Source organism: Papaver somniferum, unplaced genomic scaffold, assembly GCF_003573695.1.
Source record: "Papaver somniferum cultivar HN1 unplaced genomic scaffold, ASM357369v1 unplaced-scaffold_19, whole genome shotgun sequence".
Lineage (NCBI taxonomy): Eukaryota > Viridiplantae > Streptophyta > Magnoliopsida > Ranunculales > Papaveraceae > Papaver > Papaver somniferum.
In genome coordinates this window covers 10,849,550-10,921,638 of record NW_020628818.1, presented here as the reverse complement: position 1 = coordinate 10,921,638, position 72,089 = coordinate 10,849,550, and the positions used below count along the sequence as shown (strand labels likewise).

Below are 72,089 nucleotides of genomic sequence, written 5' to 3'. Positions count from 1 at the left end.
GCACCTTTCAATAAATCTTGACGAATTAAAGAGTGTAACGACTTATCACCTGGATGTGCAAGTCGCATATGCCATAACTTCGTGGTCTCCATCGCTGCAGTCTCGATGTGTTTAGAAATTGACACATCTCCTGTTACTGTACTCCCAGTTAAGTAGTACAAGTTATGATGCCTTGTGCCCTTCATGATTACCAACGATCCAGAGATTATCTTTAGAATTCCATTTTCAGCGACTAACTTGTAGCCCTTAGCTTCCAAAGTTCCGAGCGAAATCAGATTCTTCTTCACAGCTGGTACGAACCTTACTTCCTTCAGTTCCCGAACCATACCATCATGCATCTTGATTCGAACACTACCAATCCCGATCACCCTGCAGGTATGATTATTCCCCATACGTACTTCTCCATCAAACTTCTCGAAGCTTGAGAACCAGTCCCGATGAGGACATATGTGATAAGTAGCACCAGAATCTAGTACCCATGTACCGTCAGTTACGATACAAGCTGATGGTGTCACAGTCAGTGAGAAATCCGAAGCTACATCTGAATCATCACTTGCCTTAGCAATGTTCACCTCGGTCTTGTTGTTATCTCCTTCTCTATCTTTACGCTTGGTACAATCCTTAGCCCAATGGCCAAAGTCATGACACCATGCACATTCATCCTTCTGCAGAGGCGCTCTTGACTTTGAACGCCCTTTCACTTTGCCACGATCACCATTCTTCTTTCTCTTGTCTGTTGAACGACCTCTTGCAAGAAGCAAGTCACTGTTAGCTTCACTTGACAAGTCTTTACGGTCCATCTTCCTGAACTCCTCACTACGCAATGCTGTAGTGACCTCAGTGTATGTCATCTTATCCTTGCCATGCATTAAAGCCTTAATCACGGGTTCATACCTTTCAGGAAGAGAGTTTATCAGACACAAAGCTTGTTCCTCGTCGTTGATCTTCTCATCATAGTTAACTAACTCAGCAAGAAGTTTATTATATGAATCCAGGTGCTCTGTTAGAGTTGCACCTTTCTTCATGTTATAGAGATACAAATTTCTCTTAAGATGTATCCTATTAGCCACGTTCTTCACGAGGTACTCCTTCTCTAGCTTTTCCCAGAGATCCTTAGCTGAAGTCTCGTGTTGATAATTAACTCTTACTGATGTTGCTAAACACCCACGAATCGAACCCAGGCATAATTTATTCATCTTGTTTCACTGCTTGTCAGACATCTCCGCTGGCCGACCTTCTAGAGCTTCTTCTACGTCAAGATGAACAAGAGCATCCATTACGTCTGTTCTCCATAAACTAAAGTTATTGGTTCCGGTGAACTTTTCAACCTTCAGTTGTGATCTATGAGAATGCAATATTTCTTCTTTTGTTTCTTTATCTTTACTTGTGGACTCCGAATGTTCTCCTAAAGGATCTTTCGAATCAACTGGATCTTTCCCGTCAACCATTGTTCACAAACAACCAAATATAGATAAAAAAACTAAACTTTCATATCAGAATTACCTCAAACAACTTCAGAAAAAAAATACTCCCGCTGCAATATTATGAATAAACCTAACCCGAGCTCTTGATGCCAATTGTTGCGCTAAAACCCTGCGGAAGCGATTTGCACAGCTACAAACGGTACTCCAAATAATGCAAAGAACACAAACTAAAGAAGAAAAGAGACGAGAATTTAACGAGGTTGAATCCTCGGGAAAAACAAGAGATTTATATATTATCGTTTGGGAGAAAACATATAAACCCTAAGAGAGAAAGAAGAATTTTTGGTGTAATTTTCTAGGTTCTCTACTAGGCTATTTATATAGGTACATTACTTAGCCTACAAGACTAGGGTTTCATAACTTGTCCACAAAGTTCCTAGAATTTAGGATCAAGTAAACCAATTAAGAGTTATCATAAAACTCTTAATCCTAATCCTAACTCATAACCGACTAAAATTGGGTTTATCCTAATTTTTGATCCACCGACTAAGTTTGGTGAGAGTTATCTAAAAACCTCCATCACCGACCTGACCTATATCCAACAAAAATACCCTTTTATAAACACTAATTACAGGTGTGGCCATTTTGTGAAATCAATTAGTGAAGGTGGCCACTCTGTAAAACGCCCATTTTAAAATCCATCGTACAGATTTAAAATAAGGAGTCGGGTCACACAACTATTTGGTCGTGTGTTCTTACAAATTCACTCTTTGAATTAGAAATAGACAACGTAAGTGTATTTAACTTGTCGAGCTAAGGTATGGCTGCTGCATGATGTTACAAATTTTCTCGAGTTATTACTATACTCCATGTGATTAGAAGGTAGTGTCTGCTTGATACCGGTAATCCATAATAAAAGTTGGTAGTTCCTGTAACAACCTAAGTTAAGGCTGATAAAGATAAAAACCGCACAAGTTAAGATTTGCTTTCAAAGAAGAAATCAAGACCTAAGGCTAAGTATTATAAGGGAGGGAACCCGCTACTTGAATAGTTCTACCACACCAGAGAAAATGTTGAATCCTATGGTGAAGAATTGAAAATTAGGTAAATTAAATACAATTAGTGGGCCAATTTATTAAATTTAAGTTCTGTTAACTTTGAAATAGTCAGAAAACGAGAGACTATCTAGCTTGAAGAGATATTCCAGGCGAAGAATGAAATCTCGCCAAAGTTTTGTTTCCATCGCTCCTTCGTACTTTGGAGAAGAGAGAAGGGGAATGGTGGCTTTGCGCGACGTTTTTCACTAAAACCGGTACCTCTTTTTTTTGTCTTCATAAGACTTGCATCATGTTTGTTTTTTCCTCTATGTAGAGGCTAACCTCTATTAGCCTCTATATAGTGGTGGGTCCCATTTATTTGGTGTTTGTTTTTTCCACTACCTTTACAAAGATAGAGGCAAATCTCTATCTATATAGAGGAAATCAAATAGCACCAATGAGGTGCTATCTTTGAGCCTCTACCTTTATTAAACCTTCAAATGACTAATATATCCTCGAACAAACTTATAATGTCCAAAAATAATTCCTTAATTTAAAATCTAAAATTTTACATGTTTCAAGAAAAGTGATAATTTCGCCCGTTTCAGAAAAAGGGATATTTTCGCGCTGTTTCAGAAAAAAGTGATATTTTGCTCCGTTGCAGAAAAAGTGACACTTTAGCTCCGTTTCAGAAAAAGTGATACTTCCCCCGTTTCAGAAAAAGTGATACTTTCACGTCGTTTCAGAAAAACTGATATTTTCGCCACGTTTCAGAAAAAGTGATACTTTCGCATGCTTCAGAAAAAGTGATACTTTCGCGCCGTTTCAGAAAAAGTGATATTTTTGCTCCGTTTCAGAAAAAGTGATTTTTTCCATGTTTCAGAAAAAGTGATATTTTTGCCCTGTTTCAGAAAAAGTGAAATTTTTGCCCCGTTTCAGAAAAAGTGATATTTTCGTTCTGTTTCAGAAAAAGTTATGTTTTTGCCCCGTTTCAGAAAAAGTGATTTTTGCCCTGTTTCAGAAAAGGTGATTTTTTTTTTCCGTTTCAGAAAAAGTGATACTTTCGCCCGTTTCAGATAAAGTGATACTTTCGCCTGTTTCAGATAAAGTGATACTTTCGCCCGTTTCAGATAAAGTGATATTTTTGATCCGTTTCAGAAAAAGTGATATTTTTACCCCGTTTCAGAAAAAAGTTATACTTTCGCTCCGTTTCAGAAAAAGTGAACATCTTTGGTTGTATTTTCTAATACATTTTTTTCCTTTTGGAATTTTTGAACATCTTTGGTTGTAATGGATATTCATGGATTTTTTGAATATTATAAGGGTAAAATGAGAAATATATAAAATTGGGTACACAATATAGAGTTGTTAGATAGTGGTCAAACAAACATGATTTTAAGAGAGATTATATAGTGATATTTATATAGATATAGAGGTAAACCTCTATATAGAACACTCCACCTATATAGAGGAAAAAACAAACGTGTTGTTAGCCTCTCATCATGTTTATTTTGCTTCTATCTACAGGTAAATTAAGCACTACCTTCCTTAAGGGTGCACAGGAACCGAGCCGGACTGACGGACCGTCCCGAAATCGATGGAACCGTACCTGTTTTTGTACCGAACCGAGGAAGGGGTACAGGTACCGGTCCAAAAAAATAGGAACTGGCCTCTGTGAGGTATAGGTACACGGTCCAATCCAAGTCCCGTGCCGTCCCGGACCGAATGTACCGAGCAATGTTGATTGAGTTTTATTACCGATCACCGCTATAATAACACATGAAGTGACATATAGAAGGAATCTAATCCCAGCCGCAAGGGCTTTGCATGACGAACTCACCTTCTAATGAAGTACGAAGGATTTCCGTTAACACCAGACGGATCCCTGGAGATATGATGAGCCCAACAAAGAGGCGCTAACTGACTTGAGAACTCAAGAAGATTAACAGAGCCATTCAATTAATGGCCATGTAGCACAAACAAATGTCAGACGAATGATAACAGCAGCTTATGCTAAGATTATGTCAAGAACAAAAAGAATTCGAAGGAGCCGTCTGTGGAACGAAGTCCTAATATTGATGAAATAAGTGATTGGAGCTAATCATCAATCCCCACTATTGACGTCAAATCCTTATACAGCAAAATATAAGACGTACAGATGATTCAATGATATCTTTTCCTCATCACGAAGGAACTAATGATTAAAATCAATCACCAACATCCTCCATTAGCGTGGACTAAGAACAAAAAATGAATATGAGTCTTTGTTATTACAAGGGAGGACGATACCTTCCCCTCTGATGACGACAATTAAAGAAATCGAATAGAACCGGTACTGTGTCTGGAACCGTACATGTACCGATTGGTACCGGAATTGAGATACAAGGTACAGGTATCGGTCCAAAATTTTGAAACCGAGACTAGGGAGGTACAGATACTCGGCATCGGCAAGAACCGAGCCGAACCGTACCATATGCACCCTTAACCTTCCTCTATTTACATGTTCGTTTGTTCCATTGCCTCTATATTGCTTTACCAATATGGAGGCTAAACAGGGTGCTATCTTTGTGCCAAACCTCTATCATATGAATGTAATATCTATATTACCCTTAATCAAATTTAAAAACTGCAGTTTTATCCTTGACAAACTAAAGAAATGTCATATTGTTTCTTCCCTATTCTTCACCTCCGCTGTCGCCTCCTCCGTTGTCTCCACCAGTAGTTAAATAGTTCTTCCTCGAAATCAAAAGAAAACAACTTGACCATTCTCCTCATTCCACCAAAAGTGCAGAAGAAGACTAAATTCAAAACGGAGTCGGATAAAGGAAACAAACCATCTCAGATCTCTGTTTCTTTAAATTTTGAAACAAAACCCTAAAAACCAGAAGAAAAAAAAGATTTGAAATTAAAATCATTCATGACACCTTGACACTGAGATGGATTAGAAGCAGCATAAGAACAACAAATGAGTAAAGTGTGAGATCGTAGCGTTGGTACGTTTGTTCGTCCACAAGAATTTTTGAGGGATACATGTAATATATTATATTATTATGAATAAAATAATACAACCACTAGAATGTTAAAAACAAACGTCATTTTTAGGGACCATGTATTAAACCTCATGCTCTACCGATTTTAATTTTAATGGTTGAAAAATCGTTGATTTTTAAAAATTTTAAAATAATAGATGATGGAGTTATACATTTCGGAACTTGTTCATTTTTTATGGGCATGTAGAATTTTGTATGACGAACATATTTCCAAAATACTAGCTTCAAACACATTATTGTTTGAGTATTATCTCTCAAAGTGTGAGATGACGTCAAAATAAGAGTGCGAGATAATTCACCTCTTAATAAAAATAGAGATAAAGTTCTATTTAATGACTACTATCAGATATTTTTAGATAATAGAAAAATGAGTTCCACATGAAAGAATCAAATAAACAGCCTCTTCTACTGACCATTTTGTTAAGATAGATCAAATTCACTATCACGATAGTCATTAATTCTTGACGGACCGCACAAAAAAACGTGTGAAGAAATTTTTTTTCTCACACTGTAAGTCATGTCCTCTCTAGGATTAGCGAGAGATTGGTTTTGGGATCCACACAATTTTCTTACCCAGTGAAAATATCATATCCTCCGGGAATAATCTTTCTCAAAACTTGCACCATACTAGGGTTATAAAAAGGCGGTTGGACCATTCGATGAAATGGTACTAGACTACTAGGCTGGCACGTTTGAGAAGAAAATTATTAATCGAGTACAGACCCTAGTTAGTAAGTTCGCGAATGATTCGCGAATCATTCGCGAATTTTTCCGTATCACGAATTTTACCGTCTTATTCGCGTACGTTTGCAATTCCGAACCCAAGTCGCGTATTATGTGGCATTCCCGGATTATTCGCGAATCATTCACGAATTTTACGTATCCCGAATGATACGTCCGCTTAATTCGCCATAAATTCTTTAGCTTTTACTTTTCAAAGACTCCACTTTTGGGGCTTTACTGCCTCCCGAGCATACACGACCAAATATTAAACGTGTTGTAATTTTTATGAAACAAAAACGACGGAAGAGATTTGAAGGTGAAGGTGAAAGAGATCTCAAACTCACTAACCAAGCATCTAAACCACCATACGACGTCCTCTTGGATAACTAATGTTGTATATATTATTAATATCATCATATTAAGTTTATTTTTTCTTTAAATAACTCACACATATGCATAAAAATTGGTCTATGACCTTATAAATACAATGTATTTGTTATATATAGATACCGAATTTTCGGAGCCGAACTCACATTTATAAATCGAATTATACACGTACGTATGCCGTTCCGAATTACTGACGAATCACGTCCTATTGACCGAATTTTGGACCGAATCTGGATTTTACAAAACCGTATAATACTCGTACGTTTGACGTTCCGTGCGTATGCCGAATCCCGAATCGCTAACTAGGGTACAGACTACAGAGTGATAGTTAGGAAAAGGACAACGTATAGCCTGCATGCCTAAACTGGATAAACTGTAGTAACCGTACCACTTTTACTATCAGCAATGAGGGGTCAGTTCATTCCCATTTATGCACCTATGTTTAGACATTATTGGCGCTGAAAAATAGGTCCTATGAAATGGAGAACGTTTAGACATGCATTCAAACTACAGAAAATTGGAAGCCAGCTAAGTAGTCCCTATTATATAGGCGGAGTTTTGAAAATTCGTAGTTCCGTTAGATAGGTGGATTTTTAATTTTAAGATGTGTTTTTCCATATATTATCCTTATTTATTATAGGTAGTTATCACCATAATTAAGTTAATGTTTCTAACGTTGGAAATTGTACAAAGCGCAAAACAGGAAAGATGATGGATATGCATGAAATCAAAGTTTTTTCTTATTCTAAGAGAAACCCACTTCTCCGCCTATATATTAGGGACGGAGGGAGTAGTTCCTACGGATAATGTATTGAAATCGTAACTCGTGACGTGATTCGTTTTTCATTTTTGAGGATTAAATCATGTGTTCAATCGCGACTCGAAGATTCGCGGTAGAATTAGAAACACAAAATTGGTTAAATATACCAAAATCAATAATTCGTGGGTGAAAAAGTCATGTAAAATTTGATATTGTTTAAATGGACGAGAATGTAAAAATAGCCAGGATGTAAACAGTTTCATCCTACCCATTTAAAAATACTTTTTCTTATTTTTAATTTACATCAAGATGTAACCAGTTTCATCCTCGCTATTATTTAAGTTTAAGCCAAGATGAATCCAATTTTCACTCTTGTTGTTTTTTTGGTGTCAATTTCACCCATACTAATTTTTACTCGTCCATTAGAACCATGTTTTAAAAATATTTGGACAATTGACCCAATTTCCGAATTAGAAAAAAATTTATTTTACGAAAAATTGGTCATTTGTCCAAATATTTGTAAAACATGGTTCTAATGGACGAGTAAAAATTAGCATGGGTGAAATGGACACAGAAAAAATAGCAAGAATAAAACTAGATTCATCCTGTCTTAAATTTTAAAAAGACCGAGGATGAAACTGGATGCATCCTGTAAACTAAAAATAAGAAAAAGTATTTGAAAATGGGTAGGATGAAACTGTTTACATCCTGGCTATTTTTACATTCTCGTCCATTTGAACATCATCAAATTTTACATGTCTTTTTCATCCAGGAATTGTGTTATTGGGTTAATTGACCAATTTTGTGTTTATCTTAACTTGTTTTAATGTTTGTAACATTAAAAGAAGTACACCTGCCTTAAATGTACTAATAAGGCTTTAAATATTAAAATAATCATTATTATCATCAATAAGAATGTGGAACAATGATTGTTAAGCATTTCGGGTGAACTTAGAGGTCCCGAAGTCAATTATTTCCCTTCAAATATTTTTATGCGATTCTTTTCGCTTCAAATATTTGGTTGACTTAGATTGACCTGGTCAAGACTCGATTGACCAACACGAGTCTGAAGAAAAACGAGTCGGACTTGATCAAGACTCGGTTGTACGAGTCCGAAGAAAAACGAGTCAATGTCACGATTAGACTCGATTCATAAATTTCGACTACGAGTCTAAACACATTGTCGATACAGAAGACACCGGCAACAAACAGTTCCAATAGACCGAGTCAGATGAAAACCCAAACCTGTCACATGAAAACCAAGTTAAGTTATAGCGGTTATCTTTGTTATTACTTTTACTATAAAATCGTTTACTTTTACTATGGATCTTGCTTTTCCCATGTCATCCCTATGATTTTGATAAAATTCTTGAAAAGTGGTTGGATTTATGCATCCTAATATTTTTATTAATTATAAATTTATTATTTGAGTTGGATGTGTTACTTTTGATCCAGCGAAGACCATTTAATTTAGTTAAATTGGGTAGGAACGGTAGGTAACATTTGTTTGAATTGCTCATGTAACTGTTGTTTGAATTGGTCATGTAACTGTGTTGTTAAGTACCTTGACATGTGCTCTGTGTAAAAAGAAATGTTGTTTGTATGAACTCTTTATAACGGTTAAAAATCTTCGAATGTGTCCTATAACCGATTCTGGTTTTAAATCAGAGTACTGTAATGAATATCTTTAAAGCTTGCATTTTTCTCGAAAAAGAAAAATTAGAGAAAATTGGCATATTTTTCTTACTAAAATGTAACATCCAGTTCAAAGTCTCACATATCAATTCCACTCGTAATCTATAAACTTCTCAAACACAGGTTTGCTATCTATCATAGCTTACATTTGTTAGTTAATATGGTATTCAACCATTAGTTATTATGGCTTTCGTATGCCACTTACAATTTTAAAAGGTTCCTTATTTAGGGGATACATGAAAATTTTGAGACATATCAAATAAGGAAGAGAAAAAAACAACTCATTAGATAGTAATTTTAAAAATCTCTTATCCATATAGTTTTGTTAATGGTAAAACCACTGTTATTCATATTTTTTTTGTAATCTTTTTTTTCTAAAGAAATTTAAATTTATTTTTCTTTTCTAATATTATTTTCTTTATAATTTTTTTTAATTACAATACACTAGGTTCGGTTGACATGTTCTCAGCCGAACTTCCGAAAAGAACAATTAGCAGTTCGGCTAACAAGTTATCAACCCCGTGTATTCCTTAAGTTCGGCTGATTCGTGCAAAAAATAGTAAGTTGAATTTAGTGTTGTTCTTTATTAAGTAAAGTTCAACTATTATTTTCGTGTTTAATTATCAGCCGAACTGTTCATCGACACTTTCAGAATGAAAAAAAAAAGCAGTTCGGATGATAATTCGTTACAACTTCCATCCGTACTTAACTCTGTAACTTCCGAAAATTCTCAGTTTTTTTAATTTAAACCTAAAATATTGATTAAACACAAAAAAATTAGACATAGGTTTGTGGAAAATACTTTTTATTGTAAATTTTCTTGCAATGAGGATTCGGTTCTCGCTTTACAACTTCACTCAATTCCTTTTCTGCTTTAACTATTTCTTCTTCACTAATTTGAGGATTAGAAGAACGATTAGAATCCTTATACATTGTTGAAGACGATAAAAATTGAAGTCGGGCTTACGATCGGCTGGTGTAGGGATGAGAAAATGGAAGTTTTTTTTTATTGAATAACTATTAATAAAAAATTAAAAATTAGACATAAAAAATAAGAAAATAAATTAAATAAATTAATCAAGGGTAACTAAGTAATTTACCTATCCTAGGATATTCATGTTCAACCCTTCCTTGTTAGTTTAAGGCTTCTCTTAAATGTAGCCCACACATTTATTAATCATAGCCCATCTAAAATAAGTGTTTAAGCTAACCAAACACACCTTTATAATCATTCCACATAACCCATAAAATTATATATGATTATTATATATAGCCCAAAATAATAATACAATCATTAAATCTTTAAATCAACATCAACAACAAAAAAAAAAGCTAATTATATATAAGATATTTGATATAATTAATATTTTTGAAGAATAATCAATACCCTCAATCAATCTTAATGTAATCATGATTGAGAATGAAAAAGAAAAACATAGCTTAGAGATTTTTTTGGTTTAATGGATTATGTTCATGGAGTTCTAAGAGAATGGTCATAGGAAAAAACAAACTTAGTTTGTTTCATTTCGATTGATGTTGTTGTGGAGTTTTTATAAGAGAACAATTAGAGTATACGTCAATTTCAATGTCATCATGATTAAGAAAAAATTATTCTAGAGAAAATTAAGAATTAAAATTTATTTTGTTTTGGGTAAAAAGTAAGAATATAAGGTTCATATATAATTGTTCAATTTGTGAGAATACTAAGAACAATGATAATTAATTTTAAGGCTGGGTTTGGTAATGCTTTTATTTTTCTTAAAGTACTTTCAAAACCTATATATGTCAATAATTTTTGAAATTGTTGTTTGGTAAAAAAAATTAAAGTGCTTTTTACCCAAAACACTTTCCAAATTCCTCAATTTTCAAAAGCTGGGGAGAAGGAGCTTTTAAAAGCTACAAAAACATAAGCTTTGGTCCCACCTAAATTTAATGATGGATTTATATCTTCTGTCCCTATTTTATTTTATAAATGACAAAAATTACCTTTACACTTATATACAATCAATTTTTTTTATTTCTTATATTTTAGTCTTTAAATATTATTATTTTTTATTTTCAAACTATTTCATTTACCATTTCATTTCATTTATCTATAATAAAAATAAAAAAAATTAAAAAATTATTTAATTAATTAGTTTGATTTTTTGTTTGAAAATTATATACATATATCAAAAAGTGGTTAAGTAAAATAATTTTTTTTAACAATCATAATAATAGTAACAATTAGTAAATTTAATATTATATATATTTATATTGAATAGTAAAAAAAATATATTTTAAACCCAATAAAATCGAATAAAACTATTTTCAAATATATGTCTATTTTTGTCATTTGCTACAACAACAATGGTTGAATTTGATATTTTACCAAACACACTTTGACTACTTTTCTAATTATCTTTAACTTTAGTTAATATTTATCAAACATCAAACTCCTTTTTTCTCACAGCACAACACATCAGCGCACATCAGAAAAGTGCTTTTACAAAAGCTGCAGCAATACTAAACTAAGCCTAAGTATGATTAACTAAAAAAAGTTAGGGTTTATTTTGATTTTGAGTAAAAATAAGATTTAGGTTGAATTGTTAGTAGAGAGTTAAAACTTGTTTGGTTTTTCATTTTCACTTTTGGTTTTTTATTTTAACTTAAATTTTTTGGGATATGATTAATAAATATATGGGCTATATTTAAGAGAAGCCTAGTTAATCCTCCTTCTGTATGTCTCAAATTTTTTGAAAATACCCTAAATCGAGATGCTTTTCAAAAGGGTTTTCCTTTTCTAAGTTTGAGGACTTAGTTTCTGGCAAGAACTTGGGTGACAAAAATAGGCCCCGAGCAATTCCTTTCCTGGGCTCTAGTGTCGAAGACTGCGTGGTCGAGAAAATGATTTCGACAATGCTGAACATATAGTATCACTATAATATAACTAAAATAGCCAAATTTAAATCAAATTGAGCGGTTAATTATTGAGTAAATTAGTCAAATGAGAAATGATAATCTAGTCACACTTTTTAAACGTATCAATGTCTATGTTCTCTTATTTTCTCCAAGATGCCAAGCTGTTGTTCTTAGGTACCAATCACTTATTTTTATTTTTGAAGGAAAAAAAGAAAGGCTATGTTTTAATGCCATAATTGTTTCGTCCAATCAAGATCGTAGAGTGGTTATTTGCATTTGGACAAATTTCCAATAAAAGATCTGCATGTACTTGTGGCAATCAACATAGCTAGATAATAATCAACATCTATTGGTATGTCCTTTTCTATCCTCATCAACTTGGGAGGGAAGAAGGTGGCGACATCAATAGAGATTGTCATTGGTCCCCCTTTAAAAGGCCTAATTAAGCCGTACTAGTGTTATTATCTATCTTAATCGAGTAAACCAGAAACCTTTGTTCTTTACTGTTTTTGATGTAAGGAAATTATAAGCCTAAGTAATTAGCTCAGCTAACCATGGGTCCAAGCTTATTGTTGAGCAAAATTTACTCTCTTCTGTAGCCATCGCCCATCAGAGGACTTGTCAAACAGAGTTGGGCATTTGGTAAGCCATGTGATAATATTTTCCATTTTTCTTTCTGCGAAGAAACAATTTTCTTTTTGTTGGAAACCAAAAACAATCCACAAAAGAATCTGTTATGCAAGTCTTCACCGACATATATAGATATTAAAAATTTAAAATTGGTTGACAAAATGATATTCCTAGTTGTCGGTTTTTCCAATTTTATTCAAACAAATACATATTGATTTTCCTATGGACGATTTAAATTAAGATTTTTTTTTTTTGAAAAGTTTAAATTAAGAAAATGCATCTACTTGAAATGCTAGTAAAGTCCATCATTTGTCCATACAATCAGCGCTAGCTTACATTTCAGATTTTGATTGAGCTTCAAATTCGAATATTTTGCATTACAGTGATAGACATTGAATTACAAATCAAACCTTAGTTGTAGGAGGATAGTTTTCGGGTCAGGAGGCAAAATATAAGTAAAATCGAGTCAGGAGGCAAAATATAAGTAAAATATCAAATTTCATGTCGCTAAGACAGTTTTGAGTTTTTTATTCTTTTTTGATGGGAAAGTTATAATATATTAATTAAATAATATAGTATAATGGGTTTACAAGATCATTTTTATTGAAAATATTTGAAAAAACACTTGATTTTAAGATTTTAAGATGAAATTGGGATGACGTATGCTGAAGATTCTTTAGATGAGTTTCTTAAACAATGTAGTCCGCAGCAGAATTATATTTCCTGTTTATATACTTTACCTGAGCTTGTGGAAGTTTTTCCAGAATTGAGAATGTTTCATATATGGTATTTTTGGCACTCCAAGGTGAATCTTTACACGTCCTGTTGATTGTTTCTACCAGAGTTTTGCAGTCCGTTACTATGGAAATGCTAGAAAATATGTTTTCACTTAACCATGTAGAAGCTTTTAGCAAAGCTTTTGACTCTGCATAAAAGGTCGAAGAAGCCCACTCCGATCCTGCTGAAATGTGCATGAAGGTCTTATTGTCCACAGAGTAAAGGATAAAAGCATATCCCATGGAAGAGTTTCATTTTTTAATGACAACATCAATAAAAATTATCCAATCCGAAATTAAGTCGTACTGTTTCTCCTTGAGGGTATTTCTTCTTTGAATCATCATTTTCTTTTTGATCTTTACCTGATGACTGTGTTGCACGAATTTCTTGATTTTTTCTATAAGGTTATTCGGGTTTGGATCGATTTTATCAAACACTATGTAACATCTATGCTTCCAAATGAACCAAGATACGGTTGCGATTTTATCCGATAATTGCATGAAGTCTGGTTTCATGATCCACTCATTAATCCAAGTTATTATGGAATCTGTACGAATTCTTGTATTCACTGCTTCTAGAGAAAAACCAAACCATATAGATCTCGCAAAAGGGCAGATTCGAATTAGATGTTATTCTGTTTCTTGCACCTCTGAGTTACACATTAGGCACCGTATTTATGTCTGTATTATGCGCCTCGTGTCTTGATTAAGCTGGAAGAGCTTTCTCAACTAATTTCCAGACAAATAATTTGATCCTCGGAATTGCTTGAATCTTCCATATCTTTTGCCAAGGGAATTCACTTGAGTTATTGTTCCCCTGATCCTGATTTATGAGAAAATTGCATATATTTTTCGCCGAGAAGTTTTCTCAAGGGTGATATTTTCATCTAATTTTGTCTTGTCTTGGATTTTTATAGATATCGCTAGTATTTTTGCTTTAATATATGGAGTGGAGTAATCATCTAGTTTTTCTTGGTCCCAGCTATCTTCAGAAGATGTCAACTCATTAACCCTCTGCAGAGTAATCTCTTGAAAATTCATGGATTTTGGAATTATATCTGCATTAGGAACTCATTTATCTTCCCAATTTTTTGAGGAAGCTCCATTTTTGACTTGCCAGACAAAATTACCTTCAATAAAGTTTAACCCTTTTTGTATGCTAGTCCAGATCCAGGATAATTTAGAGAATTCCAGTGGATAAGAGTTTGGGAAATAGTTAGCTTTAATAGTTGAACCCAAAGTTGGTCCTGATCTATGATTAGCCTTCTAACTAGTTTAGTAAGGAGAGCTATATTAAGTTTATGGGGTTGCTTTATTCCTAGACTTCCTTGAGAAATAGGCTTGCAAATGCTGACCCGGGCTTTAATATATCCTCCTCTACCTTTGGGCTTATCTCTACTCTACCAGAAGTCTCTTGGGATTTTTTCCAGTTGATCTAGAGTTTTTTAGGAGAGGCTAGTACTTGTATATGGTAAGTTGGATAACCTTGTAGGCTAAATTTTACTAGCATTGTTCCGCCTGCTTGAGAAAGTAATTTAATATGATTTCCAACCTTGAAAGGTAGCGTAATATTTTTGGAGAAGTGGTTCAATTTATTTTTCTTTCCAATTTTAATTAAAGAATAGTGGAGTTCCAAAATATCTATCATTTTTTCATCAAAGGGACTTTTAGAATTCTTGCAATGATTTTCCCATGTTTCGGGTGAATTCTATGACTGAAGTAGATTCCCTATTTTTGAAGATTGACCATTTTTCAACATAATCTCACCAATTTTTGATAGGATATTCAGAAGGTTCTTCGCTTCCCCTAGGTTAGCTAAATGGATAAAAGACAGTCACGGTTGTTGATTTAGAAGATTAATTGCTTAAGATTATATTAAAATATAGTTCATTCAATCTCTAAATTCCAAACATGAGTTAAATCAGTTATTACATAACCTTAAAAATACTAACAACTTGTAGCCTGTCTGGGCTTTCCTGGCCTGGCCTGTTAATAGAATAAGCTTTGGTCTTCAATTTACACCCTTAGATTACACGGGCAAACACATCTTCCACGATTTTGAGATACCGAAAAAGTTTCACATGCAAAATTATTTGTGAGCATATCAAAATCATGACAATCTGTTTAATTGGACAACGGTTCTTTTCCCTTTTCTAGCAAAGGAAAAGGATAAAACTGTTGTCTCATACCGCCTTTTTTCAAACAAAATATATAAATAATGTATATCGTTATTGAGGGAGAGCCACATCGGAAATCTGTTTTGAGTTGTGTATATCCCACTTGAGATTGAGCTGAGGTTAGCACTTTTAAGAGATTAGTATTCATTTTGGCCTAGCTTTTCCCAGTTGAAAATTGTAACATACATCATCATAAGAAACTATGAGTAAGCATATTATGTTGGTATACACGCCATAGATTGTACCACGAATCGGCTTATGGAAATGGTAATATTAAAATCTCATTGGATTTGCCGACTAAACTCAATAAAAGAATATTGTTAGTACCTATTACTTTCAGGTAAAACAAATGCACCGCTGTGGTACTTTCTTTTAGGTTCGAAAATCAAAATCGAACACGACAAGATTAAACCACGATAGTAGTCGTTCGGTCCTATTTCGGTCACGATGGAGAGGAAGATGGGTTGATCTTAGGGGTGGAAAGCAGAAAAGTTTGATAAATTGACAATGGTATCGAATTGTGTGTGTGTTGGGTATTGAAAACTAAGAAGAATACATAGATTCTTGGGTATGAAAGCTTGTTTTGTTCTCTGAATAGGTTGAGCAACCTATTAACAGTGGTTTAGAATACACAATGCCAATTTCATAAGTTGTGACGGACCGGAAAATTATGCCTTTGGCGCGTTGCCCCGCAAGACGTAACTTCCCCAGTGCGCCATGATTAAGCTATGATCCGGGCCTTAAAGATAGGAAAATGCACGTTCACTTTCCATTGCAAGCATGCCCCGTGGAGCATGATGCATCTAACTTATCTTCCACACCATTCCAACTTACCCCTGTTCTGCAAAAGGGTATAAGGCCATAAGGCCAGAGCCAATGTATCTTGCATGCATCACTGGCTTTGCCTCAACTGAATTTTCTATCTAGCTGAGCAATCGTCACACTACCGAATCTTGTCCATGCATAAGGCATATGCCTTGGGCTTAAGCATAGGCTTCTCCAAGCCTTTTGCTAATTACCTACCTTACCTCGCTTACCAACTATAACTTGATAGGAAGTATGAGCATCCACTTGATGGCATGCAACTAAGCCTAATCAAGCTTGGCCGCAATCATCTCTTGCATCGAGCTACCGAGCTTAGATGATATGAGGGTCCAACGTGCTGGACTGGTAATGTTGCAACTCATTGCAGATGCCTATATACCCTTCCATACTCTAAAGGTATCAAGCACAGACCATAGTTCATCACGAAGGGACAAGCAACTTATTCCAACTCGTTTTGAAGACCGTGGCTAAGCAATAAAGGTAATGGCCTAGTCCGTATAGGCCGTTCCGTCAAAATGCATTCAAGTGATACATATTTGAAGTCCGCAGTATGGCATAGTGATGCTTCACATCATATGCCCCATTGGGAAGGCTACGGAGCTATAAATGAGACTTAGGCATCATTTATACCCTTTCGGCTAAGTTACGAAGCTTACTTGGTGCATGGTACGCATATGCACCTTCAACCAACTTACCCTCCATATATATGTTAACTTTACATTTTTACAACTTAGATTAGGGGAGCAAAAATCATTCATCAACTCCCCAGACCGTGATGGCTGCACCTCACCACCATGGCCAACAACGATATACGACCGTGATGGTTGTACATTCAATTATGGCTCACTGGTCAGTTCTAGTGTCCGGCCATGACAGCTGGACATTTCTTGAGCCAGGTCCCGTGATGGTTGTACTTCCATCTTTGGCCCATAGACTACTCCAGTGTCCAGTCGTAATGGCTGTACATCTCTAAAGCTATCTCACTTGGTGCATGGTCCGTTATATGCACCTTCAACCAAGTACGCCTCCATATATATGTTAACTTAAAATTTTTACAACTTTGATTAGGGGAGCCAAAATCATTCATCAACTCCCACTTTTACTATTCATGGCCGTTTCCATATACCCGGCCATGATGGCTGTTGGCTGTCCGCTGCCAACCCGATGTCCAGCCATGTTGGCTGAACATTGTCAACGCATTGGCCAAGGGCCAATGTTCCTTTTACTACGCAAAGGAAGCTTTGAATGAAGCTTAATCCCGTGCCATGGCTCATCTTTTAGCATGCGCAATGCTAAAAACACGGGGTGTTACAGAAGTCGTGGGTACAGAGAGATGGAGATGGTGGGATAGTGCGAGATAATTTGGGGAAGTTTCTGGAAATCCCTTTTATATTGCGCCTACTATCTCTTCTAACTGCCGTGACCGTGCCACTACTCTAACTTTTCACACGGGGTGTTGCCAAGCCGCATGTTGCCGTAGACCACCAGACTAATACCCCTTGAAGAATCCCCCATGTGACGTATTTTGATATTTCTCAGGTGTTTTTAATGAATCATAGATATCATCTTTATTAGGCTAGATCGTATTCGTTGATATGCAATATGAGCATGTTAGATCGAAGTTGTTGTGAAAACAACTTAGCCAGAGCCATCCATGGAATTAGGGCGTGTTCATGCCTTGTTGTGGCATACCGGAATAGCTTGGCGTGTTGGCGGATAATTAATGCGCTATAATTTAGCATGGTATGCTAGTGGCATAAAAGTGGCATGTTCCGCGCGTATTTTTATGCCACAACTAAAATTGAGAGAAATATTTCAGGCCATAATCTGTGCGCGAGATAGTGGAGTACTAAATTATCGCGTGTCCTTTGATTGATCTATTTTATGGAGATAAAATAGCAAATGGCGTAATGGTACATGAGTAGTGTGCATTAACGCCTCATCTAGTAAGTCGTGGTTTCAACGCGTGGGATTGTGCCATGGTCTTGGACAAAAGCTTCTATGACCGATAATGAGTCGCAGGACCTTACCATGGCCTTATCCAGAACTGCCAAACACGAGGAACTAGGATCTTGCCATGGCCTTGGACACATTTCCAAGGCCGATAATGGCACGCGTGACCATGTCTTGGCTTTGGACAAATATTCCAAGGCCGAGAATAAGGTACGAGACCTTGCCATAGCCTAGGCCACATTTCCAAGGCCGATAATGGCGCGCAGGACTACGCCGTGGCCTTGGCCAAAAGCTGCCTGAGAATGAGGCGCGGGACCATGCCATGGCCTTGGACACATTGCAAAGGTCGATAATGACGTGCGGGACCACGTCGTGGCCTTAGCCAAAGCTTCCAATGCCGAGAATGAGGCGAGAAACCTTGCCACCTTGGCCACATTGCCAAAGCTGATAATAGCGTGCGGCACCACGTCGTGGCCTTGGCCACAGCTGCCAAGGCCGAGAATGGGGCGCGAGACCATGCCATGGCCTTGGACACATTGCCAAAGGACGATAATGACGCGCGAGACCACGCCGTGGCCTTGGCCAAAGCTGCCAAGACCGAGAATGAGGAGCGGGACCATGTCATGGCCTTAGCAACATTGCCAAGGACGATAATGGCGTATGGGGACCACGCCGTGGCCTTGGCCAAAGCTGCCAAGGCCAAGAATGAGGAAAGTGTCCATGTCATGGCCTTGGCCACATTTCCAAGGAAGATAATGGCACGTAGGACCATGCCGTGGCCTTGGCCAAAGCTGCCAAGACTGGATAATGCGCGACTTACGCAGTGGCAGGCATGCCATAGGCCGTATTTTTTCAAATTGCATCATGTACTTAGACAATATGCCGCAATACTCACGATGTGATCATCATATAGCTATATCATTATGGTTTGAGCTTAGGGAAATAATGCCAAGCCTAGATTTTGAGGTGTAGTACTATTTTAGTATAGATTTCAAATACAATAATGTCTACAATATATTCAAGGAACTCGGCCGTGGGAGTTTGCGACTTGAAATTATACTGATATGACTATGTGCTAAATACTATTCCCTCGATAACATATTAATTCGAGAATGACGTTTAATCTCATTCTGATTGTGAATAATGCCATGTATATGGCATAAAAGGTATGTGTATTGGCGTACATAAAATAACGAGGTTTCTGCTGGGGAAAATCCCTGAAATTTGGCACGCATATACACTTTTAAAATATCTTTAGGACCACTGAGTCCGTTAATTGAATATGCTTTATTGATTCACTTTCGAAATACAAATTATATTGATACAGATTCAATAATCCTGATGTCGTGTCAGGTATTATTTTGTACAACAAGATCGAGGCTAATTTACTACAAATGTCCTTGTCAAAAACTCACCATCAACAAATATATATATATATATATATATATATATATGAAGAGGATAGGGGGACTGATTATGTCGCAAGGGAGGGCAAGCTAACTCAACCTTCCATGTCAGATTCTTCAATATTGCGCCATGAGGGACTCGAAGCTAACTCAACCTTCCATGTCAAATTCCGCAATATTGCACCATTGGGGACCCGAACCTGGGACCTCCTGGAGCACATCAAACCTTAGAGGAACATGGATGACCAGCTAAGCTAGCTACCCGTTATTAAATATTATATTTATATTATTATGTGTATAATATTTTTAGCAAATTACTTTTTACAATTTAAAATTTAAATATATAATATTTATGTAATTTTTTTGAATAAATAAATATTAAATATTAAAATAATGTCATTATCAATCTTATACATAATAATCATGCCAACACATCAATTTGGAAAGATGGATTTCATTTTCAAAGAATTCAAACTCCTTCCATGCCAAAGACAAACCTAAGTGCAATTCTTATGGCAATCAACAAACTTATTATTTTGTTGAGCCACGTGAATGAACAATCTGCATTTTTCACTATGGGAAACAAGGCAAAATGAACAAATCTGATATTTTAGGGACCCACTAGTGATTTTATTAATATAAACTAATAAGAGATAGGTCCCACTAATAATTTTATTTGTATAGACTAATAAGAATTTGGTCCCACAGATTATTTAACTAATAAAACAATTAATAAAAAATAAACCCTAAATATAATAACCGTGTTTGGGAGAGAGAAAAGCAAGGGTCGTTTTTCTTCAAACGTTGGAGTTTTTCCTTCCAACTCCAACATTCTTCCTTCCAACGCCAGCGATTGTGGCACGATCGCCCGGCCTTCCATCACGCCGGTTGGTTTGTACATCCATTTTACTAATAATAAAAATAAACCCTACATGTTCCATCTCACTTAACAAACCAACAAATTTATTGATTTGTACATCCGTTTTTCACGTTTGTTGAGTCCATAATGGGATTAAAATCAATAAACTTCAAGTTTGTTGAGTCCATATGAACTGCTCAAAAAAGAATAAAAGAGATTTAAAATTTTCTACAAAGTGGTGGTGGAGTAGCAATCTAATCAAATGGTGCACGGTCGACACTCCCAAAATAAGAATTAAAGGTCAAGCTAGTACCAAGTGATTCCATAGAGTCGCATACTTTTAAGGGTTCTTTCCCAAAGGGTCAGACAGCATCATACTACCTAAACTGTAGATCACTTTTATCATCAACAATAACAATAATGGGGTCATATCATGATTTCATCCCTACATGCTCACTGACTTCTGATCTTTATCATCAATATGTACGTTTAAAAGTTACAGCTGCTAAACTGTAGTGTAGAGCCTTCCACTATTTCGTTTGCGATAACAAAATGGTTTGTTGTAGAGATTTATCTGAAACAGTAAAAAGTCTGACAACCTTATTCAATATGTGACAGGAAGATGCAGCCAATGAGAGAAAAACTTGCAAGATGTACACAATGTAAACTCGAAAAGGATTGCATAATTGCATTAGTTTGACATCTTGAATTTTCTGATGGCACTATGTACGTATGTATACCTGCTGTCAATTCAGATCTTGCCGACCAGTTTTGTTTGTTTGGTATTAATTTTCTGAGGTTAAGGTTTTAATCATGAGGTTGGCAGACACCAACCTTAGAAAACACATGACGGGATGTAGTTATGTCCTTGTGATTGTTACAAATTACAATCAATAAATAAGTCCTTTCTATAAACAAACACGCATAAATGAGTGCGTATTGATGTGATACACTAACGTATTTAGTACATTATGTACATATACATGGTCAAATCCCCCCACTTTCTACGAAACACATTTGTCATGTGAAATTTTTATATCATGTGAAATTTATTCTAGTAGCCATAATCGTTTCCAATGTGAAGATTAAGGATCTTTTTTAGCTTTTGTTCCCCATAAATTCTTGCAAAGGGGAAAAAGAAAATCTAATTTAATAACAACAAGATTTCTTTTTTTCGAAGCATAATAAAGAATTCTTTTTTTTACCACATGAAATTAACAACACCATTAAAGTGTTAGATGCGGAAAAACTTTGAATGGGGACAAAAGGAAAACTTGTATTGTTCGAAACATGATAGGTTCTCGGTTTTCTTCTTTGTTATACATGTATAGGAAAATAAAGTAAAAAATATTTTTTTCTTTTTAAAAATTAGATTTCGTTAATTAAAACACCTAAAAGATTACGCAAGGCTTTCCACCTTGTTGGTTGCCGCTATTTCAATTAAGGAAATGGTATATGATCATCGCTAACAAGACTTGTACAGTAAAATTTTTCTAACTAAAGAAATAACGTAGGAAAAATAGTTTGGCATCACGATACATTGTTGTTTGAGAAAACCCTGTTCAGAAGTAACTTTGTTATGCAGAAAACTTCGTTAATTTATATGTCACTTTGTTTCCTTGACTGTGAGCGAAAAATAAACACATTTTTTTTGTTGCACAATTTAGGATCCTCAGGGCTTCAGATACGGTAGCTTAATTTCTTCATTGAACTGTATTTGATTTTTCTTTTTTGAAACTTAATGATCCTTCTACATTCTCCATAAACTCATGAAGCCTTAATTTCATGTCTTGCGGTCACTTTGCCGCTTTTTGCAGACTCATAGCTTCTGCTTCTTCAGGGGTGATTACAGAAAAGGTCCTAGATCTAGCTTGAAAAATTGTACCTATACATATCAGAACGAAGAATCAAACCATATCATGCACTTGCATTGGCATAATCTAAGAAGCATCAAAGTTTAATTTCAGCTGATTATGTGGTTGACATTTCTACTCTTTGTTTATATAAGTATCCGGAGCTATCATTTATTCTTTGACTAGAGTCATTTGAACCTTCCATAAGAGTGCATGTCTAGAAGTGAAGTTTTCTTTGGACTGCTAAAGCGACCTACAAATTAGAATTTGTCTTGTTCTAAAAAATTATCATACACGTTTCCTTCCAAATCATCCAACATTTACTAGCTACAATCTCAATTAAGTTCTTGTTGCTTGTTCCTATAATCAAATTGGAGTAAAACTCTAAAATAGGGGATTCTGAATCTAATTTTTGACTTGGACCAACCAGTGGATGCAACATCCATATTAATTTAGCAATTGAGCAGCCATAGAAAAGATGTTTATGTTTTTTTATCTATTTACCTAATTTTTTCCTAACCGTAAGTGCATTCTGATAAATTTCCATAAGAAAATTTTGATTCTCTGAGAGCAACCACAGTGGACGATCAAACCTACAACTATGGTCCAGAGACGAGACACAGCGTGACGGAGTAAAGACTAAAATCCGGACCAAGACCAAATTCCAGACTATATTTGGTCGGGGAGCAAGACCAAAACTATATATAGTCGAGCGGACGTATAATGTTCGTTTGTCACCGGGCGTGTATATAATGTGATCATGTTGATGGGGCGGGCATATAATGTAATCCTAGTGATGCGGCGGGCATATAATGTGATCCGGAGTGAGGCGTACATATAAAGTTCTCCTGATGGCTGATGGGGTGTGCATATAATGTGATCCTCTGATGGGGCGGGAATATAATGTGATCCTGGTGATGTGGCGGGCATATAATGTGATCCTGGTATATACTTTTTTCCAAGCGACCAAATTTACTCTTCCACCCTAGTGTAACACCACGGACTAAACTTAAATTTGGTCGTTTTTTTTGGTCTTTGGTCTATGGTTTTGATCGCACCATTGCAGTTGCGCTGAGATTCAGTTTCCAGAATGTCTTTCAAAAATGTGCAAGTTATATATGATGTACTAGCATTAGGATTGTGCATTTTTGTCATATAAAGATTTAACAATGAATTCTCCACTCAAGGTTAGTAACCATCTAATTTTTTTATTTTTTTTAACATGCCATCATTGTTCGTAAAAATTCTAATACCCACTATTATATCATCTATTTTAGTAGGAAAGTTATTTCTAACTTTTTAAAATTCCACTTCTTTATTTCTGAGTTTATAAGCTCCACCGCAAGTGTTAAAGAATTATGCTTTAAACCACAATAAGATATTAAACTACATTCAATACCTGGTATCCAATTATCATGCCATATATTAATTGGATTACCATCACCTAGCTCCCAGCAGTTATACTTACGGATGATTGAGACTCTCTGCAAAATACACTTCCATATCCATGATTCATTATAATATAAGCTTAGCTAACCCATAAGGAGCTTTATTAATGTCGTCAGTAAGTAACTCCTTGGCAAATACCTCAATGATATTTGGGCCTCTTTTCATAATTCTCTTCCAACTAGGAACATGTTAAGGCATAGAGGATTTGGAGATAGAAAGTGATTTGTGTGTTTTCTGTAATTCAGTAAGAGAAACAACGGGTCATATGTTCTTGCATTGTCCTTATTCGTTTGAGGTATGGAACTATTTCATTAAAGCTTCCCGGATTTTCTGGCCAATGCCGAGGTCTCTGTTTGATTTGTTTTAAGCTTGGACTACAAAAGTTTGACAGGTAGAGGTAAAGCAGTTTGGGGAATTATCCATTATGCAATTTGTTGGAGACTGTGGAAAGAAAGGAACGAGAGAGTTTTTGGAGCTAGAAAAAAGGAGGCGAATGATATTATTGATCTTATCAAACAACTTGTAGTTGTATGGTCTTGTGATTCCGATACATTTAAGTTTGTCTCTCCTAGTCTTATTTGGAGCAGTTGGGAGACTCTTATGATTGTATAACTCCCTTTGCTTTGTGTAAAGGTTTTTTTTCTTTTTAATATAACATTTTTCTTCGGAAAAAAGAAAAAACCTCAATGATAGCTGAGGGAGACTCTTCCATGCACCTTTTTTGGTCGCCTTGCTGCAATATGATTTTCTATAAAAACAATTGCACTTAGACTAACACTAAAATCAAAATTACCAGATTTCTGCAATTTCCTACTCACAATATCACTTTACTGCAGCGTTTACAGGACCACCTTAGTATTGTTTTTTCATGAACTATCCCACGAAAAATCATGCATTATTACTAGAATATAGAGGGCTACTCTAACATAATTAAAGTAAACATAAATCTTAATCAGAAGTCATTTTTCTTTGAACTCTCACACCTAATGCTGTCATTTTCTAATACGATTGAAAAAAACCGGAAACATAATCAAATTGGGCGGTTAATTATAAAGTTAATTATTAATCATACATGAAATGATAATCTAGTCACACTTTTCTAAATATACCCTTGCCTATGTTTTATAGAATTAGAGTATATTTAGTACTTGTTGTTGATAGGCTCCAAACATAAAAGCCTATGTTCTAATGCCACCCTTTACAAAGACATATAATAAATTTATAGATTTGGTTCGGTGCAACATTTTTGATTATCCAATCATGGTTGTAGATTGTAGAGGTGCTAATTGCACTACAAAACTTTACATAAAGAAGAAATATCTGCATGTCCATGTGTTGTTAATAGACCTAGACCATCAAAATCTAACGCATCCTTTCCTTATCACCACTTGATGGTGGCCATCTATGGTGATTGCCATTGTTCTTAATTAATTAAACCATATTAGTGGTGGTCTTATCCATCCTAATTAAGAATAAGTTAACCTAATTGCCTCAACTAAACACTGTTTATTGTTGTGTAATGGTCTCTGTAGCCACGCCTATTGGGGGCCAAAAATTACCGTCTATCTTTATTTTTACCTTTAATCTACGGAAAAATATTTACCGTCTACACAAGTCATCAATTGGCTGGCCAAACAAAGCAGGGCAGTGGGGTAGGAAAATTGATTTGTATGTGCCCCATTAACACGTTAGGAACATGAAACTTATGCTACTGCCAACGTATAAAGTTCTTCATTTTGTCGATCACAATTTGGCTAAATTTCATAAATTTTAAAATATAAAAACAGAGACCACGATACAACAGCAGATTTTAGTAACAAAAAAAGCACGATCAGAAATCTTTAACATATGTCAACTCCTGGTATTCACGCCAACCGGTCTGGTTTAGCTACCTACATAAAGTCTCTCTTCGTGGATTCACCATTTTTGTTCACCTAATAGCCAACTATGACATCCAACGACAAAAAATAGTTTCGACTCAACAACAACGAGAGTACACACCAAATAGACCACTACATAATATCTACTACATCCATGAAGATTTGATTCCATCAACCTTAACTTATACACACAAAGATAATCACAAATTAACTTATCTTGATTTATAGTATATTTTCTACAAATTTTCCACCATCAAAAGTCCAATTTAAATTACGGAAAATGGGTCATTTGTCCAAAAAAAACTTAAACATTGGTTCAAATGGACGAGTAAAAGTTAGTATGGGTGAAATGACCAATTTCTTTTTAGTAAGGATGAAACTGGATTCATCGCGGCTTAAACTTAAAAAATAGCAACGATGAAACTGGATGCATCCTGATATAAATTAAAAATAAGAAAAAGCATTTGAAAATTGGTAGGATGAAACTGGTTACATCCTGGTTATTTTTATATTTTTGTCCATTTGAACAGTATCCTTTTACTTTTTGGCCATTTAAACAGTATCAAAATGTACAAGTCTTTTTCACCCGGAAATTGTTAATTTTGGTCTTTTTAACCAATTTTGTGTTTAAATTAATTGATTTACTTATTTATATTTTTGTGTAAGCATCTTTGATTTATTTACAAATCTCAAATTACGTGTTTGATTCTCATTGCCGTTTTTTTGAATTCAACCTAAACTCCAAGGAAGAAAACATAATTAAACAAGAAAATCTCATTTTTCATGAACGATCACTTCTAGTTTCTGGCAGCTGTACATCAGTGGTTTCCATTTCATGATCGTGTCCTTAGTGTGGGCCCACTTGATCGTGCCGGGCCACAAGATAGTCCTTCCTCAACTGTTGACTACTACGTGGCTCGTACACGTATAATCAGACTTTGGGAAGGCGTAAACTTTATAAGTTCGAAGCTAAATTGATAATAATTGATTTAGAAGAAGCTTGGTAATCATAATTTTAATACATTTTCCAGAATTTTGTGTGTTCATAAACTTTTACATTTTCATCTCATAATAATTTGTCTGTAAACATGTTAATTAATTATAATTTTTTAACAACAATTCTTAAAAATATTTTAGAGTTCACTTTTTATGGTTAAGAGTTTATAATAATTTTTCTAGTGACTCAAACAGTATTACCGAAAAATACTACGTCGTTTGGAAATATATTAATTTCTCAACTTAATAAAAAAATAAAACTATAATTTTTTTTTTTACCAATCATATCTTTGTAATGATGAATTCTGACTAATTTTAAAAATTTGAACTCATACCGAGATATAAATAAACTTCAATTTTTTTGATATCAACATCGATCTAAACTTTTTTCCATATCAACAACGATTTAAATTTCTCTTTCAAAATTTTAATAAAGTTGACTTGTCAAACATTGGATTCATTTTACTTTTACAGTCCCCACCGGTATGTCACCGGTGACGGGCCGTGCCATCACACACAGTTGATTGATTTGCTTCAACTGTTGATTAACCAATCGCGCGTCACATGATTGACTGATTTTACATCTAGCGGGTCTAGCTTAAATAGGAAACTACTGTTGTATGCGATCAGACGTCCTTTTTCACAGTTAAAGAAACGGTATTTTTTCGATATCCGGAAAAACGTCTTATTCATCGAGAGAATAACACAGAGTCAAACAAACTCGCAGTTCCATAAAACGTCTTATCTTGTTAATTAATCAAGATTATGTCCATTAATATTAATCAACTTGATTAAAATATTAATTTTAACAAGAAGATGAAAATAAAATAAAATAAAAAAATAAAATAAAAGAATTTGTTTTGCTTTAAGAGTATAAATAATACTATTGCGTGTCTGGCTACGGAGGTAATCTTACTGTTGGATTCGATTTCACAAATTTTTCCCTTTTTTCTTGTTGAATCCCTTAACCACCACACTATATCATCACCATTAACCATTAATAACCTGCTGTAATTCCTCATAACTAAAACCCTAAGTTTGTTTCTTCTACTTCGTGTTCTTCATCTTATTTCTTTCTCAGTTTACTGAGATTGATAAGAACGAGGAGTCATCAAGGTAATTTCATCTTTCATTTTTTTTTTTTTTTTTTTTTTTTTTTTTTTTAATTTATTGTTTCCATTTCGATTTATCTGTTAGATTGTTATTTTAGATTACTCAAGTAGTAGTTGTTATTATTTTGAGTTTGTTTATGTGATTTGAGCAAAATGGAGGAATTCAAAATTGCTTATTGGGTTGAAAGTAGAAGAAGTTGTTGAGTAAAGAACTAAAGAACTCTGATTAGTTCTTATCTTTAGATGGAACGGAATAGTCTGAGGAGTATTTGGTAAACAAATGTGACTGTTTCAGAGGATTCTTGTTAAGACAGTGTGTTGAGGCTGATATTTTTGTTGGATTGTTTTTTATTTGCTTATGAGTGATTCTTGTTCACCATCATTTTGAGTTTGATTAAAAATTATGTGAGGTGAGGAAAATGGAGGAATCTGAGATTAATTATTTATTAGTTTGAAACTTGGAAATAGAATGAATTACTTGTTAGATTAGAGAGATGAATTTTCAACAATTCTAAATTACGGAAAGGGACCCTTAGGAAAATTCTGTCTACTGTGAGTTTCACACAGAAATGTGATTAATACCGTGAGAGTCTGAGTTTGATTATTTTGTCGAATTGTTTTGTTTTTGGTTATGAGCGATTCTTGTTCTCATGGAACTTTATCTTTGATTGTTGCATTTCATTTCCTAGATATTTCAGGTTGAAAAGCTTATTGTTGATTTTATTGTTCTGATTAGTTTTTTGTTTATTCACAGCCTGGGAATGTTTTGGAGTGAAAAGATGAGGTGTTAAACTCTGAAACAGGATTCCATCAAAACCTTTCCAAATTATCTTATGTGAAGTCTGGGGTTTATTATCCAATAAGGGTGTGTGATTCTTTACATCATTGTGCATGTCTGTCCCTGTGGCCCTTGGCGATAATGTGGAAGGACCTCCACTTTCTCATGTCGAAAGATCAAGGTCTCTTGATATTTTTTCCTTTCCTGGCCAAGAACAAGCTGCCGTGTTAGGTAATGGGCAAGCTGATCATCCATCTTCCGAAACCACTGCCTTTAGAGTTGGTGATGTTTTGCTTCCACATGGTGATTCCTTCTCAGGGTCGTTGTTGGGTAACAACCCTGAGGGTTCGGGAAAATATGTGTGGACAGACGGTTGTATTTATGACGGTGAGTGGAGAAGGGGAATGAGGCAGGGTGTTGGGAAGATTCAATGGCCTTCCGGTGCTGTTTATGAGGGTGAATTTTCAGGAGGTTATATGCATGGGGCAGGGACATATGTTTCGTCTGATAAAACTAACTACAAGGGACGTTGGCGATTGAATCTCAAACATGGGTTGGGATATCAAGTCTTTCCTAATGGAGATTCCTTTGAAGGGTCTTGGATACAGGGAACAATAGAAGGGTTCGGTAAGTACATCTGGGCTAATGGTAATGTTTATATGGGGAACATGAAAGGAGGTAAAATGTCTGGGAAAGGAACGCTTACTTGGACAAATGAGGATTCGTTTGAAGGAAGCTGGTTGGATGGCATGATGCATGGCTTTGGAGTGTATGTGTGGGGAGACGGTGGCTGTTATGTTGGGACTTGGACCAGAGGCTTGAAGGATGGAAAAGGAGCTCTCTATCCAAACGGAAGCAGGCTTCCGGCTGTACAAGAATATTATCTAAATGCTTTAAGAAAACGAGGGTTGTTGCCAGATATGAGAAAGCAGAATGGTGCTCTACGACAAGATGCCTTAGTGGATAGCAGGGATAAGGTTGGTGAGAACCGGGGATCATTTGGCGCTTCTTTTAAACTTCCCAAAAAGAACCTGCTAAACTTGGAGCATTCTCGGTCAAAAAATGTGTCACTGGAAAGGCGCTGGAGTCTTGAGGTAGCTATTGAAAAAGTACTTGGAAATGATCTATCATTGAATACAGCAGATTCTTTTAGGGAAGGTGGTGATGAAAGGGAGACTAATGCAACTGCTCCTATCCTGGAAAGGGAATACACACAGGGTGTTCTAATCAGCGAGGTTGTACTAAATAATAGCTTTGGATCCTCTAAAAGGGCCAAAAGACGACAGAAGAAACTTGCCAAGGATATTAAGAGGCCAGGTGAAGCAATCATTAAGGGCCACAGGAGTTATGACCTAATGCTAAGTTTGCAACTTGGAATAAGGTAATAAGTAATAACCCATTTTCAAACATTTTCCATTTGTTCATTGGAAGATTGACATTGCATTTTCAAACTGCCTTATGCTTCTTACTCCATCCACATATCCTCAACTTACAAGAAGTTATGTCATGATCTGGTTTCCTTCCTTGACTGATTGTGGTTCTTTTTTGCTTGGTTTCCAGATTTTTAGAGTCATTTATATGATACCTGTAGTTTATGGTATCATTGAACTTTTTATTTACCAAGTCGTTGAAAATTGTGCAAGTGTATGATCAGGTACACTGTGGGGAAAATTACTCCAATACAGAGGCGTGATGTTAGAGGATCAGATTTTGGTCCCCGTGCAAGCTTTTGGATGAGCTTCCCAAAAGGAGGATCTCAATTGACACCTCCACACTACACAGAGGATTTTAAATGGAAAGATTACTGCCCGATGGTTTTCAGGTTGGTTATCTCTCTCAATTCTTGGCTGTTGCTCATGTGACGTAATTCTCCAATATCAATCATGTAGACTTGAATGTTGAACTTGCGATACATATCACTCAGAAGGTTCATTGCACTCATAGCAGAAATTTGAGGGATTTGTTCAAGATCGATGCTGCAGATTACATGATATCCATTTGTGGAAATGACGCTCTTAGGGAGCTTTCTTCTCCTGGGAAGAGTGGTAGTGTTTTTTTCCTGTCTCAAGATGATAGGTTCATGATTAAGACACTCCGGAAAACTGAAGTGAAGGTAATATCACCATATCAGATTCTACTTGTTTGTCTTGCTCTTTGCCCATTAGCATTATAAAGTTTTTGTTACTAAACTAAACGTTTATGTTACTGCAGGTGCTTTTGCGGATGCTTCCGAAATATCACCATCATGTCCGTACATACGAGAACACTCTTGTAACTAAGTTTTTTGGTCTTCACAGGATTAAACCTTCAAGTGGACAAAAGGTATACAATGAATTACAATAACTGAACATTGTATGATTTTCTTTGTGCTGCAGATACTAGTGTTATGATTTTTCATGAGTTCCTTGTACCAAAGAAACTAATGTTTGTATCTAATTCCCATTTTGCAGTTCCGTTTTGTAGTAATGGGGAACATGTTCTGCACAGAGTTAAGGATCCATCGAAGGTTTGATTTAAAAGGTTCATCCTTAGGCCGTTCGACGGACAAGGTTGAAATTGATGCGAATACGACACTTAAGGATTTGGACCTGAACTACTGCTTTTATCTAGAACCTTCTTGGCGAGAGGCTCTATTACAGTAAGGATGCATTAATCTTTGTGTGTGCAACTAGTTACGTATCAAAACAGTAACTAACATATATTTTCAGTGTTAATAAGCTTTAAGTTGCTGCTCAATTATATTTTTTCGCAAGTATTGGCTTATGTTGATAGCAAATTGGCCTATGTTCCTCGAAAGTATCTTTCGCTTCTGTTTGCCTCGCCTTGGTTTATCGGATGATATTGCAAGTCACTGTAGTGGATATTAGTTTCCCCTTCATATGAATTAGCTCATGTCTCATATATTATATATAAGCAGTATGCAATATCCCGTGGAAGTCGAAATTATGTTGTAATTCGTCCGTCCATGTTTGCAGGCAGATTGAGATTGATAGTAGGTTTCTGGAATCAGAGCGCATAATGGATTACAGCCTCCTATTAGGTGTTCACTATCGAGCCCCGCGACATTTGCAGTCCCTCCTATCTTTCCAGAGTGGAACAATGGATGGGTTAGGGGTTGTTGTTGAAGAAGGTGAGCTTCCACGTTGGACTTTTAGCATCCACATAACAATTTCCTTGGATGTCACTTTCCCCTTATTCTAGTTGTTTCAAAGAATAGCATTTCACGAGTTGTCTGATATTTTTGTTGTTTCATATTGAATATGATCCAATCAGATTCTCAAGAGGATGAACTTTCCAGATACCCGGAGGGACTTGTTTTGGTGCCACGTGGACATGAAGATACTAGTCCTGTTGTGGGCCCTCACATAAGAGGTAGCCGCTTACGAGCATCAGCAGTCGGTGACAAAGAAGTAGATCTCTTACTACCTGGTACAGCGAGGTAAGCTCAAAACTATATATTATTTTACAGCGAGTCTGTTAGTAACCAATACATGTTGGTGTGATCTGATAATTTCTTTCATTTAAAATGCGGTCTCGTTTGTGTATGTTTGTCTTTGAGCAGACTCCAAATCCAGCTTGGAGTGAATATGCCTGCGAGAGCGGAGCTTCTTCCAGGACAGGAGAAAGCACAGTTTTTACACGTGGTAAATGATGTTGTTCTGTACCTTGGTATCATTGATATATTACAAGACTACAACGTGAGTAAAAAAATTGAACATGCTTACAAGTCTTTTCAGTTCGATTCAACATCCATCTCAGCTGTTGATCCCATGTTTTACTCACAGCGATTCTTGGAATTCATCCAAAAGGTTTTCCCTCAAAATTCTTAGCACAGAGAATAAGACCAATAATTATTTTTCCACTTCCTTTTCTTGTTTTCTTTATGTATCTATCATAGAAGCTTATGGTAATCTCCCGGAACATGTAAAAAGATCATACGAGATAGACTATATGTTGTTGTATCATCAAGTACAGGGATAAACCTAGGAATGTTGAGTTGTATTCACCCACCAAATGCAAATCTTTCAATAAAAAGTTTATTTTTCTTTAGCTATTAGTTATTTAAGTTTGCTGCAATTTTGGTATGGCCATTGTTATTAGCTCTGTTTGGTATCAAATAACAGTTCCTATGATGCAAAGTTGGGAAAAGCCATAAAGTTTGCAGAAGGTTGTACTATGTGTACAGTTCATGGTTTGCCTTTAGGACACCAAGGAAAACCGGGCAGGATGGTGAATTTCTGCATTTCTGGAAGCTCTGTAATTTGGCATCTATTTTGCCCTGTTATCCAAAATTCAAGGACTTTACCCTTACTATATTTCTCCGAATTCGTATCACCTAGCATCTTTTGAGCTTTTTTTTTTTGAATTCCCAAGCTTGGCTTCAACGTCTCTTTATTTAATATCTCTTTTTAGACGTGTGCAAGAATTAAGGACCCACTATCCAGTGCAACTGCCACATTTCCTTTTTTAAATACCAAGCTTCACAGAATGCATCCAACAACTTTAAACACAGCTTTAGAATAGTATCAATGGCAGTCTCACTCAAGCCTAGTTGCTAATAACTTGAATTTTTTTCCTAACAACTACTTTGGCAGAGATTGGGTGTCGGTGAGGGTAAAGAGCAAGCTGCACGTGGGTTAGTATTAGTCCAGGGTTGCATCTGTGAACGACTAGCTTCCAAACTCTTCAAGATTCAGCATCATCAAGCTGCTATTATGTATACACAACAATAGGATAATAACAAAATTTTTGATAGCTAGTATCGTCTAAAGAACATTTTTGGATTAATATTCAGTAGCTAAGGCTTGTTAATTTTGCAAGCCTGATCAACAAATTCAGTAGCTAAGGCTTGTTAGTATTTCCTCCGTTTATGGAAAAATGTTATTTTCATTTTTTTTCAATTTAACTTATTTTTAGGTTAAAATAAAAAAAATAAAAATAACTCCCTTCCAGAAACAGAGGTAATATATGTTTACGTGAAATCGGTAACAAGAGAAAGAGCCAACATTTTTGCATTTACGCTTTGTCCCCAAGAAAGCTTTTCTTTTTCTTACGTAAGCAATCATCTGTCTCTTCTGTCGCACTTGCGCAGCCCCGACAAATTGACAGCATTAAAGATCTCTAATTAATGGTAAAGTTGCAAATCTAACGCGTTATTAAGTAAACATTTTCCCAAGACCCAAGTACTTTTTCGCGGGGAGACCGGGGGATGGATTGGAAGAACCAGGTGCACGTGGGTTTACCAGTGGTTGAAGCCTATGTAGCTGCGCTGAGTGTGAATCTCCGAGGTCCATTTTCTAGTGTTTAAGATACCAAATTATATGACGACACCATGAGCAATATTATCCAGCAAATGTGCACATCTCTTCATTTCATGACACAAGTTAATCGTGTTGCACTTAACTTATCCCCCAAATAGTTAAGTAGACTCAAGTCTCGTTTAATCTTTTAGAGAAGAGCGCAGTAGGTGTGGTAGTCAGTGAGGGAAGGAGAAGACGCGTCTACTGGATCCCACTTTGCAAAGTGGCAAGGTCAACCCTTAACGGCTTAACCCATTTAATAATAATACAGTCAAGAGGGAGTAGTTGCCCACTTTTATCATCACTAATTGCGAATTCCTGACGTCGGTTCGCGATTTACAGCAAGGTTTGCAGCCCCATCGGCCATCATTCAATCCGTTGTGCACTTATTTGGAGACCCCTCCAAAAAAGTCGAGATATAAAGTATTATTGATATTTTGCAAGTTAACTGAGCAAGAACCGGGGACCTAGTTCTAGATAAGATCTATTAGCGTAACCAGACATGGTGTCGGCATTAAACTTTCAGTTTCGCACAGATTAGGTAGGACATGGTAAGTTGCACATTGGTTTAGTAGTGGTCGAATCCTGCAAGTGCTGGGTACGACTCTAAAGTGTGAACTCCAAGTTTGAAGGTTATAGTCGTTTAAACACAAAATCGCATGGCCCTGATAGGCACCTTCGAGTGTTATTTCACATTCATGACAATCTGCTGTTCTTTTGAATCTTCCTAGATTAAAAGAAAATTCTAGAGACTAAATCTGTTACCCGAAAGTTAATCATTGTGATTAATTTTGCATAATGATCTAAACCCTACCTCGTGATGCAAATTTGCTCTATGATCGGAAATCAACCCCATGATCCAAATTATATATTGCAATTAAAAGTTGTCATTATAATGTAGATATTCAATCCTTTCATTACTTCAAAAATTTGCAGCACATGTAAGTTCTCAGCCTCTTCCTCTCCTGCATCTAGGAATACCAATGTATCATCCGCATATTGTAAATGTGATATTCCTGTAATATTGTTTATGGAGAATTATGTGATCATATTGAATTAAACTGTCTTGTTTATTAGTTTTGTAAAAATTTCAGAAATCAAAATGAAAAGGAAAAGTGAAAGAGAGTCTCCTTGTCTCAACCCATTTTGTGGTTTAAGTTTTTCTTTGGAAGAGCCATTTAGGAGTACTGAATGTTGAACTGAGTTTACACACCATGAATCCATGACATCCAGTTGATCCATTTTTCTCCAAAACCAGAAGACTTCAAAACATGAATAATTGTGTGCCAGCTGACATTATAAAATGCTTTTTGTATGTCAAGCTTGCACATTATGCCTGGTATACCACTTTTGAGTTTTGCATCTATGAGTTCACCCGCCACCAATATTCCATCCAGTATTTGTTTGTCTCTTATAAAAGGCCCCTGGTTTTATGATATCAATTTTGGTACCACCTTCTTCATTCTTCGTGTCAACACCTTAGAAATTATTTTGTATACACTGCTTACAAGACTTGTTGGCCTGAAATCTTGAGGACCTCCCACCTGCTCTTTCTTTGGTATTAAACTAATAAAAGAATAATTTGTTCTCCAGTAAAGTTTCTCTTTTGTGTAAAATTCCTTCACAGCTGCCATGAAATCAGTCTTGATGATCTCCCAAGCTAACTTATAAAATTCTATGTATACCCCAAGCAAATTGGTACCCTATTAACATCCTAAGTGAATCTCGTTCCAAAAATTTCTCAATGCTGAAGGTCCTAAAGCCTGTCTCATAAGTCGTAGCCAACATCCACCTCATATTGTTTAAATTTGTTATTGTAATGACAAATTTACTTGTTAATCCAAATTCTATATCATAACTGTCCGATACAAATTGCTCTATTGAAAGGGAGAAAGAAGATGCAATTAAACATATCTACACCATCGGGTAGAAAACAAGACAAAGAAACGAATGAACTTACCTAATTCCCAACTGTGGCCGAGAGTAAAATAGACTTGAGTCTAAATTTTCTTACTTTTAGATTTGTGTAGAGTTGGTGGTAGTTGTTGAGGGAATACGCGTAGTAGACTCCACTTGTAAAGTTGCAAGGTCAACCTTGAACTCAGGATATAATCTAATAACATCATAATATCCTGCTAACACCTCACTTACACTCTTTGTCTGTTACAGACAATTATTGTCCTTTACAGGCTGTACCAGCTGTCTTCTCACAGGTGCACATTCTCTATTGGTTACCTAACTGTGTCTCCTGTATAAATTGCCAATGTGTCTCTTTCTTTGGTTGTGTTGTTCTTCTTTAATCTTTGTAACAAAGTTCATCTTTGATTTTTAATACTGAATAACATTTATGCATTTTTGATTCAACATTTTGATTTGTTCAATATATTATGGTATCAATCACGTAAGTACGATCCTTCCTTCCGCTGCTCATTTGTTCTCTTATTTTCTTCTTTGTACTGCTTTCTCATGATGTTAAATCACTATGAATCTAAGATTTCTACTGTTCCTCTTAATCAAATTTCAAACATTATCAATTTTAAATTGAAAGAGATAATTTCTTGACATGGAAAAATGTTTTGATTTCATTATTCAAGAAATATGATGTTATTAGTCTTCTTGATGGTTCTACCCCTTGTCCTCTACAATTCACTCAAGAAATCATCGATGGAGTTCAAAGAGATGTTCTTAATCCTTCTTACAAGGCTTGGAATGATGATGATAATACCTTAGTTCTTTGGATTCAATTAATAATTTCCGATTCTGTCATTTCCTATGTTGTTGGTGCTGAATCTGCAAGAGATCTTTGGAATAAAAATGAATTTAGATTTTCAAGAAATTCTACATCTCACTCAATTCAACTTCGAACAAAACTTCAATCAATGAAGCTTGGTTCTGGATCTTTGGCTACCTACTTAGGAGAAGTAAAACGTATCTCCGATCAACTTTCTGCTTCTGGTTCACCAATATCTGATGATGAACTTGTTGTTACGGTATATGTCAAGTTTATCAAGCTTTTAGCACTTCAATTCGAGCTCGAAATCCACCAGTCAATTCTAGAGAGCTACATAATCTTCTTCTTAATGAAGACATCGTTGTTGGTGATCGATCCACTTCCTTTCTTTATGAAGCTAATAGTAAGGCTTTTGCTACTTTCCAAACTCATCTTAGTCAACAACAACATCATGCTTCTAGCTCTCGCGGTCGTGGTAAAGGTAATTTTCAATCTCAGTTTAGGAGTAATTTTCAATCTCAGTTTAGGAGTAATTTTCAATTTCATCCTAGGGAACCTTCTCCTAGATATTTCAAACACCACCTCAACATTCTTCACATCCTTCTACTTCTACTTCCATAACTGAAGAGCCAATACCTTGTCAAATTTGTAAGAAAATTGGACATTCAGCTTTATCCTGTCGAAATAGATTGAATTTTTCTATCAAAATGTCAACGTTCCACATTAGTTCAGTACAATGCTAGCCACTGCAAACATACTAGAGGAGAATCCATGGTATGCTGACACGGGTGCCAACAATCATGTTACTACTGATAAATCTGAACTGCAAGTTTCATATCCTTATTCTGGTGCTGAGAAGATTCAAACTGCTAATGGTGAATGTATGCAAATACCCAATGTTGGATCCACTATAGATACACACCTAATCATTTGTTCTCTTTGAACAATGTACTTCATGTGCCTAAGTCTTTTGCTAACTTGTTATGTGTTCACAAGTTTACATCAGACAATAAGTGTTCTATCACATTTGATGCTGTTGGTTTTACTGTGAAAGATCTCTTATCCGGGAAAATAACTTTACAAGGCCCTCATAGTAATGGTCTATATACTTTGCAATTCATGTTCAATACATCTTCAACTACTTCCAGAAATCATGCTTACTCAAGTGTTACTTCAACAAAACATGTTTACTCCAGTACTACTACTACTACTACAACAAATGCAGCTGTCTGGCACAAAAGACTTGGCCATCCTTCATTTCAAACAATGCAACATATCTACAGGGTGCTCTCCCTATCTGGTGTAATAAAAACACATATCTTTTGTCCTGAATATCAGTTAAAAAGAAGTCACAGACTACCCTTTTCATATTTATCTCATATTAGTACTAGTCCTTTGCAGTTACTTCACTTAGATCTCTGGGGTCCTAGTCCTGTAACTTCAAATACTGGATTTAGATACTATGTCAACATCATTGATGACTTTTCCAAATATTGTTGGATTTTTCCTTTATATGATAAATCTGATTTCAAGACAACCTTTTTTCAATTTAATTCTCAAGTTGAAAATCAATTCAATCAACATATTCTTGTCATTAGAATTGATGGAGGTGGCGAATTTCTTCATAATTAGTTGACATATTTTCTATCTGTGTGTGGAATTGTGCATGAATTCTCATGCCCACACGCTCCTCAACAAAATAGTGTGTCTGAAGGTAAATATAAGCACATTGTTGAAGTAGGAAGAACATATCCAATACAATGTGGTCTTTCAAACTCCTATTGGGTAGATGCATTTCAGACTGCAAATTACACAATTAACAGGTTACCAACTAGATCAATAGGTAGTAAATCTTCTTATGAAGTTCTGTTCAACAAGTTGCCATATTATCACTTTCTCAGGTCTTTTGGGTGTTTGTGTCATCCTTGGCCAAGGCCTTACACTAGCAACAAGCTTCAACCTAGAAGTTTACAATGTATCTTTATAGGTTACATCTCTCAGCACAAAGGTTATATATGCTTATATCCTGCAACCGGTAGAGTTTATATTTCCAGAAGTGTAGTATTTGATGAATCTTCTTATCCTCTAAGATTAGCAACATTATGCTACCAGTCCTATCCTGCATCTACTTCTATCACTGCTTCCACTACTATTCTTGCTCCTGCTTCATTGATTCAAGATTTTCCAACCACCTCAGAAGCACATGTATATGCTGTACTACCACTTGTTGACTCCCTTATAGTTTGTGATATCTCAGTTTTATCATCACCTGTTATTACTTCCAGTTCCACACCTGCTTCAGCAGATGCTTCAACAGTTGATTCTTGCTCCGCTGCAGCGAATCCTGTTATCACCATGAATCAACACAATATGGTAACCAGGTGTAAAATGGGAATAAAAAATCCAAAAGCATATTGTACTAAATATCCTCTTTCAGCCGCTATTACTTCAAAGACTCATTCTCCATTGCCAACTTGCATCTCTCAAGCCAATAAATGTTCCAAGTGGAATGTTGATTTGGTCACTGAGCACAGTTCCCTCAAAAATGCAGGGACATGGTCTCTTGTTGATCCAGATCCTTCTCAAAACTTGGTAGGCTGCAAATGGTTTTTTAGAATTAAAGAAAATCCTGATGGAACTATTGATAAATATAAAGCTAGACTAGTAGCTAAGGGTTTTCATCAGCAAGCTGGTATTGACTATGATGAGACATTTAGTCCAGTTGCTAAACCTACTACAATCAGGTTAAGTTTATCCTTAGCAGTTTATTTTGATTGGAAACAGTTCATTTTTTTAGTAATGCATTTCTTCATGGTGACTTTCAAGAGGAGGTCTTTATGACTCAACCACCTGGCTTTATTGATCCTGATCATCCTCACAAGGTATGCAAACTAAACAAATCTTTATATGGGATTAAACAAGCTCCAAGTGATTGGTATGAAAAGTTGCAGGATGTTCTCATGTCTTATCAATTCAAACCCTCATTAGAATACTCTTCCATGTTTGTACAAAGACTTGGCTCCAGAGTTACTATCATATTAGTTTATGTAGATGACATTCTTATAACAGGCTCTTCATCAACTTACTGCAATGAAGTTATCACTCTCTTGCAGTCACATTTTCCTGTTACAAATATGGGTGATTTATATTATTTCTTGGGTCTTGAAGTTAAGAGAAATGTTGATACTATTTTTCTCTCACAAACTAAGTATGCTCTAGATTTATTAAATAAGTATGATATGTTATGGGTCAAGCCATGTTCATCTCCTGTTGTTGTTGGAACAAAATTATGTGCTTCGTATGCAGAATTACTTACTGACCCAACATCATATAGGTATCTTGTTAGTGCTCTTCAATATCTCACATGGAAAAGACCTGAGATTGGTTATGCTGTGAACCAAGTTTGTCAGCTCATGCAATGTCCAACATTCTCTCACATGATTGCATCTAAGAGGATTTTAAGATACATTAAATCTACTATTGATTATGGAATTTTATTGAGCAAAGGATTATTGTTTATTCATGGATTCAGTACATATCCACTCTGACACAATTTGCATATGTCTGCACTAAAGGCTTAGCTAGTCCAAGGTTTCAGTTTCTCAGAGATAAGTTGAAAGGTCTTTCTTCAAGTCACTTCAACTTGCGGGAGGGAAATAACAACCTAATATCCTACTAACACCTAAACTTACACTTTCCGTCTGTTACAGACAGTTATTGTCCTTTACAGGATGTACCAGCTGTCTCCTCACACGTGCATATTCTCTATTGGTTAACTAACTGTGTCTCTCGTATAAATTGTATGCGTGTCTCTTTCTTTGGTTGTGTCTTTCTTTTTTAATCTTCGTAACAAAGTATATCTCTGATTTTAAATACCAAATAACATTTCTGTATTCTTGATTCAATATTTTGATTTGTTCAATCTATTACAATCTAGTAGGTGTCAGAAAGCAACCATGAGACATTTTATCTCACATTGATAATATTGATTATTTTTTACTATATTAAGGTAACACGCTATATTTCATCGACTCATTTTTACTTGGGATAAAAGTGTGACAAGTCATTACAAGTTATAAAAAGGAGTAAATGATGAAAAATCCGCTCATGTTCAACAATTTTATCTAATATTATTACCACTTTACATCACGTTTCCGGCCGTTGTATCTTCGGTGATTTGGAGAGAAATAATTACTCATTTCTAAGCACCCCTTTAAAAAGAATTTGGAGGTACTCATGTTCAACAATTTTATCTACTATTATTGCCAATTTACATCACGTTTGCGGCCGTTGTATCTTTGATGATTTGGAGAGAAATAATTACTCATTTCTAAGCACCCCTTTAAGACGAATTTGGATCCCGGAAGTGAAGCTATGTCCCTAGTGTTTGCTGGGCTGTGTTGCTTTTGGCAATACTATTTTCTCAAGCACTGTTTCCAATTATGATGCTCTTTTTACTTGATGTATTTATAATTTTGTTTATATTTTTGCTATGTCTTGTAATCTTTGTACATTTTTTCTTTAATAAAATCTAAGCATAATATTGGCTTGTTAATGTTGGTGTTTGTGAGATATGTAAACAAAGACCAATCTAAGCAAGGTTGTTAATCACGGTAACATTGCTAAAGGCTTGTCTCTTGCTTGGGTTGTTTGTGTTGTAGCTCTTGAGCTTGTTTTATTTACACATGTTAGACGCCTTAACATATTATTATTCTTTGCCGATTAAAAAAAAGGTTATTAATCATGAGATCAAATTTTACAAGGATTATTGAATCCACATAAAATAAAATGATAGAGTATCTCTGTAACTATGAATAAAGTATCCATATAGACCAAGTGTTACAAAGCGTGTTTGTGGATTGGTAAGATTTTATGCGTTTAGAGCAACTGCAATGGACGAGTAAGCCCAAATTTTCAGTCGAGTGGGCTGGTGTAGTGGGACGGACCATCGATCAAAATTTGATCAAAGAGTAAAATCCAGACCAAATTTGATCTGCGATCAGGACCAAATCCAAATATAGTCGGGCGTTGATATAATCTCCGCTACACATCGGGCGTTGATATAATCTCCGCCATTCATCGGGCGTTGATATAATGTACGCATGAAACGGGGCGTTGATATAATGTACACCTGAAACGGGGCGTTGATATAATGTACGCCCGATGGGGCGTTAATATAATGTACGCATGAAACGGGGCGTTGATATACTTAACGCCCCACTTTCACAAATTTTCAAAACTTACATGGGGCGGGCTTTATACCTCCGCCCCATTTTTTTTTTTTTTTTCTGAAGCGTATACTATACCAACGCCCCACTCGCGCGTTATCTTTACCAACGCCCCATTCGGGCGTTATCTTTACCAACGCCTGATCCCAGGCGTAATGTTTATCAACGCGCGACCAAATATACTCTTTTCCCACTACGCCACATGACGGACTAAACCCAAATTTGGTCTTTTTTTTTAGTCTTTGATCTTTAGTTATACTCGCATCACTGTGGACGCTCTAAGAGAACAGAGAGTATCTCCCCAAAAAAGTGACAACTGTTTATCAATCATGTACCCCAAAAATTTTATTGTCCATCATACGATGAAGTAATAGTTTCGGAAAAAACACTCTCACAAATTCCTTAAAACCCGTAAACACAGGGATTATGAACCTTTTTGAAAATGATAAATCTTACACCCAAAAAAGCCTTGAGGCTCGAAAAACCCGTATGTACTACCTGATGGATAGGCATGTATATATATGGATAACGATATATTGATATGGCCTGGCTGAGGAGGCTGCCTCTCTTCACGTGGCTTAACAATGGTTTAGGTGCTTGTGGGAAAAATTAGAAAGCCAAACAAACTTTTAAAGGGCCGTTGTTTCTTTAATCATTTAATAATCGAAGGCCACTTATATACTACTTGTGTTTGTTTGGATTGTAGACACACACTACCCGTATGAAGTTAGTTTAACAGAAAAAAATAAAAATAAAAAATCTCTTTCTAGTTACACAAAATTGGTTAAAAGACCAAAATCAACAATTCTTGGGTGAAATGGACAGTTAGATTTTGATACTGTTTAAATGGACAAAAATGTAAAAATAGGCAAGATGTAACCAGTTTCATCGTGCCCATTTTCAAATATTTTTTCTTATTTTTAATTTACACATATGTATCCAGTTTCATTCTTGCTATTTTTTAAATTTAAGCTAGGAATTTCATCCTTACTATTTTTTTTGCCATTTCACCCAAACTATTTTTTACTCGTCCATTTGAACCGTGATTTAAAAATATTTGGACAAATGAACCATTTTCCGTTCTAGTTATGAGCCCTAAATTGAACTTTGCACTATAAATAAAAAAAATAAAATAAAATAAAAAGTGGTTTGAAGGGATTTGGCGCAACAGACATGCAATGTTGGATGTAATGAGAATGAAAACGTCATTGCTGATGGAACTTAAAAAATGACATGAAGAAAAAGAAATGCAAGAAGCACGTTGGGCAATTGCATGTTCATCTAAACTTTCACCTTTCTTTTTTGATAGCCAGCAACAATCTAAGTGCACATCTATATATAGCATGCCGCATGCGCACTATTGAGTGACTGAGTGGCTCTCAGTGTAGAAGGTACAAAGAAAGTTAGGTGATCAACCATTCCATTAGTTGAAACAAACTTATGATTTCAATTCAATTCTTTTCTTTCTAGAAGTACAGGCGTTACAAAATTATGGTTACAATTCAATTCAATTCTTTTCATTCTAGAACAGTTGGAACAAAATTATGGTTTCAATTCAATACAGTACAGTACAATTCTTTTCATTCTGACAAGGTTGACTTTTCAAAGATTTTTTAGTCCTCACTGACCAAACTTCCCACTGAAAGTTCCTATCTATTTTTTTATTATTCACTAATCATGCAGTGGGATGTTAATAAAATCAGGATAATTACGTAAAAAAAACTTCTTCTCTCCTCTCCATCCTAGGAGAATTTTTTTTTATAACTTCTTCTTCTTGCTCAGATTTAGTCTTTTTGGGCTAGATTTGAGCACGAATTTTCTGTTTTTCATGAATAAAAGTAGTGTAATTTGTAGGTTTAGGTTTTGTTTTGTTGTTTTTGGTGTCTATGGACACATTTCTTCGATATTTGGGCGATATTCTCTTCGTCTTTAGGACGATTTTCTCTTCGCTCTAATAGCGATTCTCTCAAATCTCCATAGTGTTTCTCGGCTTGATATTCTCGATTCATCAAGAACATCAATGATTCTGCTCGGATTCGCTTTGGATTCATCTTCAACAAGAGGGGTTTAGGGCATCCGGATTCGTTTGGAACTACAAGATTTTGGACAAATTACTCTATTTATTTGGAGCATCTCTTTTTGAAGAAGATAATTATTTCAAATGGTCGGAGTTGGTTCCGGTTCACACCATCATTCGTCAATACTACTGGTACAAAAATTCGAAATCTTTGCGGTACATGGCTCTTTCTCTTCGCGATGTATTTGCAATTGGTGTCACCATTTGTATTTGAGTTTTGATTATCTTGTATTTTGGTATTTTTGATAATCTTGTAAGCAATCATGTAATTACTATTTTAGTTTGAATTAATGAATTGAAATGTGTTTTCCAAAAAAAAAAAAAAAACAACAGGATAACTTGTACGAGTGGATGTTGAATTTATAAGTCCGGACTCCGGAGTAACATTTGCCAAAAAAACACAGTTGACCTCCTACACAGGCACCCAACTCTGGGTCAAAAAGACCCGAAGGCCACGACAACTGAAATAATATACCAAACTCCAAAACTAAATGGATGCTAGGGCTATTTATTGGAGTACCAAAATCCACAAAATACAAAATATTATTTACCACGGATTGGTACATTTAGAAGTAAATTGGTAGCTCGATTCGTATGTATTTTTTCTTTTTGTTGTGTTCAATGCATTGGTCTATGCATGGTGCATAAATTGACAATACCTTTTTTGCAACCGGACTTTGTAAAGGTGACTAGCGGATGCAGACAGTTGGTGTTGAAGTCCAACCCATGCAAATGCTATTGAGTGTGAACGCTCATTTGCGTGTAATACAGAAATTTCACCATCTCTCGTTATCAAACAGACCCAATTGCAAGGTCAGCTTTAAATCCATAGTAATCAAGGAACGAAAAACGTGAATTTTATTAGCTTTAAAAAATTACTACTTTCGAAAGAAATTGTAAATTAACTCCTCAACCGAAGATTAAGATAAGACTAATCATACTACTACTAAAGTGCTTTAGATAATTTTCTTCCTCTTATCGATTCAGTTGTTTATATTTGATAATACGAGGGATCGAAAAGGATCTCAGCAGGGAAACGGAAAGCTATCTAAAGGATATGTACTCAAAAAAAGAAGCTCAAAAAAGAAAAGAAAAATATCTAAGCAAATTTGTTATTGCCCAAAGATCTTTTTTCATCAACATGACACCTCTCCCCTGTAAAGTTCCAACCCTTTTTACTGGAACCTATCTAGGTGCTGGCTATACCCTCACTTTTTGATGGATTCACCTACCTCAGTTAACTATTTTTTTTAGAAAACGATTTGATAACTCCCATCATCAACACCTTTATGTTTTAATACTCTCTTTTCGGGTACAATTTGCATGCCAATGTGATTTTTCTCGACCGGCACATAAAGTAGCCTTCGCAGGGTAACAACACCATGCATCCTTTAACAGGGTTGCACATATTGCACCCTTTTTGTGAAAATAATATCCTCGTCTTATCCAAGATGAGGTAGTAAAGGCAGAACTGGGCAGCGAGGCCAAACAAAGCCTCAGAATCAGTGTCAATCGTACAAAATGCTCACTCATATGAGCCTCATATTTTTTCAACATATATTCGAAAAAGAATGAATGGTAAATAGAGCCAAAAGAAAACTCTGTAATGGTAGTGTCATAAGGATTCTAGATGAACAGCGACTTGAGAAGATGCTAGTTTTACATCTCGTCATTTTCCCATAATAGAAAAAGTAGGCACTGTTGTCATACCTGACTTGTTCAAGAATTTCCTAATAATCCCAAACAAGTTGAAGGGCACTGATAAATACAGTACAGGGCCGGATATTACTATAGGTTGCCCTCGAGAACCTCGTGGGTTCACTCCTCTATGTATTTTGCCAAGCAGTATACTTACACTTACATCCATTCATTACCCTAGGCTAGCTTATCTCTCTCTATATATATACACAAAATCTCATCTCCTAACATCTCAACTCAATCTCTACCTAGCTATTATCCCTCCTCTATAGAAAACATATTGAAAGGAAGAAAGAAAGCAAGAAAATGAAAGACCAGAAGAATAATACTGTAGTCTCGTCGAGCTCACCGTCCTCGTCCACCACCACAACAACAGCTAGAACAAACAATCCACAACCCATCAGTAACCTTGTAGTAAGAGCAGGAACGATAAGGAAGAATAACGATAGGAATGGCCTTCAACAAATCCTTCAGAATAATCTTTTTCTTCAACGTCGAATTAAAGAATACATTCTTTTCTCCAAGCTCAAATCTATGGTGCCTCCTCCTCAAGCCTTTCAAGAAAAGGTATGTTACATATTTCTACCACTAGTATGTTGTTGCTTATGCTATTCATATTGGATAAGAACAAAATGTTCTCATTTCATATTAGTTTGCTTTCTAGTGGTACGTATAACTTAAAACTGATCATTGCCTAATATATATGTACAGATATCAGGAAGGCATGAAGAAGCAACAGAACTGGATATGGAGCTTCGTGAGATCCCATCAGCTGAGAGGGATTCTGATGAAGAAACAAAGACTGATGATGATGATGAAGATGATTTAGGAAATACTTCAATTGACTACGACAGTGATTACGAGAAAGATGGAGATGAAGTTAAATCATTTGTGCCATCGATCAAGATAAGTAAAATAGAAGACTTGATACTTATCAATACTACCGTTCTCAAGAAGGTTGCATTAACTTCATTTCTATTCAGAATTCTTGAAGAAGAAAACCTCGATATAGTGTTTGAGAATCAATATAGAACTGAATCAGTAGTTGCTCATACTATTCAAGTAAGGGTTCAACCAGAATACAACATTCAAGTATTGGAGAACAGGCTCCGGATGTGGGCAGGAGGATTATTATGAGCTTATGGATAAACTTTTCGCCATCAGCCCATCACGTGTAAATGGACCTTCAATCCATAATTCAATTGGTTCGTTAGTAGATTAGTTTATTACTTAAATTAGGTAGTTGTTTTCGTTTGGTGTTGCCAGTTGTTTATAAATTGCTTGCATTATAAAACCTCGATATAGTGTTTGAGAATCAATATAGAACTGAATCCAAAGTTGCTCATACTATTCAAGTAAGAATTCAACCAGAATACAACATTCAAGTATTGGAGAACAGACTCCGGATTTGGGCAGGGGGATTATTATGAACTCAAAGATCAACCATTCACCATCATGTGTAAATGGCCTTCCAATACATAATTGCTAAAATTCAATTGGTTCGTTAATAGATTGGTTTATATTACTTAAGTTAGTTTTTGTTGTTGTTTAGTCTTGTCACTTCTGTTTGAAATATGCCAAACTATTGTTTGTATTCTTTGACACCATGTCTCGGGTAATTGCCACGAGACCAAAATCTTCTGATTATCCGGAACCTGCATTACTCCCTTCGTCCCATTGTAACCACAAATTTATTTGGTAATCCAAAATCTATATCATGACTGTCCGATACAAGTTGTTGGTAATCCAAAATCTATATCATGACTGTCCGATAGAAGTTGCTCTATTGAAAGGGAGAAAGAAGGCGCAATTGAGCATAACAATCATCAGGTAGAAAACAAGTCAAAGATGAAATGCCCTTACCTAATTGCCATCTTTAGCCGAGAGTAAAATAGACTTGAGTCTAACTTTTCTTACTTTTAGATTAGTGAAGAGTTGGTGGTAGTTGTTGAGGGAATACGCGTAGTAGACTCCACTTGTAAAGTTGCAAGGTCAACCTTAAACCCGGTGTATAATCAAGGTGTCATAAACGCAACCAAGGAACATTTTATCTCATAAAAAGTGATTATTTTTACTGCATTAAGATAACACTGCTATGCTTCATTGAGTCATTTGGATGAAGTTAGTTTAACAAAAAAAAAAAAAAAAATGAAAAATCCGTCGATTATCTATCATCCGTCGACTTGAACTAAGTTGTGTTTGTTTGGATTATAGATAGATTCACTCTACTTGGATGAGGTTAGTTTAACAAAAAGAATCTCTTTCTAGTGATGAGCCTTATACTGAACTTTGCACTGAAAATAAAAATAAAAGAAAATAAGAAGTGGTTTGAAGGAATTTGGGGTAACAGACATGCACTGTTGGATGTATTGAGAACGAAAACGTCATTGTTGATGAAACCCTAAAAAATGATATGAAGAAAAAGGAATGCAAGAATCACGTTGGGCAATTGCATGTTCATCTAGCAATCTAAATGCATGTCCATCCATAGCATTGCATGAGCACTATGAGTGACTGAGTGGCTCTCAATCTAGAAGGCACAAAGAAAGTTAGGTGATCAACCATTCCATCAGTTGAAACAAACTTATGGTTTCAATTCAATACAGTACAATTCCTTTCGTTCTAACAAGGTTGCTTTTGGCTTTGATTTTTCGAAGATTTTCTAGTTCTTCCGTTGTCCAAACCTCCCATTGAAAGTTCCAACTATTTTGTTAATATTCATTAACTATGGAATGCGATGTTAACAAAATATGGATATATTTTGACCAAATTATAGTAGTATGTAATTTGTTTAGTTAAAGAAGTTCACAAAGTATGGATATCCACCCATGCAAATGCTAACTTGTTTGACCAAATTATTCGGTGTGAACGCTCATTTGCGTGTAGTCCACAAGTTTAACCATCTTTCATTATCAAATTAGACCCAGATGTAATCAAATAATGATACTCGGAATAGTGGGACGGAGGTAATATTTTTTTGGACGTGACAACAAGTTATGAACCTGGAATTAGGATACAGGGGGCTTAAATTTTTGGTTCTTGCTGATTCATTTTCCTCCATAAAGTGAGTTCATAATTATATTCTTGGACGGTTTAATCATCTCATGATCTAATTCTACCATTTTCTTCTAGTTTTTCTGTTCATTTGTCTTTCCCATCTGTTGATGGATTGTTCTCTATAATACTTCAAGTTTTTTTTCTAGTTTTTGTGCTAAGATTTCTTTAGTTTTTTTCTTTTTGTTTAGCTTTTTAGTCTTTAGTTTAATATTATCGTTTTGGTGTCTCTGATTAGTTTCATGGATTACTAATTCTTTTTCTGCAGGATCTCTTGTTTTATCATCGAAAACATCCAGTATGGATCCTCTTGGTTCTATATGCTCCTTCTACTAACTTTATTGTTACAATCTATTATAGTATTATCGGTTTCGACAGCAGTTTTGTAATCCATCAATCTCAAGATGGTCTTCAACAGTATGTTACAGTACTCAAATCAACCTAATTATGTGTATGATCGTGTGGGTTCTAGTAATCATGTTCAGTTCAACTCGGTTCGGCCGATCCACCATTATCAAGCTCAAAATTTGAATTTTGAATTTTCCAACTTACCTCTTTTCACGACGAGGAGAAAACTCATTCAAATTAGATGTCTTCCGTCTTTCACGCAGTTGACCATGCAACCGGTTAAGGAAAGATATTATACTAAGTCCATGTCTGTTTTTCTATTATTCTCCATTGATAACAGTAAGATATGCAGTTATAATAAAAATATATCTATTTTTTTAAGTATTAAAAGAGAACCATCAGTTGAGGCAAAACTCTATTCTTTTTTCTCGAAGAACCTGATTATATATTCTAAAAAAATGACGTCTTCATCCAATAACCAAATTTCAGCCATCACCAACAAGATGTAGAATTCCACAATTCGTGATCTTTGTGCTAGACAAATGAGAAGAACCCTGGGGTCTAAGCAAACTATTGTCGCTGAAGCTTCAGATGAATGGAAAAAATACTTTGATCGAGAAATTCTTCTCAAAAGATCCTATAGATACTGAAGTTGTGAGGAAAGCTACAATCACATTATGGAAAAGGTATAAAGTGAAAGAAGTCCGAGGTATTGATAGGAATATCTTTCGCTTCAAGTTTCATGCATAAGATACAATGAGAGTTGTTCTAAAAAAAGGTTCCTGGAATGTTCTTAAATGTCTTCTTAATCTTAAAATTTATGATTCCTCTATCAGTGTGAACGACCAGAAGTTTACTCATCAAGAGTGGAATGTACAGTTCCAACATCTTATTTTAGAACATCACTCTCCTACGGTGGTAAATGATGCAGTTAATGAACTTGGAGAAAATATTTGGTTAGATCCAGAAAATTGTAGACCAGGAGTAGGAAGTCCAATCACAGCTAGGATCAAGATTTACTTATCGAAACCACTTCATAGAGGGGGATGGTGGAATACTGCTGCAGGAGGTGTTTCTTGGGTTCGCTACCACTGGGAAAGACAATCCCATACCTTATGCAAAGACTGTTTTGTGTCTGATCATAATGATGAAGAGTGTGAGAATGTTGCTGAGGATCTAAGAATTCGGTGATATACTAGTGAGGAATACATTGCTTATATACATGAATTTTCCAAAGCTTACGGTGTTAACATAATTGAAGACTTAGATCTATTGGTGCAGAAAACATGCGAGGCTAGTCAGAAGCAGTTAACTGAAAAAGCCTCTGATGAGATAGATGAGGGAAGGAAACTGAAAAGATCTAGGAATAATGATCTTCATGAGGTTGAGAAAGAAGATGGTGAATATGCTGAACAATTACAGAACCAAAATGAGAATGCTGAGAAAGGACCGTCTACAAATGAGACTGTTGAGATGGAACATGATTTGATTGAAGAAGGAGCCTTGACCGAGAAGGAGTATCTTCACGATAATGAGGAGATCCCTGCTGCCATGGTATCAATTATTTCTCATTCTATTACTTCTCCTTTTTTCAACTTGCAATTTTACATTCTTATTTATTCTTATTCCCTTTTTCTTCTTAATAGAAATGTGTTACTTAATTTCCCTAGCATGAAGGTTTTAAGTTGGAATTGTCAGGGATTTCTAGGTAAAGATACTAGAGATCATTTGTAGCATCTTAGTAAGTTACACTCCCCTGATATAATATTTTTATCCGAAACCAAAATAAATGATGGTAGAATCCTTAAATTATCTAGTTTTCTAGGATTCCCTAATAATCTTTATGTTCCTTCTATTGGTTTAGCTGGTGGCCTTTTTCTTCTTTGGAAAGATGGTTTCTCTCTTGATAGAGTTGGTTCATCTGATAAAACAATTCATGTTATTGTTTCAAACGACCCCAGTAAAGGAGAATGGTTTCTCTCTTGTGTTTATGGTACTTCCTATAAAAAGGAACAACCAGAGCAATGGTCTTATATTCTAGACCTTAATAAGTCTGTTAAAATCCCTTGGGTTCTCATTGGAGATCTAAATATTACCTTGTCTTCTCATGATAAAAATATTCAGACTCCTAGTTCTACACCTAAAGAAGTTTTAGATGCTATCAATAAATCAGGTCTTTATGATCTTAGATTTAGTGGAAATCCTTTTACTTGGTCTAGTAACAAGCATGAAAATAGTCAATATAAATCTAGGATTGATAGGGTTTTAATTCATAATGATTGGATCCTATCTTACCATGATGCTTTACTTACACATTTATCCCAAAGAGGTTCGGATCATTTTCCCATACTATTAGATTTATATTAATCAAATAGAGGATCTGGTAGGAATTGGAAATTCTGGGAACATTGGCTTCAAAATAATCAGTGTAATGAGGAAATTAAAAAGGCTTGGTCTGCTTGTTATCATAGTTCTAATGCTTTTGTATTCTCTAATAAGTTATCTAACACTAGAAATATTTTGTCTAAATGGATCAAAGCTAATTTTGGTGATATTGAAGGTAGAATTATAAATTTACAGTCGAATATTACTCAACTGCATGCTTCAGATAATAATGGGAGTAATACTAATGAAGTTATCAATCTTGAGAAGGAGATCAATGCGCTTAATGATATTCCTGCAAGCTCTAACAGACAAAAAGCTAAGGATTATTACTTCAATGACATGGATAAAAACTCTAAATATTTCCATATTAAAACTAATAGAATAAGGTCTTCAAATCGGATTGATGAACTTCTTTCTCCAGATGGTACATGGTGCTCTGACAAAGCTTCTCTAGAGGAACTTCTTCGTAATCATTTTCGCAAGATTATGTCTACATCCTCTCCAAATGACAGTTATTATTTCTTGGAGCATACTCCTTCTCTTATTAAGGCTGCTGACAATCAAGAGTTAGAGGCAATACCTACAAATGAGGAAATTTATAAAGCCCTAATGACAATGGATCCTTGGACAAGTCCATGCCCAGATGATTTCCCACCCGGATTCTATCAAACACAATGGAAAACTGTCAAAGATGACGTGTGTAATACGGTGAAGTCCTTCTTTCATTCAGGTTTTATTCTCAAGGAACTTAACAACACAAGAATTTCTCTTATTCCCAAGATAAAATACCCAAGTAAACCAGAGGATTTCAGACCAATTTCATTATGAAATACATATCTATAAGATCATATCCAAAGTTATCTCTCTTAGAATGAAGAAACATATCGCAAAAATAATCTCACCAATGCAAGCTGCTTATGTCCCAAGAAGATTAACTTCTGAGAATGTGTGTCTAGTTCAAGAGATTGTTCAAGCTATGAAGAGGAAGGAAGGCAAAAGTGGTCACTTATCTCTTAAGATGGATATGTCGAAAGCTTTCAACAGACTCGAGTGGAGTTTTCTGAGTGATGTCTTAAAACAGTTTGGTTTTGGAGACAAGTTCTGTCAGCTCATCCATCAATGTGTTAGCACAACACAGATTGAAGTGCTTCTAAATGGCATTCCAAAAAAATCCTTTAATCCAACCAGGGGAATTCGTCAAGGAGATCCACTACCTCCATATTTATTCATCTTGGCTATGGAGTCTTTTTCGAGAGTTCTTGCTCATTGTGAAAGAACTAAATAATTCACAGGTATGAAAATCCCAAGAGCACCTAAGATTAATCATCTTCTTTTTGCGGATGATTGTATTCTGTTTTGTAAGGTTACATTGGATCAAACTAACAAACTTCTTCAAGTTATTGAAGAGTTCAGTGCTTGTTCAGGCCAATTGATAAACTTCAATAAGTCTGCGGTTTATTTCTCATCCAATATGGAGCCTGCTGTTCGTCAAGATTTCAGTGGCATTCTTCAGGTACGGGAGCTGAACCTAAAAGAAGAGCAATAATTGGGTCTGCCATTTTTCGTTGGAAGAAATAGAAGAGTGTCTTTTGCAGTTCTGCACGAGAAGATGGATCGACGTTTTTCAAACTGGAATGCTAGTAACATGTCTGAGGCTTTCCGATCTGTAATGATTAAAGACGTCTCCAACACCATTCCAATCCATCATATGCATAGTTTTAAACTCCCAGAAGTTACCATTAATAAAATGATCTCTAATCAGCAAGCTTTCTGGAGAACAAAAAAACCAATAAAGGAAGGAAAATCGTCACCTGGAGAGGGGGTCTTGGCTTTAATGACATGCAAATATTCAATAGAGTCTTGTTGGTTAAGTCAGCTTGGAAAATATGTTCGGATAAATCTTCTATTATGGCTAAATCCCTACACGCGAAGTACTATCCTGATGGGAACCTTTCAGATTTGAAGAAGAAATCAAACACAACCTGGTCTTGGAGCAGTATCAGTTCAGAACTCCCATTTATTCAGAAAAATAGCTGTTGGAATTTAGGTAATGGTAAATCAGTTCTCATATGGTCGCAACGATGGATTCCAGACTTCAAGATCCACCTCAGCCAAGACAAGGGTGTACAACGGCTCAACAATATACCTATGTGCATCAACTATTCATGTCAGACTATGCAGTCTGGAATATTGAGCTGCTCAGGGAATTATTCAACCCTGAGATTTTGGTTCTTATTGTGCGTATCCCTATTCACCCATTTCAGACAGACAGGTTAATATGACTATTGGAGAAAAATGGGAATTTTTCAGTTAAATCTTGCTATCAGAAGATGTATGATGAAATCTCGCATTTTCAACCTGTGGATGGCAGAATGAGGAGAATCTATACTAGACTGTGGAAACTGCCTATCTTACCAAGGATTCGTCAATTTTTGTGGAAAGCCATCTCTGCACTTCTCTCCACTAAAGATGTTCTGGGTACTTTTATTGTTGGTGATGATATCTCTTTCCCCATGTGAAATCTCCAAGCAGAAACGACTGCTCATCTTATCATGCATTGTAACTATTCAAGAGCGGTGTGGTTTGTTGTCTCAGGTTGGACTTCAAATAACGGAGGCTCATTGTCTGAGTGGATTGGAGAATGGTTTGATAGCTTACATAGTGGAGTCATTAATGAGAAAGAATTAGTGAAGAGATCCATAATTGCGTGGAACATATAGATAGAAAGATGCAACAAGCTGGTGTTTCGACACAGTGACACAAGCATTGATACAATCATCCAAAAGTGCAAGATTTTAATTAAAGAACAATCAAGCAGGATTGTCAATATCTCCCATATCTCTCATAAAGTGAACGCTTAGAATGTCCATTGGATTCCACCTACTATAAATTACATTACTTTAAATTGTGATGGTTCTTTTGATTCAAATAATCATACATGAGGCATTGGTCTAATCATAAGAAATTTTGCAGGTGCACAACAGGCAGCAGGGTGCATCTACTTGAACGAAGTCAGAAGTGCAGAACAGGCTGAATGCATGGGTTTGTGGAAAGCTATGAAATGGGCTAAAGAATTGAAGCTTGATGATAGGCTCGAAAACCTACAATAAATATAACTGCAAGTGCACAATGTCTAACTAGTAGAACAATGGCAAATACAGATCGTTCCCACGAGGAATGTAAAATACTACTACTAACTAATATCAAAAGTAACAAATCAAATTCAATATTTTAGAATGTTTATGGAATAATGAAAGCAAAATAATAAAAACGTAACCGAGGATGCTAAGGTGTTAAGGTTCCGAGAATCCGTTATAGGTAAATTATTGTATTCAATCACAAAGGGTGTTGACACGAAAGATATTTCATTTAACGATTGTCGACAAGATTTATCAAAAAAATTGTTTGTTCTCAACTTAAAATAGAATTCTTAAGCACTAGATATACATGGCATAAATAGTCAAATGAAATTCATAAAACGATTATTGCTAAGGTTCAATGAGTCTTTCCACTGATCTAACTATGGACTATACATGGCATAGAACATGAAAAATCTAGCTAGAAAGTAAGTCATTGATAGAGAAACAAAACCATAATCATTAAGCTCATATTATAGAAAATCCTTGTTTCAAAAACACAAATAAATCAGTCTACAAGTTCATCCTTTCACCCTAACATGGATTAGCCAGCCATGACTTTCTTAAAAGCCATGAATCAATAGAAATAAAAATCCTAGCTAATCGAAACAAAAAATGAAAAAGAACTTTCAACCCTAATCGGCTGTGTCTCCGCAGCTCCCCCTTTTCGTTCTTCTCAATCTAAATATATGTGGAGCCGTGAAGATGTGCGAGTGAGACCCAGCCGTTAAATGCCCAATAAGCCAAGTCCAATACCCAAACTGAATTCTACATCCAGGCCATTCCAAAGTCCGGCTAATGCCTGTTTCTGATCATCCAACTCCTAACTCCATCAGTAACAATCAGTTCAATCATGTGCCCTGAACTTACACAACTCGATTAACATCATTACAATCACCACCTGACGATGGAATTCCAGCCACTCGATCTCAAACCACAACATACTGGTGTCCGTTCTTCTCCTCGATCATCGGCTAACATACAAACCCTTCTCTATCTTTGATGTACCAGTTCGTTGCTTCAGCCATAAAATATTCTCCATCACGACTTCACCAGTAGCACTCATTCATTCTCATATTCAACTCCATTCGATATAACAGCCAACTCACTTCTCAACTCAGGTCACGGCCTAAACTTCTTCTCTTCATCTTCTCATTGGCTATCCTCCGCCAGCCTAACTTAGCTGCTACACTTCATTCCTCTCCCTTGCTAGTTCGAAACTGGTAGAAATACGAGAAGAACCAGCGGCTGCAATTTCACAGCTTATCCACAGACTTCCTTCCTAGACCAAACACAAAACCAGCTCAACCAAATTCAGGCGATTAGCGAACTCCGGCCGCATAAAACAGCTCATCTCCTTTCCGAATCCTACTCCTTCCAAAGTTAGACCACCAGCTGCAATTATTATCTCCCTGTACGTCTGAAATATCACCCATACAGCCAGGGACGTACCAAAGGTTTTAGAGGCCCTAGGCGAACTTACTTAAATGGGGGCCTATATAAGCAAAATAACAAGAATTCTAGCAATTTGAGATAGCATTACACTGTCAAGCGATACTGCAACAAAAATGAGGCTAAAACCATAAAGCAAGTACATTTATCTCATGATAAAAACTGATCTTCAAATATACTATCAAAATCAATATTATCTAACATCTCAATCTCAATAGACAACATTGCTAACCCATTCAACCTTTCTTGTGACATCGTCGACCGAAGATAATTTTTGATTAAATTCAACTTCGAAAAACTTCGTTCAGCCGAGGCGACTGTAACTGGAATTGTCAATAAGATTCTGTATGCAATAAACGCATTCGGGTAGCAACCTTCCATATCCTTTAAGAAATTCAATACATCAATTGCTTTACCGGTTTCGGCTGGCAGATAACTTTTTAAAACTTTGAATTCCGCATATAAGTCATGCCCATTAATGTCGGAACTCATACCATGCTTTAGATGATTTTCAAGATTGATACAAGAATCCAATAAGATATCATCATCAAGAGAACGCAACTGATCAACATTATATAAGAATCCAAAAATTTCCGCGAACTCTTGAAATTGTTCAAATCTACTAGTGAGTGAAGATATAGCTTGATCTAATATGTAATTGAAATAGTTAACTTCAAAGGAATCTTTACCTGATGGTGGTGCTTCTTCGGATGCACTTTCATCATCAAAATGTCTTGTTCTTTTAATTATGCGTTTTTCTGGAAAATGAGGTTCAATCCCCATTGTTGCAGCGACCGCTGTAGCTTCAATCAACGAATTCTCAAATACAGTCTTTCTATAATTGTCAATGAAAGAAACAAGATCTTTAAATCTCTTCACGGCAGTATCGAGATGCATATCCTTATTTTGAAGCAACTTACTAACTGAATTAACCACAAGCAGTAGATGGTGCCAAACAACCATCCCAAGTATAAATTTTCAAAATTTTCAACTTACTAAGAGCCTCAATATGGCTTTCCCATCGCGTATCTGACAATGCTTTAACTGTGAGACCACCAACCTTATCTTGATACACTTGCCAACGCTTAGTAGATGCTGAAAAAAACTTATACAAATGTTGCACAATCTTAAAAAATGTTACTGCTTTAGGACATGATTTAGCCATATCCAAAATCAAAAGATTGAGACTATGACAAGCACATGGCATGTAAAATGCTCTAGGATTTACCTCAAGTAACCTGTTTTGCACCCCCTGGTTCTTTCCACTCATATTGGATCAATTATCATATCCCTGTCCTCTAATATCATCGATATTAAGATTAAGCTTGAGCAAAAAAGATTTAAGTTCTTCAAAAAGTCATTCTCCCGTCGTCTCTACACACCTTATAACAACAGACATTTGTTCTTCACGACTTTTGTCCGAAGTACAATCAAGTATCACAGAAAAGTATTTGGCTTCTTGAATTTTTTTAACAATTTTATCCCTCACATGACGTGCCAACAATGAAATCAATTCATTTTGGATTTTCGGTCCTAGATAATGGTGATGAATTTCATGATCTTTGACACACCTAAGATGTTCTTGCATTACCAAATCAAATTCAGCAATCATTTCAATAAAGCTCAAAAAACTACCCTTATGTGCTTCTCCAATTTTGTCGACATCTCCACGGAAAGCCAAATTATTCTTGGCAAGAGTTTTAACAAGGGACACTATTCTTATCAAGACTTGCTTCCAATAATCCTTCTCTTTCTTGATCTGTTCCTGCATCTCCTTGTCTATGGTTACCTTCTTCTGCAATCTTTTTTCCAATTCAACCCACTTATTAAGATTTATAATATGTCTTGAAGAAGTTTCATGGCGCTAAGTTTAGCACTAACGTTCTTCCAATCCTTAGAACCTTTTGTATCTAACTGAAACTTTTTTCCATCTTGTTTAAATAACTTGCAGCAAAAACAAAAAACTCTATCCACGATACTTGAATACACTAGCCATTTCCTGTCCCAACTTTCCCCATTCTCCATCTTTCGTATGTAGTGATCATGATTGAAGCATCTGTTATATTTATCAAGAGGAAACCAAAAATTCTTATCTATTTCTCTTATTGGACCTTTCTTTACCAAGATATCTCTCACACTTGGGCTAATATTGGTACCCCAATTTCCCGGATCATAAATATTCACTGGTCCATGTTCTTTATGTTCAACTTCATCTTGCACAATCTCATTTGTATCAGATAATGATAATTCTTCCCCACTTGGATCTTCTTCTCGCTGGACATCATGTGTATTTGGTGGTGACATTTCTTGCCCCATTGCTTCTTCATTTTGACCATGTGCATTTTCATCATTCTCCAACAAAAAATCACCATTTTCTTCCATCTCATTAACCATATTTTCCCATTCTTCATCACTGTCATTCATTGGTTCTTCATGGATGTTATTATTTGAAACCAAATATTTATTCATTGATCCTCGTAGAGAATTCTTAAGTTTTTCAGCTCTTGCCTTTGCCTTTTTTTTAGAAGCACCACTCTTGCATCTTGTTCTTCTAAATGGACCCATGATTGGAATCAATGTTTGATCACTTCAAGTTCAAGCATCAAAAGATACAAAACCTGTTGATCCTGTTCATAAACATGCAAATTTGTCCATGTCAGTGAACTAGGAATTGAAAATTTGGAATTTAACAATCACCATTTGACAATAATAGTAACTCAACATAATCTAATTCAAAAGAATAAAAATAAATTTGATCCAGTAAACCTTAAATTGAATATATTACTAATAAATCAAAAAAAAACCCATTTTAAATTGAATCAATCGTTCCTCTAAATTCCAAAATCATGAGCAAACCAGTAAACCTTAAATTGAATAAATTACTAAATAAGAAATCAAAACAAAACAAAATAAATACCAATTTAAATTGAATCAATCGTTCCCTAAACTCCAAAATCATGAGCACTCTTTATATGCAATAACTAATGAATTGTCAAATTAAGAAGTAGAAAAAAGAAAAATAATAAGACTTTAGATTGATGGAACTTACTTGATTTCAATAGTTTAATCTTCAACTTCTTTTTTCATTAGAGATCGGTCGGAGGAGGGAAACCCTAGAACTACCGTAAAGAGAGATAAGAGTAAAGGAAGTTCAAGTTGCTGTAGACTTTTAGTCAAAACCGATCCCCAAAGCTTAACTTTTAAGAAGTAGAAAAAATAAAAAAGAAAAAAGGAATATCGGCGGAAATTCTAATCACTGCCGATAGAAAATAAAAAAAGAGCAACCAATAATTTTCCAAGAAATTTAAACCATACATATAGCAACAAACGTATAATTTGGGGCCCCCCAAATAGGCCCTTGCCTAGCTGGCCTATATCCAGGGACGGCCCTGATACAGCAGCCGTTTCTGTCTGTTGAAAACTCGTCACCTTAAATACGAAGACTCCATATTTGGGTGAAACCCATTACTGCCAGCAGCACCAATATTTGTTCTTCTCGCTGGACTTCTGAATCTCGTCACCCATGGATGCATCAGATCAATCACACAAGCCCATACAAAACCTGCAATCATCCTTCATTCGATCAAATAGCCCATACAACTCCAGTAGCTTCAGTTAGAGTGGATGTTCGAGCCCATCTCCACTGATTCAACAGCTTCATGCAAAATCCATCTTCCATTCTCCTGTTCATAGACATGACTATTGCAGCAAACCTAGCTTGTTCACTCATGTACAACATACCCCAGTTCATCACAACCGCAGTCATTTCCCTTCACTGGCAAAACCATCTCTCTTCTTATTGTTCTCAAGCTCAGGCCCTCAGGCCACTGCACCGGTTGAACTTGCATCACCAGCTCCACTTCTTTCTCAGATCACTGACAGTATCATCAGCTCATGGTACGAGCTAGCCATCAGCTTATATTCCCTGGCCACTTCAGTTCGAACTTCGAATGATATAAGAAGAAAATGCTCAACGTACTCCCTGTACACACATACTCCACCAGCCCATGTGTCACTCAAATAGATTAGAGAGTACTAGCCCTTAGGTGCGCAACATGCACTATATGCTCTCATGGTTCACACGTATTCAATCTTGGTGGACCTATAGACTTCTTTGTTTCCAGTTTGATGTACTGGCTGGGAAGCAGGTGGCCATGACAAACTTCATTTATTTAACTTGGTATACAATTAAACTCTGCCTCTTTCTCGTACTGTGAGTAATATGGGCGACTTTTAGACGCAAATGCCGTGTAGTCTCTAATTTTGCTGTTTCTGCTTCAGTGATTGGATTTCCTCGTACTTTATATAAAAACATTAAAATAGTATCATTAGCCATAATATCGAGTCCTAGTTAATATAAATATGGGTATAAAATATAACATTTACATGCTTATCAACACTCCTACATTTATATTTTGCTAGTCCTCGAGCAAAACAGAGAATAGATCCGCTAACAGCTGGATATGGAGAAATGTCTGCTAAACAGCGAGACGGATCCACTAAATAGTGGATCAGAGATGTCTGCTAAACAGCGAGACATAACCACTAAACAGTGGTTAGAGGTATCTTCTAAACAACGAGACAAATCCACTAAACAGTGGATAGAGATGTCTGCTAAACAGCTAGACAGAAAGACCCGCTAAACAGCGAGATGAACCACTAAACAATGGTTTAGAAATGTCTACTAAACAGCTAGACGGAAAGACCCGCTAAACAGCTGGTCACAAATGCAAATTTTTTTTTTTTTTTTTTTGAACGAAAAGCTACAAAAATATGTATGCTCAAATAAACTAATCCCTCACACTTAAACATTACATTGTCCCAATGTAATTGAGTCATCCAACGTAGAAATTAAGATGGGAAATTCATAAAATGATATGCAAAAATAAACAAATAAAAGTAAGAGATAGAGAAAAGGGAACAAATCTAATGGGTTGACTCCCATGAAGCGAATTTCCCTGTTTTCCAGTAGCACGTTCTCAAACAATGTGGGGTTGGTACCCCAAGGTAAACTGCCAATCATATATATAGAGTCTGAAAAGTTGGGGATCAATCCAACTAATTTGATTAGTCGAAAACATGAACTTGCAGAAAAAAGATTAGTACCCAGAGGGATAAAACTGAATTCAATCTTATTTAAAACATATTCGAACCTTAAATATGAAGTAAATCAGGTTTGCAGATGATTACTAAAGATTGCCTAAAGAATTGAACAATTGTGATACTCCCTAAATCTGGTTCTAAATCAGTGGAAATAACTTCCACGACTGATATTGGTTCAAATTCAGCTAAGTCAGGCACACAAACATGTGTTGGTTCAAATTCACGTGCTGAACAAGGCCCCAATCGAGCAATAATATAACGACTCATAGACCTATTATCATCGAAAACGGTTTCATTATCAATATCATCAAGACGAAAAAATTCAGAACTTAATGGCTTATGGGTCAAGGTCGGAGAATTCTCGACTGATGGAACTAGTCGAGACTCGGACAGAACTAGAGGTTCTAGTTTGAGTTTCCATTTATTAGTGTCTAGCAGCGGTGTGGAGTCTAATAAGGCATTGACTTCACAAATAACACTATCATCATCAAAATCATACCCAAAATGATCTAAACAAACCTCTAATGGATCTTCCGAGTGGCTCTTGCAAAAGCTTTGCGAGTGTATACTTTCTTTCTCGCCTTGCAGCACTTTCTAAGGTACCTAAAAAAAATTAAACAAACTGCGTAAAAAGAAACTAAGGAAAATCTAAAACAAAAAGAAAAATAAATTAAGTACAAAAACTAAAAATAAACTATATACAATGATATTAACTAGAGAGTATTTTGCAACCACTTCCCGGCAACGGCGCCAAAAACTTGATAGGCTCGAAAACCTACAATAAATATAACTGCAAGTGCATAGTGTCTAACTAGTAGAACAATGGCAAGTACAGGTCGTTCCCACGAGGAGTGTAAAATACTACTACTAACTAATATCAAAAGTACCAAATCAAATTCAATATTTTAGAATGTTTATGGAATAATGAAAGCAAAATAATAAAAACGTAACCGAGGGTGCGAAGGTGTTAAGGTTCTGGGAATCCGTTGTAGGTAAATTATTGTATTCAATCACAAAGGGTGTTGACAAGAAAGATATTTCATTTAACGATTGTCGACAAGATTTATCAAAAAGATTGTTTGTTCTCACCTTAAAATATAAACACTAGATATACATGGCATAAATAGTCAAATGAAATTCATAAAACGATTATTGTTAAGGTTCAATGAGTCTTTCCACTAATCTAACTATGGACTATACATGGCATAGAACATGAAAAATCTAGCTAGAAAGTAAGTCATTGATAGAGAAACAAAACCATAATCATTAAGCTCATATTATAGAAAATCCTTGTTTCAAAAACACAAATAAATTAGTCTACAAGTTCATCCTTTCATCCTAACATAGATTAGCCAGCCATGAATTTATTAAAAGCCATAAATCAATAGAAATAAAAATCCTACCTAATCGAAACAGAAAATGAAACAGAACTTTCAACCCTAGCCGGCTGTGTAGCCGCCACTCCCCCTTTTCGTTCTTCTCAATCGAAATATATGTGGAGCCGTGAAGATGTGCGAGTGAGACCCAGCCGTTAAATGCCCAATAAGCTCAGTCCAATACCCAAACTGAATTCTACATCCAGGCCATTCCAAAGTCCGGCTAATGCCTGTTTCTGATCATCCAACTCCTAACTCCATCAGTAACAATCAGTTCAATCATGTGCCCTGAACTTACACAACTCGATTAACAGCATTACAATCACCACCTGACGATGGAATTCCAGACACTCGATCTCAAACCACAACAAACTGGTGTCCGTTCTTCTCCTCGATCATCGGCTAACATACAAACCCTTCTCTATCTTTGCTGTACCAGTTTGTTGCTTCAGCCATCAAATATTCTCCTTCACGACTTCACCAGTAGTACTCATTCATTCTCACATTCAACTCCATTCCATATAACAGCCAACTCACTTCTCAACTCAGGTCACGGCCTAAACTTCTTCTCTTCATCTTCTCATTGGCTATCCTCCGCCAGCCTAACTTAGCTGCTGCACTTCATTCCTCTCCCTTGCTAGTTCGAAACTGGTAGCAATACGAGAAGAACCAGCGGCTGCAATTTCACAGCTTATCCACATACTTCCTTCCCAGACCAAACACAAAACCAGCTCAACCAAATTCAGGCGATTAGCAAACTCCGGCCACAGAAAACAGCTCATCTCCTTTCCGAATCCTACTCCTTCCAAAGTTAGACCACCAGCTGCAATTATTATCCCCCTGTACGTCTGAACTATCACCCATACAGCAGCCGTTTCTGTATGTTGAAAACTTGGCACCTTAAATACGAAGACTCCATATTTGGGTGAAACCCATTATTGCCAGCAGCACCAATATTTGTTCTTCTCGCTGGACTTCTGAATCTCGTCACCCATGGCTGCATCAGATCAATCACACAATCCCATACAAAACCTGCAATCATCCTTCATTCGATCAAATAGCCTATACAACTCCAGTAGCTTCAGTTAGAGTGGATGTTCGATCCCATCTCCACTGATTCAACAGCTTCATGCAAAACCCATCTTCCATTCTCCTGTTCATAGACATGACTATTGCAGCAAACCTAGCTTGTTCACTCATGCAGTCATTTCCCTTCACCAGCAAAACCATCTCTCTTCTTATTGTTATCAAGCTCAGGCCCTCAGGCCACTGCACCGGTTCAGCTTGTATCACCATCTCCACTTCTTTCTCAGATCACTGATGGTATCATCAGCTCATGGTACGAGCCAGCCATCATCTTATATTCCCTGGCCACTTCAGTTCGAACTTCAAATGATATAAGAAGAAAATGCTCAACGTACTCCTTGTACACACATAATCCACCAGCCCATGTGTCACTCAAATGGATTAGAGAGTACTAGCCGTTAGGTGCGCAGCATGCACTATATGCTCTCATGGTTCACACATTTTCAATCTTGGTGGACCTGTAGACTTCTTTGTTTCCACTTTGATGTACTGGCTGGGAAGCAGGTGGCCATGACAAACTTCATTTAGTTAACTTGGTAGCCAACTAACAATTATACTCTGCCTCTTTCTGGTACTGTGAGTAATATGGGAGACTTTTAGACGCAAACGCCATGCAGTCTCTAATTTTGTTGTTTCTCCTTCAGTGATTGGATTCGATCGTAGTTTCTATAAAAGCACTAAAATAGTATCATTAGACATAATATCGAGTCCTAGTTAATATAAATATGGGTATAAAATGTAGCACTTACATGTTTATCACTTGAGAGAGTTCATTTTGAAATGGATGCAAAGGTCATTGCTGATGCTGTTAACTATGATCATTGCGCCATAAACTGGAGATTACATCATATTGTTCTGGATATCAAACATTTACTTTCTCTTTTTAGATTTTGAAAACTTTCAAATGTTCCAAAAGAAAGAAATAATGTTGCTGATATTCTAGCCAAAAAGGCTAGGATTGATAGATTAACTAGTACTTGGGGTAGTTCTTCCCCACCTGCAATCTCTAATCAAATTGCAGTAGACACTTCTTGTTATTCGCTTGGGTATCCTCAGCAAGATATTGAAAATATATATATTTCCTATATTCGCTTCTGGTTTAAATCTTAATAAATGCATGGAGAAATTTACAAAAATGTGGAAAGTGGAAGAAATGTATAATAGAGTACAACAAGCAATTTGGATATGATGATAAATACCTCTAAGATTTTGATTTTAACTACGAAGATTCTCGGCATCAACATTCGCAACTTTGAGTTTTCCTCTCAACTTTTGCACTTCATGGAGTTCCCCTTTTAGTCTAGTGACTTCCTTTTCTAAAGAAGCATTCTGTTGCGAAAGTTCCAGCTGGGAACAACTATATTCAAAATGTCCTTCAGCTAAAATCATGCAACGATGAGAGTCCTAAAGAAGAAAGAAGATAAAGTTAAGAGATTAAGAAGTCATAATTAAAATAACATGAAAGAAGATAAAGTTAATATATGAGAGATAGTTACCAAGACATCTAGAGCAACATGGAAACTATGATCAATTTGAGAGGGGATCTCATTCCTTGTAGCTCTATCAGAAGGGAATTCACATATAAGCTTACTCAAAGATGAACATATGCGAAGTTTGCAAGGATCATTAGTTAAAGATTGAGCAGAATTGATAATATCGGATAGAGCTTGAGAAGCAGACTTCACATTATCCAAAGCTTTCTTACTCAGAAAAGGGGAATTTAGTAAAAAAGGAGAAGATGAAGAAGAAGGAATAGACATAGAAGGGGAAGGCATGGAGAAATCTGTAGGGATAGACAAATCAACAGGTTTGGTTGAGAATCGGTATTGATGAGCGAAGAGGAAGTTTGATCCATATTCAATATATTCACAGAAGCAATAGTAGAAGCAATTTTTACCCCTTGATCAGCAGCAGGTTCTTTTTCAAGAAAAATTTCTTCAAAAGTAACAGAAGCATTCGCATCAGAAGCTTGAACTGGAGAAATACAAATATTTGCCTCATGAGTTTGAGTTGTTACAGGAGTAACAGGAGAATTTGTGTGCAAAGGTTGAACTGTTGTTATAGGGGTGACATCTCCGACATTAAAATCAAGAATAGAGAGGTTCGACTTAATCACAGTAAGCTTGCGAGATTTCTTAGTTTTAGGTCCTTTGGCATCACCCGTCTCAGAATTGGAAGTCTGCGAAAACAAAATAGATAAGAAATAGAGGCAACAATATTGTTCTAAAAAAATTAGGAATTTCTTACTTCTTTGTTATGCGAAGCCTTCCTCTTATGCGATTCTTTACTCTCGACACCAGAAGAAGATTTAGAGCTTATTCTAAGAGCACTTAGAGAAGAACTTTTCCTGCAACAGTATGGGAATTGGGTTAGCCAAAAGTAACAGTTGTAATCAATAAATCATGATAGAAGAAAACAAACTTTGATTCGGGATTCATGATGATAAAATAGTAGCAGGTAGCAGAAATAAAACAGCAGCAGCAGCAACAAAAAGGAACAACAACGGCAAGAGAGAGAATAAAAGAAAAGTGTGTACGATGAAAGAAAGAGGAAAGGATTATTTTCCACAAAGAATCAATAAATAGGTAAAAGAATATGACCGGTTGCAAACGGTTGAACCAGTAAAAAGGAAGAAAATCAATACGTTTAAATAGATAAACTTGGATTCCGGAAAATTGTCGGAAAAGTAAAATGTGAAAAGACAAGCATATGCGATAATATAGGGTGGAAGTTTCTCATATCGCTCACTCTGTAGAATAAGCGAAATGAGAAGAGGCAGAATGTAGGAGTGAGATATCGCACATGTTAGTAAGTATGCGAAGTGAAGACTATATAACTTAAACGAAGGAGATCGCACACAGCAAGGTTGAGATGACGTAATGGATGATGTCAGCAAAGTCACGAGTAAAATGTGAAGATCTGTGCGAAGTATGGTCTGTGCGAGAACGAGTGATTGTACATGAGCGAGTGTATCACATAGAGATTCTGAAAATAAAGGATCTCTTAGCTGTCATCCACTATGTAAGATCTTATATAAAGAGGATAGGTTATTACTTGTGAGGGGGTTCTTTTAGTGAGTGTTAGATAAGAAATCAGGAGAGAGAAAGTAAACCTAGGAGCAAGTAAGATTGTTGTAATACTTGTATTCATCTTGTAAACCGACTTAAGTCTTGATAATTAATGAAGAGTTTAATGATGATTACCTAATTTTGATTATAGTTATAGTGGAATGTGGTTGTGAGGAAATTTGCAACTACAACATGTGTCTTATATTAACTTCCCTTACTTGTTAGGATCAGGAAATCTAGTTGTTTTGAGAAATAAAAGCCGAAAAATTAGTCTCTTTCCTTTATTGGCGTTAATATGATTCGAACCGGATCTTTCTAATATTTTTCCATAATCAATCAACACATTTTATACCAGAGATCTTTTGATAGCTAACCATTTGCAGTGACAAGAAGTTTTAAAACCCAACTCATTCAAGAGAGATTGAGAGATTTGTAGAGGGAGAAGGGAAGGGGTGATATACTCGGATACAATTGTACAAAGGCATTTTAATATCACGACCAACTGTCCGATACTCCCATGCTTGTAGTAGATGAGATAGACAGAAAGCCAAGTGATGGCATCAAGCAGGGACGGACCCAAAAATTCTTAATTATTTTTTTTGTCCGGACTAATAGCCTTGTCGAGCATAACATTTCACATTTTTAGGTTTTTGGGCTGTGACGGTTATCTGGGCTAAATCCCAGGTTAGCCCAGCTATAGGTCCGTCAGTGTCATCAAGAGGAATTTTGTTTTCCTTTACTAGCATCTACGACAAAAAAAAAAAAAAAAGAAAAAAAAATCAAAATTAGATACTAAGTTGCATTAATTTTGTTAACTACAGCAAGTCTGCAATTCACAGGATCAAATCATATGATTAAGAACATGATGAACTTGTGAAGAAAATAAATATATGCAAGGAAATATAGGTTTGCAATTTGGTTCGGACTTGGTTGAACGGTGGTAAAGGAAAGATAATATTTCGTGGTTTTTATTTCACAAAATAACTTGATCTCCTAACCGTACGTGACAAATAATGGAAGTAAATATAAGACATGTGTCGGCGTATTATAGGAGCGACATGGGGGCGTACGGAAGAAGGGGACATGCGATCCGCGCCCAAAAAAAACTTTTTAACTTGAATTTGCTTTCCAATGAAATATTAGCTGTCGGAGGAAATTACAATCATACATTTGATAAATTAATCTTTCAAATATAGGTTAAGTCGTTAAAAATGTTACAACCCAAGCTACTACTATTTTTTATATTGATAAAATTTTACTATCATACAAAATTGACCAATTTCTTCAACACAAAATTGGTTAATTAACCCAATAACGATGATTTCTGGGTAAAAAAGACATGTAAAATTTGATATTGTTCAAATGGACGAGAATGTAAAAATAGTCAGGATTTAAACAGTTTTATCCTATCCATTTTTAAATATTTTTTCTTATTTTTAATTTACATTAGGATGCATCCAGTTTCATCCTCGCTCTTTTAAAAATTTAAGACAGGATAAATCCAATTTCATTCTTGCTATTTTTTATGTATCCATTTTACCCGTACTAATTTTTACACGTCTATTAGAACTATATTTTAAAAATATTTGGTCAAATGATCCATTTTCCGTCTCTTCGATGGTTTGTAAAGAACGAGAGAAAAGACCGAAATCCGTTATCATTCAAGAGATAAGTTTTTAAAAAAAAAATTTGAAGCATGCCAAAATGTAAGTTCTTAAACGCGTGAGTGCGTGAGTGACTGACAACATTAGTGGAATTCACGTCAAAAACTTGAACTTAAAGTGTAGATTCATATTTAATGAAACAATGCATCATCCACGACAATTTTAAAGGAATCATCATTAGCCGAATGTAGGCCGGGACCGGGATTGCGAAGAAACTTAGGATGGTTCGAGTGGGCACTACTTGAAAAGATCAAGGGGAAAGCGGAAAGCAATAATAACTTTTGGCTGTCAAAAGCACTACTTGAACCGATCAACCTGCTTGCCATTCTTACGCTTCAGAAAAAGAAAATTTTAGCGTCACTGTAGTTACGCTGCAGTATGACAGCAGTAGGGCATTATGTATAATGAAATCTATCCGATTTAGAATCTTATTATTGGGGCTTCAATTTTTTGGAATTTGGGGGCTCCATATGATATCTAACATCCTTAAGGGAATAAGGGGGACCCAATTCATATGAAAAGTCAAATGTACCCTTGATCACTATTATACCTAAAATCAAAACTAAATCAAATTTCAAAACCAAGATTAATTCACCACACAAATTTTCTTATTTTTCTTCTCAAAATCAAACAAAACTTTGAATTTTTGTTGATCAAATCTCCATTAATTTTCAAAAATGTTTATTAAGATTTATTTTCAATATGACAAGATTAGGACGATTTGGATTATCTTAAACTTGTTATGATTCTAACGTATATGAAGGTGTTGGACCACAAATTGAAGATTGCATATTCGGTGAATGAATCTGTCCAAACACCATTAAATCCTCCAGAATTCTAAGAATTCAAACACCCACAATTTATTTTGCTTTTAAACTGATTTAATAGGTAAGATTGAAGAATTTAGGAAAGCTGGATTTGGGCATATTACGGCTAGGAGTTCATTTCGACCCAGCCGTAAATAGGTTGAAATGGGACTCAAAGAACTCCCAACCGTGAAGTTTGGAATTTTATAGCCGTTAAATGTTCTATATCTGTAGTATTTTCTTTTGCATCAACTAGGAATTCCTCACCGTAACTCTACGTTCCTAGCCTTTATATTAGTTTCCAGGCCGTTTTATGGATCGGCTAGGAATTCCAAACCGTAACTCTAGGTTCCTAGCCGTTATACTAGTTTCCCGACCGTTTTATGAATTCATGGCAAGGTCTTCCGGATTTCCCAGCCATGCAGTGTTGTGTCGGTTGGGTTGGAAATTTTTCCCAGTCGTCAACTGACAAACAAATGGGTTTTGTATTGCTTCCTAACCGTAATGGTCTGAATGAAATTTTAGTGTTTCTCTATTCCTATATAACTGTGTCATTTTTAGGAACCATGGAAAGGGAAAGACCATACATTTTTCACTGAAACAAAAAGGAATACATATTTCATAGCATAAACTTTAAAGAAAATATCATTACATTGTAAACATGGGTCTTAATAACAGTGGAAGAAGTCAGCGTAGATACTTTCCTTCAAGACATGATAGCAACCATGAAGGTCAAACTTCTTGCCATGCACATCCTCATAATCAGCTTCGGCCATCTCCCAGTGAAAAGTAAAACAATTTTTAAGTTGGTTTTACATAAAAAAATTTTGATGGGATAATTATTGACGAACTTACTCTTTGTGCACGTGCCATATTGGGATTGTTTTTCTTTACGGATTCCATTTTGTTTTTGAAGGCTTCCAATTGTGGAAAAATCTGCTCGAATCTTTTCTTAATGAGTTTCATCGATCTTCCATTACGATTTCCGTCTAAAGCCGCAAAAGCATTATGCACACGATTCCAAAAAGAATCGGAGGTTTCACCTATGTAAATGTTAACATCTTCGTGATGCTTTACTACTGTGAGCAAGGCCCTGACGATTGCAACATTCTCTTCGGTAGTGTACGGAGTAACCATGTTTCTTTCTTTTTTTTTGCAACAATTGTGAGAGAGAGACAGAAAGAGAGAGCGTGTTTTTGCACAAATTCTTAGTGGGACAAGGATCATTTTATAATAAAAAATGACCCAACAGAAAAACTATCCATTCCTCAAAAAACTCAACGCATTAACTCAATGCAGTTGGAAATTTACAACCAGGAAACATAAAATCATCTGGCCGATATGCTGGTTACGGCCTGGTCTTTCCATGTTTTCTGGATGTAATCTTTTTCTCGGCTTGGTTGTTACCCTGACACAGTTGTAAATCTGAACTTTCCCAGCCGTTTTCAATGCGTCTCAGCCGCAAATTTATATGTGATACTCTGTTCATGTTTTCGGCCAGGAAACATTGAAAAACACCAGGCCGTAGATTCTTTATCCGCTGGGAAGCATTGAAAACGGCTGGGAAATTTCTGGGAAAGTTCAGATTTACGGCTGTGTCAGGGTAACAACCAAGCAGAGAAACAGATTACGACCAGGAAACATGGAAAGACCAAGCGGTAACCAGCATATCGGCCAGATGATTTTATGTTTCCTGGCCTTACATCTCCAACTGCATTGAGTTAATGCGTTGAGTTTTTTGAGCAACGACTAGTTTTTGAGAAAACTAGCCGTTGAGTCATTTTTTTTGCTATAAAATGACCTTTCCCTAACTAAGAATTTGTGCAAAAACTCTCTCTCTCTCTCTCTCCCTCCCTCCCTCCCTTTCAATTGTTTCGAAAAAAGGAAAAAAAATTGGTTAATCCAAACCACTACCGAAAAACTATGGCAATCGTTAGAGCGACGCTCACGGTGAGAAAGCATGACGAAAATCAAGGCATTAACACGGGAGAAAGTGATTATTCTCAATGAAACCGTATATCTATGGTCTTTGTGGCCATAGATGGTAATAAAAATGGAAGATCGATGAACGAAATAAAGGATATGTTCAAGGAGATCTGCCTAGAAATGGAAGTTTTTAGGGTACAATTGGCACGGGTGAATGCGATGAGTCCTGAAATGTCATTTTTTAATAGAATGAGCATGTGCAAATGTTTTCTAATCAAGTAAGTTTTGAATAGGATACTAACTTTACCTTGATTTGTTTTTTAGATCGTCTGGGCTCTTGCCGGTTAACTAGCTATTCGTCGCAAAGAATTTGAGCATGAGAAATGATATTGTATCACGAGAGAGTTTATTGAGATTTACAACCAAGCTTGACTATTTAAGTGTATTATTCCATGTTTTATTTTTTGCATTTGGGTATAACTATTGAATTTCGCGTGGCCTAGCCAAATTATGTAATGGTAACATTATGAATTGATGAATGGAAGTTGAAAAATTTGATGGAATACGACAACAAAATTTACAAAACCAACCAAAGTAACGGCTGGGATACCCCAACCTTAAGTACCTGTAATTATGGGAATCGCAACTAACGGCCAGAATGTGCTGCCGTAACCTGTTAATTCCCAGCCGAAAAATCAGCTTCCAAACCGATATCAAAATTACGGTTGGGAAACCATAAGAACCAGGCCAATATGGTGTTTACGGTTTGGTCGTGGACCGTTATCCAAACCATAAATTTGAATTTCCAGATTTATGGCCGGAACGATTAGGTCGTTTGAGATTAAAACCTGGCCAAAAAATACTTGAAAAATTATGAAACTATTCGTTTTTTGTTTTGAGAAATGGAACAAACATAAAATTCAATAGATCAAAATGGTTTTTCATTCATTGAATCAGAAAAGCATACATCTTTCATTAT

General features: G+C 35.8%; 5 protein-coding genes across 5 annotated transcripts; 2 read left to right on the top strand and 3 right to left on the bottom strand.

Annotated features, from left to right (window-relative positions):
- The first annotated feature begins 27,661 nt into the window (after window positions 1–27,661).
- LOC113338704 (phosphatidylinositol 4-phosphate 5-kinase 9-like) lies at window positions 27,662–32,721 on the top strand. Its single transcript, XM_026584078.1, has 9 exons — window positions 27,662–27,897; window positions 28,648–30,052; window positions 30,326–30,493; window positions 30,619–30,784; window positions 30,883–30,993; window positions 31,122–31,309; window positions 31,647–31,801; window positions 31,945–32,110; window positions 32,234–32,721. The coding sequence occupies exons 2-9, from the start codon at window positions 28,785–28,787 to the stop codon at window positions 32,499–32,501; spliced, it is 2,490 nt and encodes an 829-aa protein (XP_026439863.1). The 5' UTR covers window positions 27,662–27,897; window positions 28,648–28,784; the 3' UTR covers window positions 32,502–32,721.
- Window positions 32,722–45,796: 13,075 nt separating this feature from the next.
- On the top strand, window positions 45,797–47,213 carry LOC113338646. The gene is made up of 2 exons (XM_026584025.1): window positions 45,797–46,272; window positions 46,417–47,213. Exons 1-2 carry the CDS (start codon window positions 46,012–46,014, stop codon window positions 46,840–46,842), a joined length of 687 nt encoding a protein of 228 aa, XP_026439810.1. The 5' UTR covers window positions 45,797–46,011; the 3' UTR covers window positions 46,843–47,213.
- Window positions 47,214–55,065: 7,852 nt separating this feature from the next.
- LOC113338514 (zinc finger MYM-type protein 1-like) lies at window positions 55,066–56,978 on the bottom strand. The gene has a single exon (XM_026583921.1). It carries the CDS (start codon window positions 56,976–56,978, stop codon window positions 56,232–56,234), a length of 747 nt encoding a protein of 248 aa, XP_026439706.1. The 3' UTR covers window positions 55,066–56,231.
- On the bottom strand, window positions 55,080–59,284 carry LOC113338513. Its single transcript, XM_026583920.1, has 3 exons — window positions 59,131–59,284; window positions 57,444–58,708; window positions 55,080–57,359 (listed from the first exon to the last, which is right to left on the bottom strand). Exons 2-3 carry the CDS (start codon window positions 57,850–57,852, stop codon window positions 57,010–57,012), a joined length of 759 nt encoding a protein of 252 aa, XP_026439705.1. The 5' UTR covers window positions 57,853–58,708; window positions 59,131–59,284; the 3' UTR covers window positions 55,080–57,009.
- LOC113338512 (zinc finger MYM-type protein 5-like) lies at window positions 57,915–58,646 on the bottom strand. The gene has a single exon (XM_026583919.1). It carries the CDS (start codon window positions 58,644–58,646, stop codon window positions 57,915–57,917), a length of 732 nt encoding a protein of 243 aa, XP_026439704.1.
- Window positions 59,285–72,089: the final 12,805 nt, after the last annotated feature.

Bases quoted from the DNA above. Each gene is read 5' to 3' on its own strand.
- LOC113338704 (XM_026584078.1), top strand. From the start codon at position 28,785: ATGTCTGTCCCTGTGGCCCTTGGCGATAATGTGGAAGGACCTCCACTT. The intron at 30,994-31,121 runs GTATACAATGAA...CCCATTTTGCAG, and splicing joins AACCTTCAAGTGGACAAAAG to TTCCGTTTTGTAGTAATGGG. The intron at 31,310-31,646 runs GTAAGGATGCAT...CCATGTTTGCAG, and splicing joins TGGCGAGAGGCTCTATTACA to GCAGATTGAGATTGATAGTA.
- LOC113338512 (XM_026583919.1), bottom strand. From the start codon at position 58,646: ATGGGTCCATTTAGAAGAACAAGATGCAAGAGTGGTGCTTCTAAAAAA.
- LOC113338513 (XM_026583920.1), bottom strand. From the start codon at position 57,852: ATGCAGGAACAGATCAAGAAAGAGAAGGATTATTGGAAGCAAGTCTTG. The intron at 57,360-57,443 runs AATGACTTTTTG...GATATGATAATT, and splicing joins GTGTGTAGAGACGACGGGAG to GATCCAATATGAGTGGAAAG.
- LOC113338646 (XM_026584025.1), top strand. From the start codon at position 46,012: ATGAAAGACCAGAAGAATAATACTGTAGTCTCGTCGAGCTCACCGTCC. The intron at 46,273-46,416 runs GTATGTTACATA...ATATATGTACAG, and splicing joins CTCAAGCCTTTCAAGAAAAG to ATATCAGGAAGGCATGAAGA.
- LOC113338514 (XM_026583921.1), bottom strand. From the start codon at position 56,978: ATGCATCTCGATACTGCCGTGAAGAGATTTAAAGATCTTGTTTCTTTC.